A 72,089-nucleotide genomic window follows, 5' to 3' on the forward strand; every position below is an offset into this window, starting at 1 on the left:
TTCAATTTTCATGTCTTTGGGAATAAAGGAATATATTTTTCAATTGGTAGCCACAGTACACTCTGCACTCTGATTGTGATGGTTGCTTCACATTATTATCCTTCTCTGTTAGGTGAGTAGGAATTTTATTTCTGATGTATTCTGAATTTTCCCATACCTATTTGCAAAAATTGTGGAAATTCTCATTGAGGACAATTGTTTAAGCTAAAATAAGTTTTAAAAATACAAATATATGAACTGTGTCAATATACTTTTGGGATTAGAAAGAAAAACTTAGCGCTGAACTCTTTATTGAAAATTACAAATTTTAGCAAAAGACCATCTTTGGTGTCGTTACTCCTGATGAGAGGTAATAGAGAATAATAACTGATGAACTGCCAGCTGTGCTGGGGCAGAGAAGATCTCTGTGCTCAGACATCACATAAAGGATCTCAAATTATTAGGAAGACTGAGGTATTAAAAGAAAACTCATAAAATTTTTACAAGATAGAAATAATAAGAACACACTAAAAAGTGATATTAACTTGATGTGTACAAGACAAGATAATATTCTGGCCATATGTTATATTGTATCGTTGTGTATATCTTGAAATGGATAAATATAATTAAATAAAATGGATTTTAAAATGAGTAGCCTGATTGGTGATATAACAGTTGAACGTATTAAAAGCATCATCTATAAACATAGAAAACAAATACAAAGCATGTTCTAAAATATTATTCATAATTTTCTTCCTGTGAATAAAATTAGTATTTTCTTAATGTTTAAGTTCAAAGACTTTTTGTTATTTGGAAATATGTAAAATATTCTTATTGATAAAATATTTTCTCTACTAGAAATACTCATAATCTTCATTAGGTAAGCTGATTGTTAGTCAATATACACAACTATATAATGTGTTTTGAATACTCTCATACTGTCAGGTTGTATCTAATAAGGGCTTTTGAAAATATTACTTAATGATTCAATATATAAAATTTTATGCTCCTTCATTATGCTTAATTCCTAAAGAGTATTTTGTATGTTTTGTAATAATTTAGTAGTGAACATTAGACATAGTATCCTCACCTATGGATATTATTAAATATGCATTAATGATATTTTTAGGGTATAAAAGGATAGAAATAAAAAAGTTGAACAAAACTTAGATATATTAGTTGATTCTCAAAGTATTCAATAATATTAAGAAGTTTAATGTTTAAATTGCATTTAAATAAAAATTATAAAGAGAATCTGTTAGGAATTTCATATGCAGTGGAAGTCATGCTGTTTTATATATCTGTGGAATTACAACTCCAAGGTTATTGTATGGCAGTCTTAAACAATAGGACTGTAATTTAGTTCAAGGATGGCATTCAGAGACAAAACAATGTTTATTTATTTTCACGAATACAAAATGTATCATATCATAGTGCCCAATGTGTATGAATTCTTAGATTTTATTCGGCTCTAAAGATCCCTAATTTTATGAGGCTTATTTCAAGACATTTAGACAGAAATTTAGCATATCTCATATTACAAACTTTACTGCAGTTGAAATTTTATATTTCACACATCTCCCTTACTTTAATAACAAGTAAGTAATGTAATAATAGCAAGCCCTTCTTGGCATCTGCAGTAGTGTCTGGGTGACTATATATGGGATGGCTCCCCAGGTGGGTCAGTCTCTGGATGGCCTTTCCATCACTCTCTGCTCCACACTTTAGCTCCATATTTGCTCCTGTGAATATTTTGTCCCCCTTTCCAAGAAGGAAATTCTGGAGGGCACTGGAATCCATGCTAAATTTCTTTTTGATACACTTCGATGGGAGGTGCCAAAGACGTGGAGGGTTTGGACAAGGGAAAAAGAGAAAAGATGCAGGTTTTAGAAGTATGAAAGTTGGTGTTGGAAGGACAAGTGTGGATGGGTTTGAGTCTTTGGGCAGGAGACCAGCCAGGAAACTACTGGAGGAGATGGTCATTTTTGACTCCATCTCAGCTTTCTATGAACACTCTCTGGGTAAGTGTGTGTTCAGTCCCTAATTTCCATGCGTGGCTGGGGGCACAGAGATGTTGCCACCGGCACGAGGAAGTTGCCTGACTTGTCCAAAGTTAGCAGGCTACTCAATGATCAAGTTGAGCTTTCAACCACCATTTACTGCCATTCTCCGGAACTTAGACGTACAGTTATGTTGGCTTTCTTCTCTCAGTGAATGATAGGGCTGTCAGTTCCTCCGTGGAGTTGAAGGCAGTAGGGTACAGAAAGAGAGAATTGGACCCTTAGTGGGCAGTGGAGAACTGAAGCATTTGTTTAACCATGTCGAGTCCCACCTGTGCTTGACATCATGTGCATAAAAGCCTTCCACACACACACATACACACACATTCTCTGAGGAACTCTTCTGCAGGTCTCATCATCTTAACTCAGAGTCAGTTCCTGTTCAAATTGGGGGCGACGGTGAGAGAACAGTGAGTTGCTTCCTCTAAGCCATACAATCCCATCTGCTGAGTATCCAGCATGTGCTATTGCTCAACCTCCCAGAAGATGCTAGGTACCACTTTGATATTGAGGTACTTGCTCTGAAGGCCAGTGTCCATAAGCTCCGTGGTAACTATGTGGATGAGAAAGGGAGACAAACTCCTGTGCAAGAAATCACAAATCTCTTGCCTTAAAGCCACACCCATTCATCTTCTCCTAGTGCTGGAGTCCAGAAGTCTGAGCTGGCTTTGATGAACTCTCAGGGTCTCTAAAAGGCAATTCAACGTGTCCCTAGAGAGGCTGCTCATAACAAATACTGTACTGGCTGCTTTTGTGTGTCAACTTGACACAGGCTGGAGTTATCACAGAGAAAGGGGCTTCAGTTGGGGAAATGCCTCCATGAGATCCAGTTGCAAGGCATTTTCTCAATTAGTGATCAGGTGGGGAGTGCCCATTGTGGGTGGTGCCATCCCTGGGCTGGTAGTCTTGGGTTCTACAAGAAAGCAATCTGAGTAAAACAGTAAGTAACTTCCCTCTGTCTGTGGCCTCTGCATCAGCTCCTGCTTCCTGACCTGCTTGATTTCCTGTCCTGACTTCCTTTGGCGATTGTCTTTGTCAATGTTTCTATTCCTGCATAAACATCATGACCAAAAAGCAAGTTGGGGAGGAAAAGGTTTATTCGGCTTACACTTCCATAACTGCTGTTCATCACCAAATTAAGTCAGGAACTGGAACTCAAGCAGGTCAGAAAGCAGGAGCTGGTGCAGAGGCCATGGAGGGCTGTTCTCTACTGGCTTGCTTCCCCTGGCTTGCTCAGCCTGCTCTCTTATAGAACCAAGACTACCATCCAGAGATGGTCCCACCCACAATGGGCTTCCCCCCCTTGATCACTAATTGAGAAAATGCCTTACAGCTGGATCTCATGGAGGCATTTCCTCAACTGAAGCTCCTTTCTCTGTGATAACTCTAGCTGTGTCAAGTTGACACAAAACCAGCCAGTACAATTGACCCCTTGTCAACTTGACACACAAACACATCACTAGTAATCCTCAACGCTTACATTCTTACTCATCCCCAAGATCTAAATAACTTAAAAGTCCCACAGTCTTTACATATTCTTAAAATTTCAATCTCTTTAAAATATCCATCTTTTTTAAAATTCAAAGTCTTTTTACAATTAAAAGTCTCTTAACTGTGGGCTCCACTAAAACAGTTTCTTCCTTCAAGAGGGAAAATATCAGGGCACAGTCACAATCAAAAGCAAAAATCAATCTCCAACCGTCCAACGTCTGGGATCCAACTCACGATCTTCTGGGCTCCTCCAAGGGCTTGGGTCACTTCTCCAGCCCTGTCCATTGTAGCACACGTGTCGTCCTCTAGGCTCCAGATGCCTGTACTTCACTGCTGCTGCTGCTCTTGGTGGTCATCTCATGGTACTGGCATCTCCAAAACACTGCGAGACCCCTTCAGTCCTGGGCCTACAATTGCAACTCAGGCTGCACCTTCACCAATGGCCTTCCATGCCCTCTCACAGTGCCGAGCCTAGCTGCTCTGCATGACCCCTTCATGCCTTCAAAACCAGTACCACCTGGGTGACCCTTACACATTACCAAGTCCCACTGCAGAAGGAGTACAACCTTGCCTATCTCTGGAACACAGCCTCTTTGTGCTTTCAGAAAACACTTCCCAGAAGATGTCACCTCAATGATGCTGGTCTCTTTTTAATCACGGCTAATTTCTTAGCTCCAGCTAACCAGCATCAATAGTCTCAGTAATGCAAAGTTTTTGCTAATGTAGTTCTGATATCTTACTGATTCTTCAGCCCCAGCTAACCAGAACTACAGAATCTTCACAATCAAAACTGCAATGGCCCTGAAAAGAGTCTTTAATTTTCCTTCTGAAATTTCACAAGTCAGGCTTCCATCTTCTGTACTGTTCTCAACATTATCTTCCAAGCTCCTACAAAACATCTGACAGAGCTCTTAATAATGAATGGATATTCTAGCCCAACGTTCCAAAGTCCTTCCACAGTCCTCCCAAAACCATGGTCAGGTTGTCACAGGAATACCCCACTCTGCTGGTACCAATTTGTCTTAGTCAGGGTTTCTATTCCTGCACAAACATCATGACAAAGAAGCAAGTTGGGGAGGAAAGGGTTTATTCGGCTTACACTTCCATAACTGCTGTTCATCACCAAGGAAGTCAAGACTGGATCTCAAGCAGGTCAGAAAGCAGGAGCTGGTGCAGAGGCCATGGAGGGATGTTCTTTACTGGCTTGCCTCCCCTGGCTTGCTCAGTCTGCTCTCTTCTAGAACCAAGATTACCACCCAGAGATGGTCCCACCCACAATAGGCTTCCCCCCACTTGATCACTAATTGAGAAAATGCCTTACAGCTGGATCTCATGGAGGCATTTCCTCAACTGAAGCTCCTTTCTCTGTGATAACTCCAGCTGTGTCAAGTTGACACAAAACTAGCCAGTACAGTGATGAACAGCAATGTGGAAGTGTAAGCTGAATAAACCCTTTCCTCTACAACTTGCTTCTTGGTTGTGACATGTTGTCCAGGAATAGAAAGCCTGACTAAGACAAGTACTGTCTCCTATCATAACTGTAGATTATATATAGCAATACATGTTTTAAGAATAATCTATACCCCTTGTCTTGATACCAACATCTGACACTTTAGCTATGGTGATTTGAGAAGAACATTTTGCTGTTGCGTGTATCTGATGCAACTAAATCTCACTATTTAATCCAAAAGCGATCATTTTTTTCTCCTACTAGCTGACTATCTTGACCCTGACACTTGCACATGATGCTCTTGAACATGTTTGGTTTGCCTAAGCCACGGTTTTGAAAGTAGGAATACCCAAATTGAGTGTCGAGCTCTTCCATCTACGAAATGATCTTTTTTTTATGCCTCCATTTGTTCCTCAAAATATTGTCTAGGGGCCATGCTCAACTCCTTAACTGTATTTATTTATAAAATGCTTGCTCAGCAGAAGCCTGGTAAATGACATATAGCTTCTTTAAAGATTTTTACAGCTTTTAAATTAGTATATACTAAGTATATATATATATATATATATATATATATATATATATATATACACACACACACATCTATCTATCTAATAATAGACTATACCATTTTCACATTAGTCATTGCTTGTCCCTCCCATTTTAACTACAATTAGGAGGGGGTACATAGCTTTGTTGTTGTTGTTGTTATTATTGTGTGTGTGTGTGTGTGTGTGCGTGCGCGTGTGTGCATATGCACATGTGCCACAGTGTGCATGTGAGGTCAAGGGACAATTTTTGAGAATTGATTGTCACTTTGACCTTATTGAATCAAGGTCTCTCTTGTTTCTCCTATTATCTAGTTAGTATGTTTTAGGCATACTAAATAAATAATAATCAAGGTTCCAGTTAATTTTTTCTCTACTAACCATGCCATGGTAGGAGTGCTGGGATTACTGGTGAACATCACTGTACTGGCTTTTATACATGGATTCTGAGAATTGAATTTAGGCCCTCAAGCTTGTATAGTGAGTGTTTTCACCACCAGCGCAGCCATTTCCCTGGATACCATTCTTGATCTCCTTTTCCTAAATCATCGTTCTTCTGAGACATTCACATGGGGACTGAAACCTCATTGTGAGATGTCTGTGGGAGCCCTGCTCTTCCTTCCCATCAGTTCATTGGGTACCTGGTCCAGTATAGAAATCTGTATTATAATCTATAATATATAAGCTTATAATCTATAAGCTATAATCTTTAAAGAGGAACAAGAACCGTCCATTAAGTCTCAGGTTTTCATTCACATTTCTATGAGGTAAATATTGTCCTTTCTATTTTACAAGTTGGGTACGTAAAATTCCGGAAGCAAATCAACTTGTTCAAGGTCTCACTGGAATTTTAACCTTCTCCACTAAACTAAGTGCTATTTCTATGATACTGCAGCTGAGAGATACGAGGAGAGTAAGCCCTAAAGAATGAGCAGCTAATGTCTCAGACAGAAGGAATGACTTAATTTTTTTTTTGTAGAAAAAAATAAAACTTTATTAAAATAGTGAAAACCACGATGAAGCATTACAAGTCAGGATGTGACCAAGTCGGAAATGAAGTGGATAAAAATCAGGTCATAGATTTAGAGTACTAAATGGATTGGCTGTGTCAGACAGTAAGTCTACTGAACGGTGAGCTGTGTTCGGAGCGTTCCTAGTCCAGCTTGCTAACCTGAAGTAAAGTCTGAGTTCTAGGCAGTGCTTGAGTGCTCTGCAGAAAGAAAGAATGCAGTTCAAACTGAAGGAACGGAGCACAGGCTTTCCCGTGCCCAGAAAGGGTTGTGCGGCTAGGGAGCTGCACTGCTAGCATGCACAAGGGCAGAAGTTTGACCCCGGGAACTCCAAGTCAATGTGTTGTGGTGACCTGTGCCCTACATGGGCAGTTTAACCCTCAGTTGGCATAAGGGACCCTGTCCAAAAGGGGAGGAGGGTGTCTATATGATATCCAAGTTCCTCTGGCTGATTGAATTCTAAGAGTCGGTCGTTTCTCAAATGGTACACTTCTCCTAAAGGGCAAGGTAGAAGGGTCCAAATCTATGAAAGGTTTCAACAGTCCAAGTTCCCGAGTGAGGCTTCCCAGGTTTTCTTCACAGTCACTTCCTGTGTCGTTGACTGGAGAGACGCTGGGCTCTGAAGTTGATTTCCTCTGGAGTCTGGAGATGGTTTGGTGCTCACTGGACTCAAAGCCTGCCTTCTGGTCTCTCTGGCCTGCTGTGCTCAGCCCATGATGCTTCTTGCATCCACGGAAGTGTTGGGAAATGCCAAGTCGCCTGGTCTCTGAGCCAGCTGGCTGGCCTGGATCTTGGAGGTGGGCACGGGTCTAGGGTCAGCAGTGAAGGAATAGCCTTGGGGCCAGGTGTATCTAGGCAGGCTGGCCTGCGCAGTCAAGATGGAATTAACTGTGTGAAGCGCCCAGGGTAGTGTGGCTCCTGCATGGGACAGTTGCCAAGTGAGCCAGGCCCGCTGCGAGACACTGGGCTCCATGCTGCTTGAGGGCACACGCAGGAAGGCACCTCCGGGGGCTTGCAGATCATCCAGGGTCACCTGCAAGGCATCCACATTGGTGAAGACTCTGGACATGAGCAGCGAGAATGTTGGTAATGAGCTGGCTTCTTCTGGAGGAGAAGTCTGTCTGCGCCTCTTGGCAGAGTTGTACGGGGCACCTTGCCTGTCTCCAGAGCGACTGCGCTTCAGAGTCCTCACAGAAGATCTTGGCTGGGACCTTCGGTCCTTTACATGCAGTTTTGTGTGCGAGGAATCTCTTTTGTGGGTGGACCCCGGCTTGTCCCTTCCTCTCTTTATGGAGCGAGACGGTCTGTTCTTCCTCTTCTCCTCCAGCTTGCTGCTTCTCTTGTGGGGTCCGCAGGAGGAGACAGCCCAGCTTTGCCCAGATCGCTTCTGGCTGGGGACCTTAGCCTCTCGACTTGGCCAGATGTTCTCTTTGCCCATGGGAGAGGACTTGGAACTCCTGCCATTGTTACACCGACTCTCAGAGGGCTGTTTGTCTCCTGCCTTCTTGTCTAGGGGCTGCTTTCTCTTGGAAGGAGCTGAAAGACCCACAACGTGAGGACTCCCTCACGTTCTGACTCAGGAGAGATGACACCCCAAAATCACCCACAAGAAATGATCTTGCTGCAACTGCAAGAGGATTTTTATTCGAGAGCGTTCTCGGGCCCATGGTCATACACCACGCAGGGGTAGAGGACCATGGCGCCCCGAGTAGCTGAGTAAGGGGGTATTTAAAGGAAGAAACCACAATTCATGGAGGTGGGGAGGGTGTTGTTGGAAAATACCAAAAATACCAGTTAAGTGTCACAAGGAAGTATAAAGTCACAAGTGTCAGGTTATCTCTCAAGACAGTTTCTAAGAGCCCCTAACAATCTAAGAGCCCCTAAAGATAGCACATTTGCATTGCAGGTTCCAGTAATGGTCAGGGTGCCATTCTTTGAATTGAACCCAGGAAGCTGGTAGGTGGAGGAATGTCGCTATCTGTTTTATGACCAGCACTTGGAGCACTAAGCCACAAAGGCTACACTCCCAAGCCTGGGCCCAAAAGCCTTGAATTTTGTTTTTACTTTGCTATACTTTTTTAATACTTCTTCATTCCCCACTTCTTCTTGTTAAAAGTTCTAATCTTAGAACTAGACACTATCTTTTCCCTGACATAGTTGATCCTTTAGGGCATGGTACTGTTTTCTCAAAACTAAAAGCCACACTGCATTAATTCTTGTTTTAATAAAGGTGACTTGCCTATTTAACACACATGGACCTATAATGAAAAGCAGAAGCAAAATCAAAAGGGGTCCCATAAAGGTAGAAAGTAGGGTGGTCAAGAGTACAAGATAAGGGCCTTTCCACCCGAGTCTCAAGGTTTTCTGCGTGGAGACGTCTAGCAGGTCTTCTGGAGCAGGCCTTCTGGAGCTGCTTTTTCACTCGCTGTCTCACTCACTGGAGCACCTTGAGCCTAGAGAACAAAGGCTGGGAAAGCAGCATGTCAGCACTATGTACAGAGGCTATTTTTACCAGTGGAGGGGGCCCCCTATAGAGTAATTTATACGGGGGTCAGTCTAAACTGTCCAGGGGTGTTTCTATCCCTGAAGAGCAAAGGGTAGGAGAGGAGAGCTATCCAATCATTAGCGCCAGTCTCCGCTGTCAATTTGGTAAGTGTCTCTTAATGGTTTTATTTATTCTCTCTACCTGTCCTGAGCTTTGGGCCTGCATGCACAATGTAACTTCTAACCGATCTCTAATATCTTGGCCAGTTCCTGATTTACCTGGGCAACAAAGGCAGGTCCATTACCTTGGGAAGATTTCTTTTAGAAATTCTACCTCATCATAGCACAGGCCTTGCAGCTTTTGGCTATTTCTTCTGCCAAGTCAAAGAGTCCTATAACATAGTAGTGAAAGGACCTAACCACACCTTTGAATTTCTTGGCCCCCAGGCCAAGTCAAATACTGTCCAAACTTGATAGTGCTCAGGGGTGTACCTAAAGCTGGTCTCTCTGATGTCATAATAATCTTTAGGCTCCTTGACTGCCAGGATTATTGCTCCTTGGGCCACCTGTTTGGCAGTTAGATCTGCTATCTGATTTTCTTTAGCCACAGCATCTTAGGTCTTTCTCTGCAGATGTCAACAGCCCTCTCTGTCTGTATATTGCTCCGTACCGTGGCAAAAGCATACCTGTTGTCAGTGTAGACTTTTCTTTTGCCATTTATGGACCTTGTCTCAAAGTCACAAGTTCAGCTTTCTGGGCCGACGTCCCTTCAGGGAGGCTGCTGGCCTAGATCACTTGCTTTCTGTCCACCACCATACTGCTGTCCCCGCCTTCTGCTTACCTTTAACCTCGAGGCTACTGTCATCAGTGTACCAGCTCGAACCCTCAGGCCAAGGCTGATCTGATCCTTCAGATCATTTCAAGTTCCAGTTTCTCAGCACAGTGATGAGTAGGTGCAGTCTCACGCAGTGGGACAGCAGGTGGAACGAAGCGAAGGTCACTCGTTCAGTCAACAAAAAGTTCTGATGTGTCACAGGAGCATTGGTAGTCATCCATCAGTCAGGGGGCTTTTGGATAATGCTTTCAAGAGCGTGGGATACCATTACAGCTAGTTACTGTCCCAGAGTGAGCTTATCAGCATCCTTGACAAGCAGATTATGGCAGCAATAGCTTTCAGGCAAGAAAATCACCCGCTGGCAACAGGGTGTAACTTCTTGGATAGGTAAGCCACTGGCCTTTTTCAAAGTCCCAAAGTCTGAGAAAGGACTCCTCTGGTGACCCCTGATCTCTCTTCCACATAAAGAGTGAAAGGCTTGGTTAGGTCAGACAAAGGCTGGCCATCAGTAGGGCCTGTTTTATTTCTCTAAAGGCTTTCAGGTGATCTGGGATCCACACAAACACTTCCCCTTCCTTGGTTAGGAGGTACAATGGGAAGCTAAGGTCGCCAACCCAGGTGTCTAGAGTCTGTAGAAGCCAGCAAGTACCCAAGAATTTTCTTACTTGCCTTGGCGTAGTTAGCCACTACTTCCCGTCTCGAAGGGTGTATCTCAAGTAAGTAACTTCAGTCTGACACAGCTGAGTCTTTTTAGCTGAGTCTCGGTCTTCAGTTGCCCAGGTTTCCTGTCTAGATCCTGTCTTTTTCTTTCTCTCCTATCAAATTTCTCTCTTGTCTAAGATCCCTCCTGTTTTCTCTTTCTTCTGCCTCCCGCCTCTCTCTCTCTCACACACACTTTCTCTGCCTCTTTCACTAATCACATAACTGTCTCCCTCTCATAATACACCTTCTAATCTCTGAAGTTTCTTTCTGATATCGGGAGCCAACTGCCTTATGAAGGCCGGCCAGGCCACTGAGGCCTTCTGGGCTTCCTAGGTAAGATCAAAGGGAGTGAACTGCCTGAAGGCTTCCATAAGCCTTTCAAGGAACATTGAGGGAGGTTCCATCAGCCCCTGCATTACCTCTTACCTTAGCCAAATTAGTGGGCCTGTCTCGAGGCACCTTGGAGACCAGAGCCTGGCGTTAGATTTTCAAGCTCTCCTTACCTTCAGCCATGTTGCAGTCGCAACTGGGGCGAGTCAAAAGGAATCCCATGTCGATCTCATTTTGTAGCTGTGTAGACCGCCCATTGGCTCCCGGGCTATTTTTCTAGCCTCTAACAGAATTCTCTCTAGCTCTTCAGTTGTTAAGAGCATCTGCAACAGCTGTTGACAATCATCTCAAGTAGGCTGATGAGAAAACATAAGGAACTCTACCAACCCTGTGAGGCATTGGGGATCCTGAGAAAGGGGGTGATTAGTTTTCCAGTTATAAATACCAGCAGAGGAAAATGACCAGTACTGAAGGGTTAAAGTTTGGGCGGGTCCACCAGAGTCCGCCCGGACTCTGTGCTCTGCAGCTCCATGTACCCGCAGCGGTCCGTCTCTCGACACCCCGAGGGGTTTGGGGTTCCCTCCGTGGCTGGGGTTGAGGCTGTGGATAAGGGGAAGGTTGTGGACTAGGCCACTCAGGAGGCTTCATACAACCACAATTTTGAGAAGCAAAACCAAATTTTAAACAATCTATTTTTTTTTATGAACTCTAAAAACATTACTTGCTACAAAGTTTGGCTGTCCGTTCCTGCACACAAACACAAGAAGGTGTAGCCGCCAATATATCTGTTACAAATCGGGTTTCTAGGATAAGAATTAAAACATATTTATACTTTTGAAACTATTTAGAAACAAAAATGAAATGGCCGTATACATTTGCTCATTTAAACCAAACAAAATTCTTAATTTTTCTAGCTGTAATTTTAAGAGAGGAGCACCTTGTCACCTGATGAATCCAATAATCACAAGCACAGAGATTTTTGTAGGAAAAACAGCCATTTGTTCTCTTACCATAGAATTTAAGAACTTGAGAAGCTGGTGGTCCCTATAAGAGCAGCATTTATAATCAGCTCCTAGCAGGGCTTCTCTAGCCACACTAGATTCCTAACTACAGGTGCAGGGCCCCAAAGACCAATTAATACTGTTTATTTTATTTTATTTTATACCAAATTATCCCCAGATAGTCAGAGAGTACTGCTTTTCTCAAAACCCATTCTCTCACATCTCAGGTGTAAACTATCTCTAGTCAGGGTATAAAGCACCTATGAGAATTACCTTTGCTTTTCTAGATTTTCACATAGCTCTAAACACATACACAAAAACACATAAAACAGAAACCAACAGATCCAGAAACCAACAGATCCAGACACATTCGACCCTTTCTTGTCCTCTAAAAGCAGGCAAAAGAATTAGACGATTTTGGAGGGGGAAGCTTCCGCTTCAACAGAACTCGGTCCCTCTGACCGATCTGGAGACGGCCAGGCGTCCCTGGCTCTCCTTACCTCCCAGGGCGTCCCCCGGGGCCACAGCCTGTGGTCCTCCTAGCATGTCTGCCAACCACAGTCCTCCAGTCCTTACGGCCCAAAAGGACAGCTGCAAATACCGACCGCGCACGCATTTCAGACCCCAACACCCCATCGTCTACAAACACCAGCATCCATTTCTACCTAGACGACCAAAACCAGAGAAGCACACTTGTTCCTCACTCTGCCAGGTGTAAAACCAAGGCACGAGGTGGGACTCAAACCCACGATCTCGAAACCCGAAAACCAAGACACAAATTCAATAAACTCAGATGGATCCGAACTCAGATTTCGCCATGCTTCAGAAACATAGGACAAGACACAAACAACCCAACACAACAAGCACATGTTCCAATGTTCGTTTCAGAAAACAGACACTCAAAACAGAGACACTGGCCGGCACACACACAAGAGGGGATCCCCATACCTCCAAGTCGGTTCTTGGGTGTGAGGGGTGGTCGCGTTTCCCGGCCAATGCACCAAATGAAAGACCCACAACGTGAGGACTCCCTCACGTTCTGACTCAGGAGAGACGACACCCCAAAATCACCCACAAGAAACGATCTTGCTGCAACTGCAAGAGGATTTTTATTCGAGAGCGTTCTCGGGCCCATGGTCATACACCACGCAGGGGTAGAGGACCATGGCGCCCCGAGTAGCTGAGTAAGGGGGTATTTAAAGGAAGAAACCACAATTCATGGAGGTGGGGAGGGTGTTGTTGGAAAATACCAAAAATACCAGTTAAGAGTCACAAGGAAGTATAAAGTCACAAGTGTCAGGTTATTTCTCAAGACAGTTTCTAAGAGCCCCTAACAATCTAAGAGCCCCTAAAGATAGCACATTTGCATTGCAGGTTCCAGTAATGGTCAGGGTGCCATTCTTTGAATTGAACCCAGGAAGCTGGTAGGTAGAGAAATGTCGCTATCTGTTTTATGACCAGCACCTGGAGCACTAAGCCACAAAGGCTACACTCCCAAGCCTGGGCCCAAAAGCCTTGAATTTTGTTTTTACTTTGCTATACTTTTTTAATACTTCTTCAGAGCCAGGATGGACACCTCTAAATTCATATGTTCAGGCTTCTCGACTAGCGTTTCACTCAGGTCTGCTCCCAGGGCCCTGTCTCTGACTCTGTCCTTGGGTGGAGCTCACTGAGAAATGGTACTGATAAGAGAGATGACTGGCTTTAAAAAAAGCCCTGGAAGCCCCTCCCCCTTCCTGCAGAGCTCTCCCAGAATCTTTTGCCACGCCCTCAACAGGCCATACCCTCGAGAAAGGGAGGGGCAGGGCGTGGCGGCTAATTCAATTTAACTCGAGGAAGTATTGTACTTCTCTTTTTAATCCTTTTTTAATTGGATATTTCATTTATTTACATTTCAAATGTTATCCCCTTTCAGATTCCCCCCATCAGAAGCCCTTTATCCCATCCTCCCTCCCGCTGCTTCTATGAGGGTGTTCCTCCACTCACCCACCCACTACCACCACCCAGCTCTCCTATTCCCCTACAAGGGGACATTGAGCCTTCACAGGACCAAAGGCCTCTTCTCCCATTGATGCTCAACAAGGCCATCCTCTGTTATATATAAGGCTGGAGCCATGGGTTTCTCCACATGTACTCCTTGGTTGGTGATTTAGACACTAAGAACTCTGGTTGGTTGATATTGTTGTTCTTCCTATGGAATTGTAAACGCCTTCAGCTCCTTCAGTCCTTCATCTAACACCTCCATTGGGCGCCCTGGTCGGCTGTGAGCATCTGCCTCTGTATTTGTCAGGCTCTGGCAGAGCCTCTCAGGAGACAGCTATATCAGGCTCCTTCCTGTCAGCAAGCCCTTCTTGGCATCTGCAGTAGTGTCTGGGTGACTATACATGGGATGGCTCCCCAGGTGGGTCAGTCTCTGGATGGCCTTTCCATCACTCTCTGCTCCACACTTTGCCTCCATATTTGCTCCTGTGAATATTTTGTCCCCCTTTCCAAGAAGGAAATTCTGGAAGGCACCGGAATCCATGCTAAATTTCTTTTTGATACACTTCGATGGTAGGTGCCAAAGACATGGAGGGTTTGGACAAGGGAAAAAGAGAAAAGATGCAGGTTTTAGAAGTATGAAAGTTGGGGTTGGAAGGACAAGTGTGGATGGGTTTGAGTCTTTGGGCAGGAGACCAGCCAGGAAACTACTGGAGGAGATGGTCATTTTTGACTCCATCTCAGCTTTCTATGAACACTCTCTGGGTAAGTGTGTGTTCAGTCACTAATTTCCATGCGTGGCTGGGGGCACAGAGATGTTGCCACCGGCACGAGGAAGTTGCCTGACTTGTCCAAAGTTAGCAGGCTACTCAATGATCAAGTTGAGCTTTCAACCACCATTTACTGCCATTCTCCGGAACTTAGACGTACAGTTAAGTTGGCTTTCTTCTCTCAGTGAATGATAGGGCTGTCAGTTCCTCCCTGGAGTTGAAGGCAGTAGGGTACAGAAAGAGAGAATTGGACTCTTAGTGGGCAGTGGAGAACTGAAGCATTTGTTTAACAATGTCGAGTCCCACCTGTACTTGACATCATGTGCATAAAAGCCTTCCACACACACACATACACACACATTCTCTGAGGAACTCTTCTGCAGGTCTCATCATTTTAACTCAGAGTCAGTTCCTGTTCAAATTGGGGGCGACGGTGAGAGAACAGTGAGTTGCTTCCTCTAAGCCATACAATCCCATCTGCTGAGTATCCAGCACGTGCTATTGCTCAACCTCCCAGAAGATGCTAGGTACCACTTTGATGTTGAGGTACTTGCTCTGAAGGCCAGTGTCCATAAGCTCTGTGGTAACTATGTGGATGAGAAAGGGAGACAAACTCCTGTGCAAGAAATCACAAATCTCTTGCCTTAAAGCCACACCCATTCATCTTCTCCTAGTGCTGGAGTCCAGAAGTCTGAGCTGGCTTTGATGAACTCTCAGGGTCTCTAAAAGGCAATTCAACATGTCCTGAGAGAGGCTGCTCATAACAAATACTGTACTGGCTGGTTTTGTGTGTCAACTTGACACAGGCTGGAGTTATCACAGAGAAAGGGGCTTCAGTTGGGGAAAGGCCTCCATGAGATCCAGTTGCAAGGCATTTTCTCAATTAGTGATCAGGTGGGGAGGGCCCATTGTGGGTGGTGCCATCCCTGGGCTGGTAGTCTTGGGTTCTACAAGAAAGCAATCTGAGTAATACAGTAAGTAACTTCCCTCTGTCTGTGGCCTCTGCATCAGCTCCTGCTTCCTGACCTGCTTGATTTCCTGTCCTGACTTCCTTTGGCGATGGTCTTTGTCAAGGTTTCTATTCCTGCATAAACATCATGACCAAAAAGCAAGTTGGGGAGGAAAGGGTTTATTCAGCTTACACTTCCATAACTGCTGTTCATCACCAAATTAAGTCAGGAACTGAAACTCAAGCAGGTCAGAAAGCAGGAGCTGGTGCAGAGGCCATGGAGGGCTGTTCTTTACTGGCTTGCTTCCCCTGGCTTGCTCAGCCTGCTCTCTTATAGAACCAAGACTACCATCCAGAGATGGTCCCACCCACAATGGGCTTCCCCCCCCTTGATCACTAATTGAGAAAATGCCTTACAGCTGGATCTCATGGAGGCATTTCCTCAACTGAAGCTCCTTTCTCTGTGATAACTCTAGCTGTGTCATGTTGACACAAAACCAGCCAGTACAATTGACCCCTTGTCAACTTGACACACAAACACATCACTAGTAATCCTCAATGCTTACATTCTTACTCATCCCCAAGATCTAAATAACTTGAAAGTCCCACAGTCTTTACATATTCTTAAAATTTCAATCTCTTTAAAATATCCATCTTTTTTAAAATTCAAAGTCTTTTTACAATTAAAAGTCTCTTAACTGTGGGCTCCACTAAAACAGTTTCTTCCTTCAAGAGGGAAAATATCAGGGCACAGTCACAATCAAAAGCAAAAATCAATCTTCAACCGTCCAATGTATGGGATCCAACTCATGATCTTTTGGGCTCCTCCAAGGGCTTGGATCACTTCTCCAGCCCTGTCCATTGTAGCACACGTGTCGTTCTGTAGGCTCCAGATGCCTGTACTCTACTGCTGCTGCTGCTCTTGGTGGTCATCTCATGGTACTGTCATCTCCAAAACCCAGCGTGACCCCCTTCAGTCCTGGGCCTACAATTGCAACTCAGGCTGCACCTTCACCAATGACCTTCCATGCCCTCTCACAGTGCCGAGCCTCAGCTGCTCTGCATGACCCCTTCATGCCTTCAAAACCAGTACCACCTGGGTGACCCTTACACATTACCAAGTCCCACTGCAGAAGGAGTACAACCTTGCCTATCTCTGGAACACAGCCTCTTTGTGATTTCAGAAAACACTTCCCAGAAGATGTCACCTTAATGATGCTGGTCTCTTCTTAATCACGGCTAATTTCTTAGCTCCAGCTAACCAGCATCAATAGTCCCAGTAATGCAAAGTTTTTGCTTTAGTAGTTCTGGTATCTTATTAATCACAGCTGATTCTTCAGCCCCAGCTAACCAGAACTACAGAATCTTCACAATCAAAACAGCAATGGCCCTGAAAAGAGTCTTTAATTTTCCTTCTGAAATTTCACAAGCCAGGCCTCCATCTTCTGCACTGTTCTCAACATTATCTTCCAAGCTCCTACACAACATCTGACAGAGCTCTTAACAATGAATGGATATTCTAGCCCAACGTTCCAAAGTTCTTCCACAGTCCTCCCCAAAAAAATGGTCGTGTTGTCACAGGAATACCCCAATTTGTCTTACTCTGGGTTTCTATTCCTGGACAAACATCATGACCAATAAGCAAGCTGGGGAGGAAAGGGTTTATTCGGCTTACACTTCCATACTGCTGTTCATCACCAAAGGAAGTCAGGACTGGAACTCAGACAGGTCAGGGAGCAGGAGCTGATGCAGAGGCCATGGAGGGATGGTCTTTACTGGCTTGCCTCCCCTGGCTTGCTCAGCCTGCTCTCTTATAGAACCAAGACTACCAGCCCAGGGATGGTCCCACCCACAAGGGGCCTTTCGCCCTTGATCACTAATTAAGAAAATGCCTTACAGCTGGATCTCATGGAGGCATTTCCTCAACTGAAGCTCCTTTCTCTGTGATAACTCAGCTGTGTCAAGTTGACACACAAAACCAGCCAGTACAGAAGTCAATATTAGCATATATATGGACAATGAAGATTGGAAGGGAAATTGGACCATTTACTGTAAGCTAAGTTCTATGGATTAGGGTTTTTAGAGGACACCTTGGAAGAATCACCATCAGCAGGACGTTAAGTATTAGTGAAATAATATGTCATGCCAATTATGATGCATTGGGTTAAAAATCCTGAGTGTAAACAAGCTATGACATGTCAAATTTAGTCTCATTAGAATACATTGAATTTTCTAAAAAATAATTACTTTTAATAGACCGAGATGTTATTTGTAATGAAGAAACTGAAATTATATTTGCTGGTGTATAGATGTATAGTGGGCATCACATTGCATTGCAAATATCTGTGGTTAATGAATAACATCTTTGCTATTACATATATAATTCATGAAAGAGGAAGACTTTCCATCCATATAGATTGATGAGTGCAGATACTCAAAAGTGCTTCAATTCTTTGTATAAATCATACTTCTGTGCCATATCAAACCTTGTACCAAGTGATTCAAAAAATACAAATCAATATCTAATTAATGGGGAAAAACAGGATAAGAATGGTTTACAAATAAATGACAACAAAATTTAATGAAAATACAACAGCAACCCTCGTAAGATTATTCTCTGACATGAAAATAGGATAGAGGTCATCACATGTTCCACAGAGCATGACATGGAAACAGATATCTGATTTCAACAAGAAATAAAGGGACAAGAAACTGGAATGAAGCTATGTAATATCATCTGTGAAACATAGATGAAAACTTTGTTTTATAAACCCATAAAGTTCTGTAGTGGATAGCTTAAGATTGCCACCCAACAGAACAACATAAAGGAAAATATAAACCAAAGAGTCCCTTGATAGTCAGGAAGGACACGATGATGTGTGCTCTGCCTTCTTTCCTCCAAATTAAGTACATAACATGAGCTTTAGGCAAAAAGAAAAGAGATTTTAAGAAATACTATTTGTGTTCCAAGCAACATGGAGGATGTCTCTGCAGAAAAGCACAGGGAGCCTCACCTCTAAATCTGGGCAAATACAAGTTCAAGATTATTAAAGACCTAAATATTTGACCTGTAGCCTTGTTTTATGAGTATGGTATGGATCCCAGTCCATTGCTCATGTGCATCAAATGACTTCCAAAAGACTGCCACAGCCCAGGATGGCATTTCAATAGCAGTCACGGTGGTGTGAAGAGTCAGCCTCCATGCACATTCCCAGTTAATTTGACATGGTATTAGCACCAGGTATATAACAATTATAGAATATGACAATAGGACTCTTAATTTACCCAGTATACAGGTCTACAGTCTACCTTATATTAATAGTAATTTTTTCAATTTAGTTTCAAATTTTAGGTAAGTCATTAACTTTATTTCCTTTGTCAGTGTCATTAGTTTGACATATTTAGCTGTATACACAAACAGTGGGTTCTTTCTCTTCCTCACCATGTAACTTTAAGAACCCCTGAAAATGAATTATTATATCAATCACTATTTTAATACTTTGAAATGTGTCGCAATTTAGTATAGTTTTAATGCAATTATACTACATTTCATAATGCTGGACAATGTGAAAGTCTGGATTCTCTCTTTTGAGTGTTTGTTGATAATATATGTTGGAAGATATCTTTTCATCTGCCTTGAATTCACAATCCCCACTTTTGTCAAGAACTCAATATGAAGAGACTGCATCACTGCCTATTTCCAATTATCTGCCAACACCTCATTATGATCATGAATCTAAATGCCTCCATAAAGGTGATACCTAATTCTGGTTTCCAACAGATGAGCATGCATTGTTCCATGGAAATATGTGTGTATGAGTTGGTCTACTGTACCTGGTTATATGTATAACATTACTTATATACTTGTGAATATACATATACTTTGCTTTATGAAATGGTATTTAAATGAGTCTCATCCTGCAATTCTGAATTTGATACTGAATGTGGAAAAAGAATGCTAGTCTCATATTCTGTTACCAGAATAATCTTTTTATACAATTACACAAATGCTCAGGCACAGGTTAGGATTATTATCACTATCAGATACAAGGTCAATATTTCTATTAACTACTCAATAAATTTAACATTATTTAGTAGTTAATATTTATTCACAATTCCTTTCCATTCATCCTATGTCATGTTCCATGGATTCATAGGTAAAATTCTGGCCTTAATTTCTACATCTGAGGTCTGAAAAGATAAGTCTATGAGAATCATTGTACTTCTTGTGGAAAAGAACCTGTTCTCCATGTGGCTATTAGGTCTGAGATCCAAAGTGTGAGATGTTATCATTTGTGGCTGCAGAAAATGTGGGAAAAAAAGTGTTAAAATCATTTACCTTTTAGCGAATCAATGCGGTTGCAACTTTTTTCTTTCATAAACCAAGGTTTCTTGTGCTTTTATGTTTTTGCCTCTCATCCCATCCCCTATTCAATTTTCATGTCTTTGGGAATAAAGGAATATATTTTTCAATTGGTAGCCACAGTACACTCTGCACTCTGATTGTGATGGTTGCTTCACATTATTATCCTTCTCTGTTAGGTGAGTAGGAATTTTATTTCTGATGTATTCTGAATTTTCCCATACCTATTTGCAAAAATTGTGGAAATTCTCATTGAGGACAATTGTTTAAGCTAAAATAAGTTTTAAAAATACAAATATATGAACTGTGTCAATATACTTTTGGGATTAGAAAGAAAAACTTAGCGCTGAACTCTTTATTGAAAATTACAAATTTTAGCAAAAGACCATCTTTGGTGTCGTTACTCCTGATGAGAGGTAATAGAGAATAATAATTGATGAACTGCCAGCTGAGCTGGGGCAGAGAAGATCTCTGTGCTCAGACATCACATAAAGGATCTCAAATTATTAGGAAGACTGAGGTATTAAAAGAAAACTCATAAAATTTTTACAAGATAGAAATATTAAGAACACACTAAAAAGTGATATTAACTTGATGTGTACAAGACAAGATAATATTCTGGCCATATGTTATATTGTATCGTTGTGTATATCTTGAAATGGATAAATATAATTAAATAAAATGGATTTTAAAATGAGTAGCCTGATTGGTGATATAACAGTTGAACGTATTAAAAGCATCATCTATAAACATAGAAAACAAATACAAAGCATGTTCTAAAATATTATTCATAATTTTCTTCCTGTGAATAAAATTAGTATTTTCTTAATGTTTAAGTTCAAAGACTTTTTTTTATTTGGAAATATGTAAAATATTCTTATTGATAAAATACTTTCTCTACTAGAAATACACATAATCTTCCTTAGGTAAGCTGATTGTTAGTCAATATACACAACTATATAATGTGTTTTGAATACTCTTATACTGTCAGGTTGTATCTAATAAAGGCTTTTGAAAATATTTCTTAATGATTCAATATATAAAATTTTATGCTCCTTCATTATGCTTAATTCCTAAAGAGTATTTTGTATGTTTTGTAATAATTTAGTAGTGAACATTAGACATAGTATCCTCACCTATGGATATTATTAAATATGCATTAATGATATTTTTAGGGTATAAAAGGATAGGAATAAAAAAGTTGAACAAAACTTAGATATATTAGTTGAATCTCAAAGTATTCAATAATATTAAGAAGTTTAATGTTTAAATTGCATTTAAATACAAATTATAAAGAGAATCTGTTAGGTATTTCATATGTAGTGGAAGTCATGCTCTTTTATATATCTGTGGAATTACAACTCCAAGATTATTGTATGGCAGTCTTAAACAATAGGACTGTAATTTAGTTCAAGGATGGCATTCAGAGGTAAAACAATGTATATTTATTTTCATGAATACAAAATGTATCATATCATAGTGCCCAATGTGTATGAATTCTTAGATTTGATTCGGCTCTAAAGATCCCTAATATATGAGGCTTATTTCAAGACATTTAGACAGAAATTTAGCATATCTCATATTACAAACTTTACTGCAGTTGAAATTTTATATTTCAAACATCTCCCTTACTTTAATAACAAGTAAGTAAAGTAATAATAGCAAGCCCTTCTTGGCATCTGCAGTAGTGTCTGGGTGACTATATATGGGATGGCTCCCCAGGTGGGTCAGTCTCTGGATGGCCTTTCCATCACTCTCTGCTCCACACTTTGCCTCCATATTTGCTCCTGTGAATATTTTGTCCCCCTTTCCAAGAAGGAAATTCTGGAGGGCACTGGAATCCATGCTAAATTTCTTTTTGATACACTTCTATGGGTGGTGCCAAAGACGTGGAGGGTTTGGACAAGGGAAAAAGAGAAAAGATGCAGGTTTTAGAAGTATGAAAGTTGGTGTTGGAAGGACAAGTGTGGATGGGTTTGAGTCTTTGGGCAGACCAGCCAGGAAACTACTGGAGGAGATGGTCATTTTTGACTCCATCTCAGCTTTCTATGAACACTCTCTGGGTAAGTGTGTGTTCAGTCACTAATTTCCATGCGTGGCTGGGGGCACAGAGATGTTGCCACCGGCACGAGGAAGTTGCCTGACTTGTCCAAAGTTAGCAGGCTACTCAATGATCAAGTTGAGCTTTCAACCACAATTTACCGCTGAAAGACCCCCGGAGGGAAGACCCTCACTCAAGCCTCGGGACAGCTGCGTACCCAAGAAGACACTGAGACCGAACTTAAGATGTAGAGAGTAAGATTTAATAAAGCAACAACAAGAAAGCACATAAAAAGCACATAAACCAGAGCTCTGGGGTCGAAACTCATACACCAGGCATGGTGTAGAGGAGATTCGACCCCGGCCCAAGTTTTTCTCAGGCTTTTATAGAAAACAGCCAAGGGGGGAAGCAGGGCAGGGAAAGTACAAATTTATGTCACCAAGGGGTCGTGTCCTATATTTTGGCAATGTACCCGATCTATTAGAACATTCTGGGGTAGTACCAGGAGGCCCTTATCTTAAAAATGTTCTTGGAACAGTCCTCAGTTAGGAGGGGTAGGACTAGGTTTGTTCCAGGAGACCCTTATCTAAAAAATGTTCTTGGAACAGTTTTCAATTGGGAGGGGGTCGGACTCTGGGGTGAAGAGTTCAGGAATTTACTCTGGGGTAAAAAGTTTAGGAGTGTTCCGGGAACAATCTCTAGATGGGAGGGGTAGGATTCTGAGTTGAAGAGTTCAGGTGTCCAGTAATTTTCCTCTTTCATTGCCATTCTCTGGAACTTAGATGTACAGTTAAGTTGGCTTTCATTTCTCAGTGAATGATAGGGCTGTCAGTTCCTCCCTGGAGTTGAAGGCAGTAGGGTACAGAAAGAGAGAATTGGACTCTTAGTGGGCAGTGGAGAACTGAAGCATTTGTTTAAACATGTCGAGTCCCACCTGTGCTTGACATCATGTGCATAAAAGCCTTCCACATACACACATACACACACATTCTCTGAGGAACTCTTCTGCAGGTCTCATTGTCTTAACTCAGAGTCAGTTCCTGTTCAAATTGGGGGCGACGGTGAGAGAACAGTGAGTTGCTTCCTCTAAGCCATACAATCCCATCTGCTGAGAATCCAGCACGTGCTATTGCTCAACCTCCCAGAAGATGCTAGGTACCACTTTGATATTGAGGTACTTGCTCTGAAGGCCAGTGTCCATAAGCTCCGTGGTATCTATGTGGATGAGAAAGGGAGACAAACTCCTGTGCAAGAAATCACAAATCTCTTGCCTTAAAGCCACACCCATTCATCTTCTCCTAGTGCTGGAGTCCAGAAGTCTGAGCTGGCTTTGATGAACTCTCAGGGTCTCTAAAAGGCAATTCAACGTGTCCCGAGAGAGGCTGCTCATAACAAATACTGTACTGGCTGGTTTTGTGTGTCAACTTGACACAGGCTGGAGTTATCACAGAGAAAGGGGCTTCAGTTGGGGAAGGGCCTCCATGAGATCCAGTTGCAAGGCCTTTTATCAATTAGTGATCAGGTGGGGAGGGCCCATTGTGGGTGGTGCCATCCCTGGGCTGGTAGTCTTGGGTTCTACAAGTAAGCAATCTGAGTAAAACAGTAAGTAACTTCCCTCTGTCTGTGGCCTCTGCATCAGCTCCTGCTTCCTGACCTGCTTGATTTCCTGTCCTGACTTCCTTTGGCGATTGTCTTTGTCAAAGTTTCTATTCCTGCATAAACATCATGACCAAAATGCAAGTTGGGGAGGAAAGGGTTTATTCGGCTTACACTTCCATAACTGCTGTTCATCACCAAAGGAAGTCAGGACTGGAACTCAAGCAGGTCAGAAAGCAGGAGCTTATGCAGAGGCCATGGAGGGATGTTCTTTACTGGCTTGCCTCCCCTGGCTTGCTCAGCCTGCTCTCTTATAGAACCAAGACTACCAGCCCAGAGATGGTCCCACCCACAAGGGGCCTTTCCCCCTTGATCACTAATTGAGAAAATGCCTTACAGCTGGATCTCATGGAGGCATTTCCTCAACTGAAGCTCCTTTCTCTGTGATAACTCTAGCTGTGTCAAGTTGACACAAAACCAGCCAGTACAATTGACCCCTTGTCAACTTGACACACAAACACATCACTAGTAATCCTCAACGCTTACATTCTTACTCATCCCCAAGATCTAAATAACTTAAAAGTCCCACAGTCTTTACATATTCTTAAAATTTCAATCTCTTTAAAATATCCATCTTTTTTAAAATTCAAAGTCTTTTTACAATTAAAAGTCTCTTAACTGTGGGCTCCACTAAAACAGTTTCTTCCTTCAAGAGGGAAAATATCAGGGCACAGTCACAATCAAAAGCAAAAATCAATCTCCAACCGTCCAATGTATGGGATCCAACTCACGATCTTCTGGGCTCCTCCAAGGGCTTGGGTCACTTCTCCAGCCAGGCCCTTTGTAGCACACGTGTCGTCCTCTAGGCTCCAGATGCCTGTACTCCACTGCTGCTGCTGCTCTTGGTGGTCATCTCATGGTACTGTCATCTCCAAAACCCAGCGTGACCCCCTTCAGTCCTGGGCCTACAATTGCAACTCAGGCTGCACCTTCACCAATGTCCTTCCATGCCATTTCAATGTGCTGAGCCTCAGCTGCTCGGCATAACCGCTTCATGCCTTCAAAACCAGTACCACCTGGGTGACCCTTACACATTACCAAGTCCCACTGCAGAAGGAGTACAACCTTGGCTATCTCTGGAACACAGCCTCTTTGTGCTTTCAGAAAACACTTCCCAGAAGATGTCACCTCAATGATGCTGGTCTCTTTTTAATCACGGCTAATTTCTTAGCTCCGGCTAACCAGCATCAATAGTCCCAGTAATGCAAAGTTTTTGCTTTAGTAGTTCTGGTATCTTATTAATCACAGCTGATTCTTCAGCCCCAGCTAACCAGAACTACAGAATCTTCACAATCAAAACAGCAATGGCCCTGAAAAGAGTCTTTAATTTTCCCTCTGAAATTTCAAAATCCAGGCCTCCATCTTCTGCACTGTTCTCAACATTATCTTCCAAGCTCCTACACAACATCTGACAGAGCTCTTAACAATGAATAGATATTCTAGCCCAACGTTCCAAAGTCCTTCCACAGTCCTCCCCCAAAAATGGTCATGTTGTCACAGGAATACCCCAATTTGTCTTAGTCTGGGTTTCTATTTCTGCACAAACATCATGACGAAGAAGCAAGCTGGGGAGGAAAGGGTTTATTGGGCTTACACTTCCATACTGCTGTTCATCACCAAGGAAGTCAGAACTGGAACTCAAGCAGGTCAGGAAGCAGGAGCTGATGCAGAGGCCATGGAGGGATATTCTTTACTGGCTTGCTTCCCCTGGCTTGCTCAGCCTGCTCTCTTATAGAACCCAAGACTACCAGGCCAGGGATGGCACCACACAAGGGGCTTCCCCACTTGATCACTAATTGAGAAAATGCCTTACAGTTGTATCTCATGGAGACATTTCCTCAACTGAAGCTCCTTTCTCTGTGATAACTCCAGCTGTTTCAAGTTGACCCAAAACTAGCCAGTACACATGGGAATACAAACTTCTACATTTATTTCAGAATGGCATATTGTGGTTCCTCAGACAATTGTCATTAGCTCTATCTTAAGAACCAGTTTTGCCACACCTGAGTATTTAACCAAAATTTTCTCTGCCACCCCACAAGGACACTTGTTCAACGATATTCCTAGCAGTTTTGTTCTTAATAACTGGGGACTTGGCACAACACTCATGTCCTTCGCCTGAAGAATGGGTGAATTAGATGCTTCTCTTTTATACAATGAAATACTATTAAGCTACTAAATACAAGACATGATTAATTTTGCAAACAAATTGAAAAAACTGATGAATAGTATACTGTGTGATGTAACCCGGAATGAAAAAGTGAAGCATTGTATGTCTTCACTTATTAGTGCATCTTTTCCACAACATACAGGATAAATATAAAATAGTCCACAAACCAAAGAAGACAAATAAAAAGGAGGGCCCAAGGGAAGGTGTTTGAATCTCACTCAGAAGGCAAAATAAAATTGTTTTGAAGGTATATGTTGGCAGTGCATGGTATGAGACTGGCTGTGGTTGGGACATCATATGGAGGGAGAGCAGTGTGAAGAGAAAGGAAATAATTGACGTGTTTTATGGTGGCATCTTTAAGATGTGCCTGGGGCCATGCTGGAAGTTGTCTCCTTTGAATCTATAAGACTCTTAGTATTGGGAGATATGGAGGCCAATGTGGTCACCTCATATAACCTGGCAGGACTCCCAGTGGATGAATGAAGGCACCAAAACATGCACAGAACCCAAAAGGTGTCCGGTCTACAAGACATTCAGTGAAGAAATGAAACAGAAACTGAGAGAATGGCCAAACAACGACTGGCACAACTGATGATCCATATCATGAACAAAAACCAATCCCTGGCACTATTAATGACACCATGTTGTACTTGCAGACAGAAGCCTAGCATATCTGGGCTTGAGAGGCTCCATCCAACAATGGAAACAAGTGCAGAGACACACAGTTTAACATTGGGCCGGATGCAGAACGTCTCTTCTGGGGGAAGGATCCCTGGACCCAAAGAAGATAGAGACTCAAGAATACCAATAGAAACAACCAACCTGGTCCTTTGAGGATTCAGTGTGATTCAACAACAAACCACCAAAATGCTAACATGGGCTTGATATAGGCCTCCAAACACGTTTAAACTATGTACAGCATTGTCTTTGTGTGTCACACAACAACTGGTTTGGGCATTGTCCCTGTCTCTGATGCCTGTCTCTGGATCCTGCTCACCCTGACTGGACTGTGTTGTCCAGACTCACTTGTAGATAGTGAAGAGAATGATTCTAGTACTGCAGTTACTTAATGTCCAGGGTATGTTCATACCCAAAACAGGAATCCCTCTTCTCAGAGGAGAAGAAGTGGGTAAATGAGGAGTGGGGCTGTTTGAAGGGAGACTAGATGAATAGAAGGAACCACCACTACACAAGAGATATAAAGTGAATATGTAAATGAATAAATGAAGGAAGAAGCAAATAAATCAATGAAAAAGGCTATGTTTTCTTTTGGTTGAGGACTGGAGTTCTATATCTAGTTATCATATCAGGCAATTTATACACATTTTTAAATTTTTTATATAATCTTTCTTATACTACAGTCGTTATCACCCTGCTGGTCTACCCTATCACTGTTCATATCCCATATGTCCTCCCCATATCTCTGAGGGTTTCTCCCCACACTGGACCCCTCTAGTCCTCCTCGTTCTCTGGGCCTCAAGTCTCTGGAGGGTTTTGGTACATGTTCTCTAACTGAACACAAACCCCACACTCCTCTGCTGTATATGTGTTGGTAGTCTCATATCAGCTGATGTATACTGCATGGTTTGTGGTCCAATGTCTAAAAGATCTCAGGGTCCAGGTTAATTGAGACTACTTGCTGGTACTCATACAGGGTTGCCCTCCTGCTCAGCTTCCTCCAGTTTTTCCATAATGCAACCAAGGGGGTCAGTAGCTTCTTTCCATTGGTTGGGTGTAAATATCTGCATCTAACTCTTTCAGCTGCATGTTGGGTCTTTAGGAGGGCAGTGATGGGAGAACACCATGGCTTCTGTAATAGTGTCAGGCCTTTGGGTCTCCCCTTGAGTTGGACACCACTTTGAGCCTGTGGTGGGACCTCCTTTTCCTCAGTCTCCTCTCCATTTTTTTTCACTGCAGTTCTTTTTGACAGGAACAATTATGGGTTAGAGTTTGGACTGTAGAATGGAAACCCCATCAAACACTTGATGCCCTATCTTTCTCCTGGAAGTGGACTCTCCTAGGTTCCTCTACCTACTGCACAGCATTTCCTTGTCACTCCCTTTGAGTCATGAGAGTCTCTCATCTCCCTGCTCTCGGGTACCATTTGCAGGTTCTCCCACCCTCCTACCTCTCAAGGTTGCCTGTTTCCGTTTTTTCTGCTGGCCCTCAGGGTTTCAGTCCACTCCCTCCACCCAATATCTTATCATGTTCTCCTCTCTCTCTCCCTGTCCCATTTCCCAACCAGTTCCTTCCATCCCTGTCTCCCTTCCATGTGATTTATTTCTTCTTTTTCACAATTTGGATGGAGGCATTCTAACTTGGGATCTCCATCTTGTTAAACTTTTTGAGTTTTATGGACTGTATCATGGGTGCTGTGTACTTTTTTTTCTAACACCAACTTATTACTGTATACATGCCATGCATGTCCTTTTGGGTCTGAGTTACCTCACTCTGGATAATATTTTCTAGTTCCATCCATTTTATTGCAAAACTCAGGATGTCTTCTCTCTCTCTCTCTCTCTCTCTCTCTCTCTCTCTCTCTCTCTCTCTCTCTCTCTCTCTCTCTCTCTCTCTCTCTCTCTCCGTCTCTCTCTTTCGCACTGTCTGTCTGTCTCCCCTCTGCCTGCACCTCCCCCTCTTCCTTTCCTTCTCCCACTCCCTGTCTCTCCTTTCTTCCTTTGTTTATTTATTTATAATTGGGTATATTATTTATTTCTTTACATTTCTTTTAAAATTTAATTTTATTTTTCATTTATATTTTACACTACATATTCCATTCACCACAGCCCCATCCACCCTCTGACTGCTCCATATTCCATGCCTTCACCCCGTCTCCATGTGGATACCTCCACACCCACTTCAACTGTCCTCTATATGCCCTGGGCCCTCCAGTCCCTTGAGGATTAGGTGCATTATCTCTGAATGAACACAGACCTGGAAGTCTTCTAGTGTATGTGTGTTAGGGGTCTCATATCAGCGGGTGTAAACTGCCTGTTAAGAGGTGCAGTGTTTGAGAGACTCAGGGTTGCAGATTACCTGAGACTGTTGGTCCTCATATAGGATGGCCCTTCTCAGCAGCTTCATTCAGCTTCCCTCATTCAACAACAGGTGTCAGCTGTTTCTGTCCATTGGTTGGGTGCAAATATGTGCACCTGACTTTTCCAGCTGTTGCTGGGTCTTTTGGAGGGCAGTCATGATAGGCCCCTTTTTGTGAGTGTTCTATAACCTCAGTAATAGTGTCAGGGCTTGGGCCCTCCCACCGACCTGGACCACACTTTGGCCTGCCACTGGACCTTCCTTTCCTCAGGCTCATCTCCATTTCTATCCCTATACTTCTTTAAGACAGAAACAATATGGATCACAATTGTGTCTGTGGGGTGGCAACCCCATCATGTACTTTATCTTCCTGCTGTAGGTGGGTTCAAAAGTCCCTCTCCTTACTGTCAGGTATTTCATATAAGGTCCCTTCCTTTGAGTCCTGGGATTCTCTCACCTCCCAGGTCTCTGGTGCATCCTGGGTTTCCCCAAATCTCCTCTCTCCTGAGGTTACCTGTTTACATTCTTTCTGCTGGCCCTCAGGGTTTCAGTCCTTTTCCCTCAGCCAATACCAGACCCTAATCCCCTCTTCCCCCAATTTCCCACACCCTGTCCACTTTCCTTCCCAGGTCTCTCCATTGCTCCTCATTGTGTCTTTTCACATAAATGTAAAGAGCCTTATATTGTAGGCACAATTTGATATGCATAGTCCCTTTAATAAAATATTTCTTTTTTTAATGTTATCTGACATTCTTAACATCTGCCCAGTACATTTTAAAGCTATTCCAAAGTACAGTTCTTCTGTGCTGTCACTGTACTTCATACTGCTAATATTCACGCTTGTTTCTCTTTTCAAATGAGTGCCTTCTATTGCATCAGGAATCGATGATATTCTAAATCTCAACAGAAACAATTTACCATTTTGTTGATATTTTATATTCCGTTGCTGAAAAAAAAAAAACACATAGCAATCAAAAGAAGCTTGTGAGGAAAGTGTTTATTTACTTATATACCTTGGTCACAGTATATTGAATGAAGCCAAGGCCTGAAATTGGATGCTGGAACTCCATGAAAGCATGAGGGAAAATGTCGATTACTGGCGTTACAACCATGTTGTCTTCAGACCTTTATCTTATAACTCCAAAAACATCTTGCCTAGAGATGGTAGTGTTCACAGTCAGTATGGTCACCTAATATTAATCGTTAATTAAGTTCATGGTTTACATACAAAACTGCAGGTCAGGATGATGGTAGCGTTTCCACAATTGAGATTCCTGGTTCTCAATATCTTCAAAATTGTGTCCTTATGAATGAGACCATGTTTGTAAGTTCAAATTTGTATATTATTTAAATTTTTATAAGATTAAGTACTACTTTTGTTAAGACAAAGAAAAAATATGTTGAGTATCATCTAACATTTTCATATTATGAATATTTTAATAACGAAATTTATCTTTGTACTTCTGTATAAAATTTGAATCTGGTCTAACTAAAATAACATAACACTTTGGGACAAAGATACACATTAGCAACCCTGCACTAGAAGACAAGATGGAGAAAACCTCCACAATCACCATGAGCCTCCCCCTGGTGCTATGATAGACAGGGAGGAATGTGATCCAGACACTGCAGAACACCAGCATGCTGAAAGTTAGGAACTTGGCTTCATTGAATGTGTCAGGAAGGTTCCTAGACAAGAAAGCCAAATTGAAGCTCACCAGAGCCAAGGAGCCCAAGTATCCCAGGACAACGTGGAAGGCAATGACTGAGCTTTTATCGCAAAGAATGACAATCTTCCCATGTTCAGATTGTATATCTCTGTCAATAAAGGGAGGAGATGTTACCAACCAGATTCCACAGAGAACAAGTTGTATTAGGGTACAAATGGGAATGACCAACTTAGGAGCCCCTGTTACCAACATCCCTCTCATCCTGCTTCCTGGAGTAGTGAGTTTGAAAGCCATGACCACAGTTATTGTTTTGGCCAACACTGTAGAAACAGCAACAGTGAACAATATTCCAAATGTGGTCTGCTGCAAGATGCAGGTGACCTGGTCAGGATGTCCAATGAAGAGCAGCGAGCAGAGAAAGCAGAAGACTAGAGAGATGAGCAGGATATAGCTGAGAATGCGGTTATTGGACTTCACAATGGGAGTATCATTGTACTTCACAAATGTGACGAGTACTAGAATTGTGATGGCCGAGAAGGACAGTGCCATGCAGCCGAGGGTCGTCCCCAGTGGATCTTCATAAGCCAGAAATGATACAGCTCTTGAGAGGCAGTAGGTTTGCTCTATGTTGGCATACTTATCATGTGGACATTTCACACACTGTTCCATATCTCCTGGTAAATGAAAATAAACCCTTATATGATATCATAGTTCTATAGGTAATAATTTTATATTTGTGTTATTCATAGGAATTATCAATAAATAATTTGGTGTTGAGCATCTATTCCCTTCATTTTTGCTGTACAACCAGTAACTTAAAATTGCTCGGTATTGAACTACGCATTGTGTTTGAAAAAAAAAAAACCATCATGGAAAGTTGAACAGAAAAAAATTCTTTTTGAACAACAAAAAATGATGAATAATTATATGCATAATCTCAGATTATTTAAATCCTATAAAATAAGTTCACTATTCACAGACAAGTGTAGTGTGCAGACATCGGTACTGGTGTCAGTTGATGAAATGCATCATGTACTTTGTTTGATCTGTGGTTTGTGCCTCTGTCACCATCATAATTTGAGAGAAAGGCCTTGTTTCAAGAAGATATTGGAAGTTTTTTGCTGGTTCCAAAAGAGGTTGGCACTATTTAACTGATTATGTTTTCATTCATGGAGATGTTAGGTCTTTAGTTTGCATCTTGGCCATTTCATATTTCTAGTTTGGATAGAGAAGGTATCTGTCTGTATCTCCACATAGGAACCAGAATATACAATTTCTCATTCACATACTGTTTACATAAAGGAATTTTTTCATTCTTGAAACTGTAGGCCTCATAGACCTATGCATGTCCCTTTCATTGTTTTCCAATCTCTATCTTGCCAAATACACATTCCATGCTTTATGGCAGGAAGCTTATGGATGTTCACATTTATCCCTCTTTCCTTAGCTAAGCTCTAAGCCATCTCTTGCTGCATTTTGAAATCTTCACTCTTGTTCTATTTCTTTAAGAAGAAATACTTAATCCTCTGACCATCTAACCTCTTAAAATATATTTCATTAAACAACAACTGTTACCCTGAGCATCTGGTCTTTTTCACAGTGTAAGCTGGGTGATAGAGGGAAAGATTTTGGACTGATCAGGTGGTCAACTTTCTATGTGCAACAAATCAAAGAAAAATAAACATATGCATAGATTATTACATCTAAAATGTTTCTTTAAAACATTGTTATACAGGTATGTCCTCCTAAATACTTTCTATATAATATGAAAACAGTAACCATCATAATTTGAGAGAAAGGCCTTGTTTTAAGAAGATATTGGAAGTTTTTTACTGGTTCCAAAAGAGGTTGGCACTATTTAACTGATTATGTTTTCAGTCATGGAGATGTTAGGTCTTTAGTTCGCATCTAGGCCATTTCATATTTCTAGTTTGGATAGAGAAGGTATTCAAATTTATCAAATTTTCTTCTGCATACAAGCATGTACCTGTTTCATTGGAAACCTCATTTTCTGGGCACTGAACACAATCAAAGCAGCAGTCTGATGTTTCTTTCTGAAAAATTTTCCTGAATCCAGCAGTACATATCACACTACACACGGAGGACGGTACCTGAGGCAGTGCATAAATGTTATATAATATGCATGTGAGTGTATTTCATGTATTTATCATATGAATAATGACCCATAGATTGATATATGGAGCACTAACAGAAATGGCTATACATATTCCTCTGATAACTTGTATCACTTTACAATATCAGGCACATTTTAATCATGTTACCTCCAACACACTGATTGTCACACAAAATTTACTACATCATTTAATATTATTTATGTATCATTCAGGTTGTAGCAATTCAAAAGTGTACCTTCCTAAACTGATCAATCCAAAAAGAATGTTTAGGTGGCACAAGTTTTTCTCTCATGATTTATAAATTACAAAAAAGAATACTGTGATATATGGAGGGAGAATGTAGGGTAAATCAAGAGAGAGTAGTTTGATGACTATGAACAAAATATGTTATATAAGACTCCCATAAAATTAATGAAGTACTCCTAAGTGTAAAAGAAAACTTTGAACACACTATCCCAGGTATATCCCTTTCCCCTGCATCTATGAGGGAGCTCCACACCCACCCATTCCTGCCTCATCACTCTAGTATTCCCCTGTGCTGGGGCATCAACCCTTCAGAGGAGCAAGGGATTCCCCTCCCACTGATGCCAGATAAGGCAATCCTCCACGGAGGAGGGGAAATCACGAAGGAAGATAACATTTTAAATCTAAATAAATAAAAAACAATATAAAATATATAAATTAAAAAGAGAAAACCTTCAATATGGAGAAACATTTACGTTAAAGAGTCCATGATATACTTAATTAGGTTATAAATATGTTTCTACAGAATTACAAAAAACATGTTAATATATAGTTAATTTTTTTCATTAATCATATGTACATATACATTATACTATAAACCCATTATATATATATATATATATATATATATATATATATATATATATATATATTCCTGTATTGTAGGTAATAGACAATTTGGGTACTATTGAACATGGAATTCAGAGGCCATTGATCCATCGATTACCAGATATACTTGAAGTTGAGCATTATCAAAGTTTGATTATTGTAACTTTGGATGGTCTTTTGCAAAAGTAGCAATTGGTCTTAAACACACAATCTCATATTTAAAAATCTATATATCCTGAAAAATAAAAATTATGGTATACCCACTGATGTTCCTCCCATGGCCCATTCCAAATCATCAGATATATGAAGTTGTTGACTCTTTGGAAAACAAGGTATATAGCTTCCTATTTTCACTTTTAATCCAAGGCCTTGTGGAAAATTCCAAATGATGAAAATATCATACTCTGTACACTGATTTTCCCTATGCTTCATGTTCACCAGTTCTCCAACAGGGTTCGTAAATACCCTGGTTTTCATCAAGAAAGACATCTAGAAGAGATTCATGCTTCCAATATCAATAAAGCATAACAATAAAGGTAACGCAAAATTGAGAATTCCCTAATTTCTTAATGACTTTCAGAAAAAACAGCTGTATTGAAATAAACGTGTGTAGAAAAAAACAGTATAACTCATTGATAAATGAAAATTTATATACTTCATATAAATGATAGATGATAAATTGTGCTAGAAAAAATGATTACTAGTAAATAAGTAACACAGTGCATGAGTGTGAGTGTGTATGTGTCTGTCTGTCTATGTGAGTGTCTGTGTGAAGATTCTTGTCAAAAATACTTTTTTAAAAAATGAAACAGTATATGAGAGACTGAAGGGGAAGTCTGAATACCTGGCAATTGTGAAAATAAACAAATCATTTTCATGTACATATAGTATATTCATATATTAAACGTAAACTTAATAAAACGTACAGTCTTAGTCATTTATGTTATTGTAAATTGTTAATGTAAATGACTAAATAATAAGCACAGCACATGAATCAATTTCTAAGAAACTATTCTTTAGCCAAACATTCCAGTCTAGCCATCACTTAGGATTTTATGATAAAACTCTTGGCTCCTATTCTAAATTTTGAACTCATTTAGTGAAATGTGAGACACCTTGTCACAAAAGTCACTGATATTCATAAAAATATATTGCCTCCTATTAAATATTATATTTTTGCATGATATTCATCCATGTAAAAGGTTTATTAGAGAGTTTAAAGAATAATCACAAACAAATGTACAGTTGTTCCTCTGGGTCCATTTAAAAGATCACATTGATATATCTAAGCATAATGAAATGTAAGAAACTTTACCTGCTGACAAGCAGTGAAATGTCTTTTGTGTTCTGCCTTTTTCTGAGACTCTACTTGTTGAAGAATGTGTTCATGGTAGGTGTGGGCCGCAGCATAAACAGCATTGTACAGATTGTAACCTTCATCACTCATGGCCATATCATAGCTGTGCAGTGCTGTCCATTCCAATGTGTTGTTGAATGTCATATGATCCATTTTAATGCTGTTCTTAGAGATTGAACAATTAAAATAATTCCATTCCAGTATAGTATAAGAAATATTTTTTAGGTACTTGGCAGTTTTCTTTGTTTGCATAAAATTCCTAAATTTAGGAATCTCAGCTCTGTGGTGTGCAAAATTAATAGAACCATGGAAGAGATTAAGGGTGAATTCTTTTTTATGTGTGATGACATCCCATTGTGAGGTTGTGATCCAGATTCTCTGAGCACCTAAATCTTCCTATCTTCTAAAGCTGACTTCTAGAGTAGAGTTCATTTCACCATAAATGATAACAACATTTGCTGAAGATGTCATAATTTGCTTATCATATATTGTAGACCTTGTCATATATATCTGCATGTATTCTGGAATCATATTAACAAAAGCTAAACAGATCCCATGCCTTTGGCTCTCTTCTCTTAAATCTGAGAGAAACTGAATACCCTGATCATCATCTGAGATGACCAGTCCAATCCAAGTCCATCTAAAATGAAACATCAAGGAGACCATGCCATGTGATAAATGTGTGTCCTTGGTGGCTACCTGATGGACGTGGGGCAGCCGGTCATGGTCGCGTAAGTTAGGATTAAATGGTCCAAAGAAAACTTAAAGGATGTAGAAGACAGGATGAAACTTCCAGTGAGGAATATGATTATTAGGATATTTGGACTCATATACATGTAATGCTACTCACCTTCCAGAACTCTAGATAAGAACAGTAAGATTGTACTATACACATCATGTATTATTCCTATTAGATTCTAGACTATTCCTGACAAGTCTAAAATTCCTAGAACACAATTTTACCTGTATGCACAGTACATCTATGAACTGATTATTTAATTTGTATATACACATACACACACACACACACACACACACACACACACATATATATATATATATATATATATATATATATTTATATATAATGTGTATGTATGTGTGTGTATTTGTGTAGCAGCACACCCACAAATGCATTCTTTCCAAGTTTTCTTGTAGGCACCTGTAAATGTAATTTAATGTTCTTAACAATTTCAGTGTCACAATTTCTTACCAGTGGCATTGAAGAATGCATTGCCAGTTTTAAGGATGTTTTCCATGATGATCCTGTCAGACCTATCATACATGAATCATCTAGATAACAGAAATAATTAACAAAATTCATATATCCATCTATTTGTTTATATTCATGATCCAGATTATTCAATAAATCATGACAGTTTCCACCAATGATGGAGAAGATCAAAGTCATGTTGGGTAAAAGGTAAGGATTCTTGTTGATCTCATTGGTAGCAAAAGACATTACCAGAAGAAGCTCATATTTACTTGCTGCAATTCTAAAACAAGGCATAGTGATGATAAGGGAGGTGTTTGAAATATGAAATTTCAAATACTGTAAGATTTGTAATATGAGATATGTTAAATCTGCCTCCCAGGTGCAGGGATTAAAGGAGTGAGCCACCAATGCCCGGCCAGACTAATTATTTTAGGATATATTTTATTTAATTTTATTTATCCATTTCAAGATATATATACAAAATGACACGTTATATCATATGACCAGAATATTATCCTTTAGGGTGTTGTACACATCTACTTAATGTTACCTTTTAGTGTGTTCTTACTATTTCTATTTTTAAAAAAAATTTCAACACTCATTCCTTCATAATCTGCAGCCACAAATAATAACATCTCACTCTTTGGACCTCAGACCTAAAACCCACATTGAGAACAGGTTCTTTTCCACAAGAATTACTATGATTCTCCTAGATTTATCTTTTCAGACCTCAGATGTAGAGATTAAATCCAGAATTTTACCTAGGTATCCAGGGCACATGACATAGGATGAGTGGAAAGGAATTGTGAATATATATTAACTACTAAATAATAATAAAATTACTGAGTAATTAATAGAAATATTGACCTTGTATCTGATAGTGATAATAAACCTAATCTGAGCTTGTGCATTTGTGTAATTGGATAAAAAGATTATTCTGATACCAGAATATAAGACTAGCATTGTTTTTCCACATTCAGTATCAAATTCAGGATTGCAGGAAGAGGCTCATTTAAAGAGTATTTTATAAAGCAAAGTTTAAGTATATTCACAAATATATAAGTAATGTTATATATTTAACCAGGTATAGTAGACCAACCCATACACAAATATTTCAATGAAACAATGCATGTTCATCTGTTGGAAACCCGAATTAGGTAACACTTTTATGAAAGCATTTAGATGCATGATCATATTGAGGCGTGGGCAGACAATTGAATATAGGCAGTGATGCCGTCTCTTCATATTGAGTTCTAGACAAAGGAGGGAATTGTGAATTCAAGGCAGATGAAAACATATCTTTCAACATATATTATCAAAAAAGCCTCACAGAGAGAATCTAGAACTTCACATTGTCCAGCACTGTGAACTTGAGTATAATTGCACTAAAACTATACTAAACTGTGACACATTTCAAAGTATAAAATAGTTATTGATATAAAAATTCATTTTCAGGGGTTCTTCAAGTTACATGGTGAGGACGAGAACAGAACCCACAGTTTGTATATACAGCTAAATATTTCAAACGATTGACATTGATACATTAAATAAAGTTAATGGCTTACCTAAAATTTGAAAATAAATTAAAAATAATTACCATTAGTATAAGATTTTTCAGTTGCCCAAAGGTAAAAATGACACTCCCTTTGCAAATCTCCATCATTATCTTCACTATTCTTTATCCTCCAAAAGCAACTGGGTTCAGTCAAACAGCACAGGATGAGAGAAAACTTCAGAAACAAAAATGAAATAGTGAAAGCACAGACCTTCTTCATGTCTGCTAGGATCTAAGATGGAGCTGTTGTGAAATCCGTTTCTGATGTAGAAAGACATCACACACACAGTTACACCTATGTGTCTGTATTAAGGCTACTTCTGTCTGGAGATCCACTTATTATATTCGCAGTTCCTTTCCATTCCTCCTATGTCAGGCTCCCTACAGACATAGGGAAAATTCTGGCCTCAGGCTCTACATCTGAGGACTGAAAACTTTTCATCAACATATTTTTGAAAACATGTTTTGAGATCATGTTTTCTACCCTCAGGGCCCATGACTGCATTCATGTGCATAGCATAAATCCCAAGGACAATCTTCTCCTGCATGGCTCAGATGAGACTGTGTGTCAACAGCCATTATGTACGAACACAATGGATTTCATCAGAAGTTCCATACTGTAACAGAAGTTGAGAAGGTCATTAAAAGTTCCATATCACTCAGATGCTGCGTTTAATCATGGAACATTATGTAACACATTGTCAAGTTTAGGGAAGGGTAGTCTCACATGCACCATTGAGCCTGGAGTTGACCATGCTCTCTGTTGTTCATATACTATTGTATGCCACTCATGTTTACAAAATCTCCTCAAAATTCCTGTGATTCCTGCCATCTTTAGAACATGTCAATATGCTAATTCCAAAAATGCCTGGGTTTTTAAAGATTTAACACCCATCCTGTCCAATATCAATACCTGTGCAGACATTCACTGATATGCTGATCTCTTTCCTGATAATCAGTGCCTGGCAGTCAATGACATTTAATGAAATATTTCTTTGAATGATGTTTGCTCACACCTCATTAAGAAGTTAGAGACTAATTTCATATATTTTGCTCAAAGTAAAGAAGTTAGGTGACATTTAAGAGATAAAATTTTATTGCTAGTGTTAGCATATACCTCATACTTTTCATTTATTTCTACTTGGCATTTGGTTTGAAATATTTCTATCTTGGATTAAATTTAACAACACAGATGTATGTCTGTTAAGCTAATTTATGTAATTTGGATAGATTCCAATGAGTGACAAAGGTGAAGCATTTATTTGATTTGTAATTTTTAAACTACCTTATACTTTTGTTCATATCCACAATGAATTAAGTGAGTCTTAAACTCCATTTTTTGGAATGGTTGGCATATCACTGAATTATAATGAAATCCTGCTATGGAATTTATTTTACTATCTTTGTTAATATGAATAAACATTTGTTTTATACTTCGGTTGAATTACAACAATTTCAGTGTACATTTGTTTCAGTACATTTGCAAAATTGTAGATTGGTAAATTAAGTGTTCTGATGTAATATCCTATAGTTGCTATATACCTGGTGCTAATACCATATCAAATTAACTGGGAATGTGCATGGAGGCTGACTCTTTACTTCTCTGTGACTGATATTGAAATGCCATCCTGGGCTGTGGCCGTCTTTTAGAAGTCATATGGTCCACATGAGCAATGGACCACGATCCATACCATACTCATTACAACAAGACTACAGGTCAAACATTTAGGTCTTTAATAATCTTGAATTTGGATTTGCCCAGATTTAGAGGTGAGGCTCCATGTGCTTTTCTGCAGAGACATCCTCCATGTTGCTTGGAACACAAATAGTATTTCTTAAAATCTCTTTTCGTTTTGCCTAAAGCTCATGTTATAGACTTGATTTGGAGGAAAGAGGGCAGAGCACACATCATCGTGTCCTTCCTGATTATCAAGGGACTCTTTGGTTTCTATTTTCCTTTATGTTGTTCTGTTGGTTGGCAATCTTAACCTATCCACTACAGTATTTTATGTGTTTATAAAACAAAGTTTTCTTCTATGTCTTACAGATGATATTCCATAACTTCATTCCAGTTTCTTGTCCCTTTATTTCTTGTCCAAATCAGATATCTGATTCCATGTCATGCTATGTGGAACATGTGATGGCCTCTTATCCTATTTTCATGTCAGAGAATAATCTTAGAAGGGTTGCTGTTGTATTTTCTTTATTTTGATGTCATTTATTATTAAACCATTCTTATCCTGTTTTTCCCCATTAATCAGATACTGATTTGTGATTCTTCAATCTCTTGAAACAAGGTTTAATATGGCACATAAGTATGATTAATATAAATTATTGAAGTACTTTTGAGTATCTGCACTCATCAATCTACATGGATGGAAAGACATCCTCTTTCATGAATTACATATGCAATAGCAAAGATGTCATTCATGAACCGCAGATATTTGCAAGGCAATGTGATGCCCACTATACATCTATGCACCAACAAATATAATTTCAGTTTCTTCATTATAAATAACATCTCAGTCTATTATAATTTAATGATTTTTATAGAAAATTCAACTTATTCTAATGAAACTACATCTGACATGTTATAGCTTTTTTAGACACAGGATTTTTAACCCAATGCATCATAATTGGCATCACATATTACTTCACTAACACTCAACGTACATGCAGGAATGCTGATGGTGATTCTTCCAAGGTGTCCCCTAAAATCCCTTAATCCATAGAACTTAGCTTACAATAAAGGGTCCAATTTCCCTTCCAATCTTCATTGTCCCATATACATAACTATACTAATATTGAATACCCAAAAAAAGAATTTCAATATTACATAACAATTACACCTGAAGAACATCTGTCATCTGAACTTATGAAAGCAGGGTTTACTTTCCACCCCTACCAACCTACCTGGCTGACAGGAGATCTTCCATAATTAAGAACATAGGTGAGCCCTTCGGCTGAATACTCATTTCATTTGGGACCTCCACAAACCTAAGCACATGAGGTATCTATCGAGCTCTTCTTGAATACTATTGTCTTTCCAGTTTGCATCTCCAACTGTAACTATTGAAGATCAATATGCCTTCCCCAGACCCGAAAGCCAACGTGGCTCCTATTAGATCTTTCTAAATCAGAGACAGTGGGATATGATGGTTGCACAAAGTAAAGATGTTTAAGGCATGCTTTAACCAGATTAAGCACTTCCTGACTCCCAGGAGGACTCCTGGAATCCAGGTCACACTACACTATTTGTATCCAAAGAGTACTGACCGAGTCCCAGATACCCAGGCAAGTTAACAACAGAAATGACCAGATGGTGAAAGAAAAATAAAAGGACATAACCAACAGAGGTCAATGTAATTTGGCATTATCAGAACCGAGTTTTCCTAACCTGGATATTTAAACACTCATGAAGAGCATGATTTTGAGCTAAAATTGCATCACATGAAGATGACAAATACCTTTAATAAGGATAAATTAACACCTTTAAAGAAATACAGAAAACCACAGGCTAACAGGTAGAAGCCCTTAGAAAGGAGACAAATAATTCACTTGAAGACAGGCAATAAAATATAATTTAAAAGATGTTGGAATGGTACAAAACAGGCTAACACCGAAAAATGGGAAAAGAAACAACAAAAACATTTAAACCTCTTCTGCACCTTCATCAGACTCCAGACACATACAGGAAAGCTTCCCTTACACCACCCATCTTCCCTGATCTCTGACACCCCTGCACAAGGCCAAGTTTCACTCAGCAGCATGAGAGCCCAGAACTACATCCTTTCCCCTATGAACTCTCCACCCACCTTCATGTGATCTAAGGCTCCTGAAACAAAAATTACTGGAAGTCTGAAAACAATTTTTTTTTTGCTGTTGTTGATGATGTTGTTATTTTTCTTTTTTATTAGGTATTTTATTTATCTTTCAAATGCTATCCTGACAGTCCCCTGTACCCTCCCCCTGCCGGGCTCCGCAACCCACCCATTCCTGCTTCCTGGCCCGGGCATTCTCCCTGGACTGAGGCATATAATCTTCCCAAAACCAAGGGCGTCTCCTCCCATTGATGGCCTACTAGGCCATCCACTGCTACATATGCAACTAGAGACAAAAGCTCTGGTGGGGGAGAGAGGGGCAATGGCTAGATCATATTGTTGTTCCTCCTATAGGGTTGCAGGTTCCTTTAGCTCCTTGGGTGCTTTCTCTAGTTCCTTCATTAAGAGCTCTGTGTACCATTCAATAGATGACTGTGAGCATCCACATCTGTATTTGCCAGACACTGGCAGAGCCTCCCAAGAGACAGCTGTATCAGGGTCCTGTCAGCAAAATCTTGCTGGCATAAGCAATAGTGTCTGGGTTTAGTTGTTGTTTATTGGATGGATCGCTGAGTGGGGCAGTCTATGGATGGTCGGTCCTTCCTTCTGTCTCTGCTCTGACCTTTGTCTCTGTAACTCCTTCCATGGGTATTTTATTCCCCCTTAGAAGGGGAAGGAACAAAGTATCCACACTTTGGTCTTCCTACTTCTTGAGTCTCATGCGTTTTACAAATTGTATCTTGGGTATTTTAAGTTTCTGGGTTAATATCCACTTATCAGTGAGTACATATCATGTGTGCTCTTTTGTGATTGGGTTACCTCACTCAGGATGATGGATCTCATCTATTTGCCTAATACTTTCATAAATTCATTGTTTTTATTTGCTGAGTAGTACTCCAATGGGTAAATGTACCAAATTTTCCATTCCTCTGTTGAGGGACATCTGGGTTCTTTACCGATTCTGGCTATTATAAATGATGATCTTATTAACATAATGGAGCATGTGTCCCTATTGAACGTTAGAACACCTACTGGGTTTATGCCCAGGAGAGTTATTGCTGGATCTACCAGTAGTACTATGTCCCATTTTCTGAAGAACAGCCAGACTGATTTCCAGAGTAGTTTACGAGCTTGCAATCACATCAGAAATGGAGGAGTTTTCCGCTTTCTCCTCATACTCACCAGGAACTGCTATAACTTGAATTTTTCATCTTAGGCATTCTGACTGATGTGAGGTGGAATTTCAGGGATGTTTTGAATTGCATTTCCCTGATGATGAAGAATATTGAACATTTTGTCAGGTATTTCTCAGCCATTCAGTATTCCTCAGTTGGGAATTCTTTGTTTAACTCTATACCCCATCCTTTAGTATGGTTATTTGATTTTCTGGAGTACAGCTTCTTGAGTTCTTTGTATATACTGGATATTAGTCTCTATGAGAGTTATGATTGATAAAGATTTTTTTCCCAATCTATTGGTGGCCTTTTTGTCCCTTTTTTTTTTTTTTTTTTTGGTTTTTTTGAGACAAGGTCTCTCTGCATAGCCCTGGCTATCCTGGAACTCATTTTGTAGACCAGGCTGACCTTGAACTCAGAAATCCGGCTGCCTCTGCCTCCCAAGTGCTAGGATTAAAGGAGTGCACCACCAAGTCTGGCCCTTTTTGTCTTATTAACAGTGCTTTGCAGAAGCTTTGTAATTTTATGAGTTTCCATTTGTCGATTCTCAATCTTACAACAGAAGCCATTGCTGTTCTCTTCAGGAATTTTTCCCCTGTGCCCATATCTTCGAGGCTTTTCCCTCTTTCTCAGCTATAAGTTTCAGTGGCTCTATTTTTATGTGGAGTTTCTTGAGCCACTTGAACTTGAGCTTATTACAAATGAATAAGAATGGATCAATTCACATTCTTTTACGACATAACTGAGAGTTGAGCGAGCAACATTTGTTGAAAATGTGGCCTTTTTTCCACTGGATGATTTTGGCTCCTTTGCAAATGATCAACTGACCATAGGTGCTTGGGTTCACTTATGGGTCTTCAATTCTATTCTATTGATCTACATGTCTGTCACTGTACAATTACCATGCAATTTTTATCACAATTGCTCTGTAGTACAGCTTGAGGTCAGGCATGGTGATTCCACCTGAGGGTTTTTGTTTGTTTGTTTGTTTGTTTGTTTGTTTGTTTGTTGAGAATAGTTTTGCTATCCTAGGTGTTTTGCTATTCCAGATGAATTTGCAGATTGCGCTTTCTAACTCAGTGAAGCATTAAGTTGGGATTTGATTCGGATTGCATTAAATCTGAAGATTGCTTTTGGCAAGAGAGAGATTTTTACTAGGTTAATCCTGCCAATTCATGAGCATGGGAGACATTTCTATCTTCTGAGATCTTCTTAGATTTCTTTCATCAGAGACTTGACTTTCTTACCATACAGAACTTTCACTTCCTTAGAGTCAAACCAAGGTATTTTATATTATTTGTTACTATCGTAAAGGGTGTTGTTTCCCTATTTCTTTCTCATTATGTTTATCTTTTGTGTAGAGAAAGGCCATTGATTTGTTTGAGTTAATTTTATATTCAGCTACTTCTTTGAAGCCATTTATCAGGTTTTAGGGTCACATATATACAATCATATCATCTGCAAATACTGATTTTTTTTTTTACTTCTTCCTCTTCAATTTGTATCCCCTTGATCTCCATTTGTTGTCTAATTGCTCTAGCTGGATCCCAGAGAGGGCTCTGAACCCAGGACCAGGTGAGATCGCCATCTTCTATCCTGGGTCCCTCAGAGAGCAATCTTTTCAGGAGTGCAGGCCAGCTGCAGAAGCAACATAGCTTCTTGGACAGTGTCCCTTTGGGCCTTCAAATTCAGCCAAGAGGCAGAGCTGAGACACAGACCTCTGTGTACTTTCCTCACCAGAGGAGAGCTGGCCTCCAGAGAGAGCCCTTACTCTAGGACCAGGTGAGGACACCATCTTGCATCCCAGGTCTTTCAGACACTTGTCTGCTCAGGAGTGTGGGTAGGCTGCAGAAGCAAGGTGACAGTCTTTAAAATAAAATGATTAAATTTGAAATTGTAATTAGATTTTTATTCACCAAGGGCAAAAAGTTGTCTTTTCCATGATATGAAATTTATGAGTATATGGCCCCATAGGTCTTAGTGAATATTTTCTTCCAAAGCAAGGAAGGGCCCTAGATATCAGTGTCTATGCTCAGGCTTGGTGGTCATTATCTCTCTCCAGAAAATCCTTGTCACCTGGAAAATAAGGCTTCAGATCTGCATATACTAATTCAGTTTTGTTAGATTCTAGACATTTAGACCATATTTGGAGGCAGTCAATTGTGGTATACTGTGGTTAATTAGGTCATAAAATAGTTTGGAAGTGGCTAAGGGACAGACAAGACCTGTTTTGGACAATGTAGAATTTCCATATCTGTTGACCAATTTGGATATACATCTGGTGGGGAGTGTCTGGTGAGATGATTATCTCACAGCCTGACTGACAGAACATAGAAAACAAAGAATATACTATATCCTTCATTTTGTCTCTGGGTCAGAGTGTCAGATCTGAGGTACCTGGCTTTCCATATCTCTGTCTGCAGGCATCATTTCCAGGCAAGGTCATCCTGAGAAGATCCCTCCCATCCTGAATCAGTACATGCTGAAGGTGTCCCTGGAACTACTTTATAACAAGATTTTGTTTGTTTTGCTTTTTTGTTTGGTTGGTTTTTGTTTGTTTTGTTTCCTTGTTTTTTTGTTTTTGTTTTTGTTTTTTGGCTAAGGAATAGGATGAAAGTAGACAGCTCACGTCTTCTGCTACCAACTTGATGGGCTAGCACTTCCCTTGATCCTGTCACTGCTCTTTCTAGTTAACCCATTTGGAAATAAAGCACACCATTTTCCCACTGTACTTACACGGAAAAAACTCATTGTCTGAGATCTCTGGCATTTGAAAAGGCGGTGATCAGTATTTATGTCCCAGGAGAGTCTCCAAGATAGGCAACTCAGCTTCTGTTCAGTAGAGGGAGAACTTTAACAGAAAGGCAAAGCCTGTTTCCCATGACATAAACAATTCCTTGTCTGAACATTCTATTGTATCCTGGAGAGCTCTTGGTATCCCCTGTGATGTCTCCAGTGTTGTAATAACACCAACTGCACTTAGGGCTTTCAAAAAGTCCATATTTATGTTTGCAAGATGGTGGAGGCGCCTCCTTGAGAGTGAGAATGGAGAGCTTAGAGAAATAAGAGAGAGACCTAAGGAAGATGTCTTTCCATCTCACTGTAAAACAGCAAGGAAGATGTGGTCCTGGGACAGACACAGTGAGTCATGGAACAGTTTTGTGAAAATTCCTGGAGTAGGCATACTTGAGTCTGACTTCCCAGTAATGAATAACAGAAAATGCTGCCACTGTGAATTTAATGAACTTTCCTGCTAATCATAATTCCTGAATGGTGAGTATTCATGTACATTAATTTGTCCATCCATGAAGACAGGACCAGGCAAGTCCAAAACCAGAATAGTGTAAATTTTTATATTTTCTTTTATTGGATTGTGGGTTGGCAAAAGGAGACGATAAAGAGGTAGGGAGAGGCCCTTCCGGTTCGAGCTAGCATTAGGGCACCTTGGCTGTGGAGTCTACGGACATCCCCAAAGTCCCCCACAGGACCCTCCACGAGATCTTAAGACCTCTCATGAGTGGAACACAACTTCTGCTCCAATTCAATTGTGTGGGACCTGAGACTGTATTAATTAGGGAAGCAGAAAACCCAGCCTGACCAGGGTCACAAATCCCTTCTGATCCATGCAAGCATCAGGCCAACTTGAGTGTGGAGTCTTCAGACACCCCCAAGGTCCCCAGAGGACTCTCCACGGGACCTTAGGACCTCTGGTGAGTGGATCACAACTTCTGCCAGGAGGCAGGTTCCAACACCAGATATCTGGGCACCTTCTCTGCAAGAGGAGAGCTTGCCTGCAGAGAGTGCATTGACCACTGAAAAACAGGAGACAGCTAGTCTCCCAGGTCTGCTGATAGAGGCTAATATAATCACCTGACGAACAAGCTGTAACAAGAGACAACTATAACAACTAACTCCAGAGATTAGCAGATGGCGAAAGGACAATGTAAGAATCTTACTAACAGAAACCAAGACCACTCACCATCATCAGAACCCAGCACTCTCACCCCACCCAGTCCTGGGCACTGCAACACACCCGAAAATATAGTCCTGGATTTAAAAACATATCTCATGATGATGGTAGAGGACATTAAGAAGGACTTCAATAACTCACTTAAAGAAATACAGGATAACACTGCTAAACAGGTAGAAGACCTTAAAGTGGAAGCACAAAAATCCCTTAAAGAATTGCAGGAAAACATAACCAAACAGGATGGAATTGAATAAAACCATCCAAGACCTAAAAAGGGAAGTAGACACAATAAAGAAAACCCAAAGTGAGGCAACGCTGGAGATAGAGACCCTAGGAAAGAAATCTGGAACCATACATGAGAGCATCAGCAACAGAATAAAAGAGATGGAATGGAGAATATCAGTTGCAGAAGATTCCATAGAGAACATCGACAAAACAATCAAAGAAAATACAAAATGCAAAAAGATCTTAACTCAAAACATGCAGGAAATCCAGGACACAATATGAAGACCAAACTTATGGATAATAGGAGTGGAGGAGAATGAAGATTTTCAACTTAAAGGGCCAGCAAATATCTTCAAAAATTATAGAATAAAACATCCCAAACTTAAACAAAGAGATGCCCATGAACATACAAGAAGGCTAAAGAAATCCAAATAGACTGGACCAGAAAAGAAATTCCTCCTGACACATAATAATCAGAACAACAAATACACTAAATAAAGATAGAATACTAAAAGCAGTAAGGGAAATTGGTCAAGTAACATATAAAGGTAAGCCTATTAGAACTACATCAGATTTTTCACCAGAGACTATGAAAGCCAGACGAGCCTGGACAGATGTTATACAGACACTAAGAGAACACAAATTCCAGCCCAGGCTACTATACCCAGCCAAACTCTCAATTACCATAGATGGAGAGACCAAAGTATTCCACAACAAAACCAAATTCACACATTATCCTTCCAGGAATCCAACCTTTCAAATGATCATAACACACACACACACACACACACACACACAAAAAGACAAGGAGTGACATTTCATACTCATCAAAGGTAACATCCTCCAAGAGGAACACTCAATTTTGAATATCTATGCTCCAAATGCAAGGGCAGACACATTCATTAAAGAAACTTTAGGAAAGCTCAAAGCACACATTGCACCTCACACAATAATAGTGGGAGACTTCAACACACCAGTTTCACCAATGGACAGATCATGGAAACAGAAACTAAACAGGGACACAGTGATACTAACAGAAGTTATCAAACAAATGGATTTAAGAAATATCTACATAGCATTTTATCATAAAACAAAAGGATATACCTTCGTCTCAGCTCCTCATGGTACATTCTCCAAAACTGACCATATAATTGGTCACAAAACAGGCCTCAACAGATACAAAAATATTGCAATTGTCCCATGCATCCTATCAGATCACCATGGACTAAGGCTGATCTTCAATAACAGCATAAATAATGGAAAGCCAACATTTACCTGGAAAATGAACAACACCCTTCTCAATGATACCTTGGTCAAGGAAGGAATAAAGAAAGAAATTAAGGACTTTTTGGATATTAATGAAAATGAAGTCACAACATACCCAAACTTATGGGACACAATGAAAGCATTTCTAAGAGGGAAACTCATAGCTCTGAGTGCCTCCAAAAAGAAACTAGAGAGAACACACACTCGCAGCTTGACAACACACCTAAAAGCTCTAGAAAAAAAGGAAGCAAATTCACCCAAGAGGAGTAGAAGGAAGGAGATAATCAAACACAGGACCGAAATCAACCATGTGGAAAAAAGAAGAACTATTCAAAGAATCAACCAAACGAGGAGCTGGTTCTTTGAGAAAATCAACAAAATAGATAAACCCTTAGCCAGACTAACTGGAGGGCACAGGGAAAGCATTCTAATTAACAAAATCAGAAATGAAAAAGGAGACATAACAACAGATCCTGAGGACATCCAAAACACCATTCGATCCTTCTACAAAAGGCTATACTCAACAAAACTGGAGAACCTGGATGAAATGGACAAATTTCTAGACAGATGCCAGGTACCAAAGTTTACTCAGGATCAAGTTAACGATCTAAACAATCCCATAACCCTAAAGAAATAGAAGCAGTCATTAATAGTCTCCCAATCAAAAAAGGCCAGGACCAGATGGGTTTAGTGCAGAGTTCTATCAGACCTACAAAGAAGATCTAATTCCAGTTCTGCACAAACTATTCCACAAAATAGAAGTAGAAGGTACTCTACCCAAATCATTTTATGAAGCCACAATTTCTCTGATACCTAAACCACAGAAAGATCCAACAAAAATAGACAACTTCAGACCAATTTCCCTTATGAATATCGAAGCAAAATTACTCAATAAAATTCTTGCTAATGGAATCCAAGAACACACCAAAACTATCATCCATCCAAACCAATTAGGCTTCATTCCAGGGATGTAGGGGTTGTTTAATATATGGAAATCCATCAACGTAATTCACTATATAAACAAACTCAAAGACAAACACCACATGATCATCTCATTAAATGCTGAGAAAGCATTTTACAAAATCCAACACCCATTCATGATAAAATTCTTGGAAAGATAAGGAATTCAAGGCCCAACCTAAACATTATAAAAGCAATCTACAGCTAATCAGTAGCCAACATCAAAGTAAATGGTGAGGAGCTGGAAGCAATCCCACTAAAAACAGGGATGAGAAAAAGCTGCCCACTTTCTCCATACCTATTGAACATAGTATTTGAATTCCTAGCCAGACCAAATTGAAAAGAAAAGATCAAGAAGATACAAATGGAAAGGAAGAACTCAAAATATCACTCTTTGCATATGATATGATAGTATATATAAGTAACCCTAAAAATTCCACCAGAGAGAACCTAAACCTGATAAACAGCTTCAGTTAAGTAGCTGGATATAAAATTAACTCAAACAAGTCAATGGCCTTTCTCTACACAAAGAATAAACAGGCTGAGAAAGAACTTAGGGAAACAACACCCTTCTCAATAGTCACAAATAATATAAAATGCCTTGGTGTGACTTTAACTAAAGAAGTGAAAGATCTGTATGATAAGAACTTAAAGTCTCTGAAGAAAGAAATTAAAGCATGTCTCAGAAGATAAAAAGATCTCCCATGCTCATGGATTTTCTGAATCCATATAGTAAAAATGGCTATCTTGCTGAAAGCAATCTACAGATTCAATGCAATCCCCATCGAAATTCCAACTCAATTCTTCAACGAATTAAAAAGGGTAATCTGCAAATTCATCTGGAACAATAAAAAACCTAGGGTGGCACAAAATCTTCTCAAGGATAAAAAGAACCTCTGGGGGAATCACCATGACTGATCTAAAGCTGTACTACAGAGCAATTGTGATAAATCTGCATGGTACTGGTATAGCGACAGACAAGTAGACCAATGGGATAGAACTGAAGACCCAGAAATGAACCCACACGCTTATGGTCACTTGATCTTTGACAAGGGAGCTAAAAACATCCAGTGGAAAAAAGACAGCATTTTCATCAAATGGTGCTGGCACAACTGGCAGTTATCATGTAGAAGAATGGAAATTGTTCTATTCCTATCTCCTTGTACTAAGGTCAAATATAAATGGATCAAAGAACTCCACATAAAATAATAGACAGTGAAACTTATAGAGGAAACTTATATATATCTGTGTCTCTGTTTCTGTCCTTCTCTTCTTCAGAAGAAAACAAAAAAACAAAACAAAAAACAAAAAACAAAAAACTTGCTGCTCTTGTAGAAAACCTGGGTCACAGGTGTCTGTAGACCCAAGAACCATCTCCTGGCCTTCGTGAGCACTAGGTATACACACAACACACTTAAAAACATGTGGAGAGCCAGACAGTGGTGGCACACGCCTTTAATCCCAGCACTCAGGAGGCAGAGGCAGGCAGATTTCTGAATTCGAGGCCACCCTGGACTACAAAGTGAGTTCCGGGACACCAAGGCTACACAGAAAAGTGTAGTGGGTGGATGTTTGGTGGAGAACAGGCATGGAGGCAGATGAGAGGGTGGAATGGGAGTGTTCAAAGGGGAAATCTAGAAGGCAGATAACATTTCAAATGAAAATAAACCAGAAAAAAAATCAAAGAATGATTAGAACAGAACTTTTTACATTCAGCGATAGGGTTATTGTTACTTACTAAAAATTCTCAAGATTTCAGTGTCCCTAAAGTCAGGTGAGGATGCAAATGGGTGCATGTTATATCTAATTTTGCAGTTTTCAAAGATAAATATTAAAATATTACAACATTGATCTCTCACACTTATATTCCCTCTGCACATATATAAAACAAATAACTACCTATATTACAAGCACTTTTGTTATATTTATATACACACACAGAAACACAAACACACACAAACACACACACACACCTCTTGGGTGTAACTACACATTGGAAGTATGCCTTTCTGACTCTGATTCAGAATGATAGTTTACATGAGCTCAGATACCTTATTTTGGAATCTGAATGAATGTGTGACTTTGGAATTAGTTGACTGCTAAGAGAAAACACAAACTGTGTGAGAGAGTGAATTAATGTTGTAGATGACATCGCAATATCATCCCCTTTGCAGGAGAGAAGATAAGAGACTCTTTTTTCATATTTATTTCATTATATATAATAGCCAGTTGCTGAAAAGAACTTAGATGTCACTCAACAGAGGAATGGATACAGAAATTCTGGTACATTTGCACAATAGGGTACTACTCAGCAATTATAAACAATGAATTTATGACATTTTTAGGCAAAATGGATGTATCTGGAGGATATCATTCTGAGTGTGGTAACCCAATAACAAAAGAACACATATGTATGCACTAACTGATAAGTTAATATTAGCCCAGAAACAGACTAACCAAGATACAATTTGCAAAACACATGAAACTTGAGATGAAGGAAGATCAAAGTGTCGATAGTTCATTGCTTCTTAGAATGGAAAACAATATACCCAAGGAAGGAGTTACAAAGACAAATATTGGAGCTGAGAAAGACAAAAAGGACCATCCAGAGATTGCCCCACCTGGGGATCCTTCCCATATGCAACCACCAAACCCAGACACTATTGCATATGCTAGCAAGATTTTTCTTACAGGACCCTGATATAGCTCTCTTTTCTGAGGCTTAGCCAGTGAAATATATAGAAGTGGATGCTCACAGTCATCTATAGGATGGAATACAGGTCACCTAAATAAAAAGCTAGAGAAAATACCAAAGAGCCAACGGGGTTACCAACCCTATAGGAGGAACAACAATATGAACTAACCAGTACACCCCAGAACTGTGCCTGTAATTGCATATGTAGCAGAGGATGGCCTAAGCAGATCTCCTGAAAGAGTCATACCCGCCACAACTTACTGTAAGATTATCCATGGCATATTTTAAAATAAAAATATAGAAAGGTATAAAATAATATATACATGACATCCCAAATAAAGTTATGACTATTTTCCCGCTTCCATCATATTCAGCTGATAAGTCCAACTGAGATTTCTGCTGTTTATACAAATCACTTGCTAAATTTTGTAATAGCATAAAACCTAGCCATCTACTGTGTTTTTGTATCTTCAGGAAAAATATACTCAGTTGTATTAAGACAAATTCTCCCTCTCGGTCATAAAACCAACAAATGCTCTAACATGTTATAAGGACATATTCCAGAATGTGTATCACAGCCTTATTTATAATAGCCAGGACCTAGAAAGAATACAGATGTCCCTCAACAGAGGAATGGATACAGAAAATGTGATATATTTTCACAATGGAGTACTACTCAACTATTACAAGCAATGAATTCATTGAATGGAAGAAACTAGAAATTCTCATCCTGAGTGAGGTAACACAGTCACAAAAGAACACACATGGTATGCACTCACTGATAAATGGATATTAAACCAGAAGCTTGGAATAATCAAGTTACAATTCATGAACCACATGAAAATCAAGAAGACAAAAGTCCAAAGTGTGGCTACTGCAGTCCTTTTAGAAGGGGAAACAAAATATCCATGGGGGAGATACAAAGTATAGAGCAGAGACTGAAGGAATGACCATCTAGAGACTGCCCGTTCTGAGGATCCATCTCATAATAAATCACCAAACCCAGGCACTATTGTGGATTCCAACAAGTGATTACAGAGAGGAGCCTGATATAGCTGCCTAGTGAGAGACTCTGCCAGTGTCTGACAAATACAGAGGTGGATGCTCACAGCCAACCAATGGATGGAGCCCAAGGTCTGCAATGGAGGAGCTAGAGGAAGCACCCAAAGAGGTGAATCAGCTCACAGCATCATTGGAGGAGCGAAAATATGAACCAACCAGTACCTCAGAGCTTCCAGGGTCTAAACCACCAACCAAAGAGTTCACATGGAGGGTCCCATGGCTCAAGCTGCATATGAAGTGGAGGAGGGCCTTGTTGGACATCAATGGGAGAAGAGGCCCTTGATCCTGAGAAGGCTCTATGCTAAAAGTATGTTTTCAGAGGGGAAACCAGGAAAGATGATAACATTTGAAATGCAAATTTTAAAAAATCTAATAACAAAAGGAAAAAATTAATGGATTTCTCATTGGTAATAAAGAGGTGTTCTAATGTCTCCTCATCCAAGTTTCATTATAAAATGCTTCGTAGTCATAGTTGGCTGATTCCCATACCAGTATTTTCATAACAAGATTCGTATTCATTGGATCATAACATGACTTAATATTTCATACTCTACACATGAGCTGGACCAATCTTAGCAGTACATTTCATGAACAGCTCTTCTGGATGAATGATTATTAACAAATTTACTTTGATCTCAAATCCTATGATAACCTCCCTGGGTCAGAGTATCTCTCTAAATTCATACTCCAAAAATCAAAAGAAACTCTTGGTTTTATAAAAGTTACTTTTAAAAATATGGATTTGTTAAACAATATTTTAAGCAGATATATATTACATGAATAGATTTAGAAAGAAGTCATTTAGAGAATAGATTGAGCAGATTTTCTCACAATTGAAACACATGAAAGGATGAGAGTTCAGGTCCTTTTCTCTTCATCCAATCATTGAAAAGTACGTAGGAGACAGTATGACTTGCATAAAATACACCATGATGATTAAACTGTGATATTTACCATAAAATTCAGGTTTGTTCCTAAAATCATGTTATCTAAGTATGTTTGAATGATTCAATCTCATTGACATAAAAGGGATTTTCCTATCTGGTATTGCATATTCATGAAGAATAAACATATGCACATGCATACGGTACTTAAAGTACTAATAGACCTCACAAGCAGTAGACACAGGACTTTGATCTGTAATGCACCCACCTAATTAAAAGAAAAAAATCTAGGTTCATGACTGTGGAATAAGTAGTTACTTATGGCAAACCATCATCTTAAGACTGAACAATTCATCCAACTGAAAGACCTAAACAATCTTGAACTGGAAAAAGTACCTGTCTCTGATTCTGACATTTGTTTGCCTATATTAGAGACACGTCAGACACACAAACTGCTGATTCAGGATGCTTAGGGTGTCACTCTCAGGTGTTAGTTTTCAGAGGAGTTCAGAGAATGTAATTTCTCATAAAAATAATTTCCTCTGAGTTACTATAATCGGATAGCCACTGTAACTAGAAGAACAATCTGGGAATATAGTAAAATATTGAACTGATATTAACTGGGAAATATCACTTCGTCCCGGACTCTTTATGGTCTCCTTTTGGCAACCCACAATCCAATAAAAGAAAATATAAAAATGTACACTATACTAGTTTTTGACTTGCCTGCTCCTGTCTTCCTGGATGGACAATCGAATGTACTAGAATCCTCACCATTCAGGAATTAAGATAAACAGGAAAGTTCATTAAATTCACAGTGGCACCATTATCTGTTACCCATTACTGGGAAGCCAGGCTCAAGTATGCCTACTCCAGGAATTTTCACAACACTGCTCCATGATTCACTGTGCCAGTCCCAGGACCACATCTTCCTTGCTGATTTACAGTGAGATGGAAAGCCAGCTTCCTTTGGTCTCTCTCTTATTTCTGTAAGCTCTCCATTCTCACTCTCAAGTAAACTCCACCATCTTGCAAACATAAATGTGGGTGAACTCTCTAGGGACTGTTTGAAAGCCCTAAGAGCAGTTGTTGCTGTTACAACATTGGTGACATCACAAAGGATATCAAGAGCTCTCCAGGATACAATAGAATGTTCAGACAAGGAATTGTTTATGTCACGGGAAACAGGCCTTGCCTTTCTGTTAAAGTTCTCCCTCTACTGAACAGAAGCTGAGTTGCTTATCCTGGAAACTCTCCTGGGACATAAATACTGATCACCTCCTTTTCAAAAGCCAGAGATCTCAGAAAATGAGTTTTTTCAGTATAAGTACAATGGGAAAATGGTGTGATTTATTCCCAAATGGGTTAACTTGGAAGAAGAGTGACAGGATCAATAGGACAGCAGGACCATCGAATTGGTAGCAGAAGACTTGAGATGTCTACTTTCTTCCTAAACTCTAGCCACAAAAAAATAAAATAAATTAAAAAAACAAGCAAGCAAACAAACAAACAAACTTGTTATAAAGAAGTTCCAAAACCACTTCCAGCAAGTGGTAATTCAGGATGGGAGGGACCTTCTCAGGAAGACCTTGCCTGGATATGATGCATACAGACAGAGATCAGGAAAACAAGATACCTCAGATCTGACACTCTGACCCAGAGACAAGAAGAGTAGATGCACTATATTCTTTGTGTTCCATGCTCGGTCAGCCAGGTTGTAAAATACTCATCTCAGCAGACACTGGCCACCAGATGTTAATCCCAATTTGTCAATAAATGTTCAAAATCTATTATGTCCAAAACACCTCTTGTCTGACCCTTAGCCACTTCCTATTTTTTGACTGAATTAACCACAGTATACCACAACTGAGTGCCTCCATATGTGGTCTATATGTCTAGAATCTAAAAACACTCCTTTATTTTATGCAGATTGCAGGCCCTATTATCCAGTGAAGTGTTTTCTGGAGAGAGATAATGACCACCAAGCCTGAAAATGGACACTGACCTCTAGAGTTCTTCATTTCTTGGGAAGGATAGACCTGCTAAGACCTATGGGGCCATATACTCATAAATTTCATATTAACATGGAAAACACAACTTTTCGCCCTTGGCGAATAAAATCCTAATTAAAATCTCAAAATTAAGCATTTTATTATAAAGACTGTCACCTTGCTTCTGCAGCCCACACACTCTCTTGAGCAGATTAGTCTCTGAGGGACCTGGGATGCAAGATGGTGTCCTCACCAGGTCCCAGAGTAAGGGCTCGACCTGGAGGCCAACACTTCTCTGGTGAGGAAAGTACAGGGAGGTCTGGGTCTCAGCTCTTCCTCTTAGCTGAAGTGGAAGTCACAAAGGGACACTGTTCAAGAAGCTATGTTGTTTCTGCAGCTGGCCTGCACTTATGCACAGATTGCTCTCTGAGGGACCCAGGATAGAAGATGGCAATCTCACCTGGTCCTGGGGTCAGAGCCCTCTCTGGAAACTAGCTAGAGCAATTAGACAACAAAAGCAGATCAAGTGGATAACAATTGAAAAGGAAGAAGTAAAAAAAAATCGATATTTTTTTTTAAATCGATATTTGCAGATGATATGGTAGTATATATAAGTTTCACTAAAACCTGATAAACAGCTTCAGAGAAGTAGCTGGATATAAAATTAACTCAAAGAAATCTAAGGTCTTTCTCTACACAAAGGATAAACAGACTGAGAAATAAATAGGAAAACAACACCCTTCACAATAGTCACAAATAATATAAAATATCTTGGTGTGACTCTAAGTGAAAGTTCTGTATGATAAGAACCTCAAGTCTCTGATGAAAGAAAAATATGAAGATCTCAGAAGATTCAAAGGTCTCCCATGCTCATGACTTGGCAGGATTAATATAGTAAAAATGGCTCTCTTGCCAAAAGTAATCTAGATTCAATGCAATCCCTAACACATTCCAACTGAAGGCTTCACTGAGTTAGAAAGGCCAATTTGCAAATTCATCTGGAATAACAAAAAACCTAGCATAGCAAATATTCTTCTCAACAATAAAAAAAAATCTCTGGTGGAATCACCATGCCTGACCTCAAGCTGTGCTACAGAGCAATTGTGATAAAAATTGCATGGTATTGGTACAGTGAAAGACAGGTAGATCAATGGAATAGAATTGAAGACCCAGAAATGAACACACACACCTATGATCACTTCATCATTGACAAAAGAGCCAAAACCATCCAGTGGAAAAAAGACAGCATTTTCAAAAAATGGTGCTGGCTAAACTGGCATTTATGTTGTAGTAGAATGTACATTGAACCATTCTTATCCACTTGTACAAACCTCAAGTCTAAGTGGCTCAAGAAACTCCACCTAAAACCACTGACACTGAAACTTATAGAGGAGAAAGTGGGGAAAAGCCTGGAAGACATGGGCACAGGGGAAAAATTCCTGAACAAGAATGCAATGGCTTCTGCTGTAAGATTGAGAATCCACAAATGGGACCTCATAAAATTGCAAAGCTTCTGTAAAGCAAAAGACACTGTCAATAAGACAATAAGGGCCGTGCAGTGGTGGCACACGCCTTTAATCCCAGAATTTGGGAGGCAGATCTGGCGGGGTTCTGAGTTTGAGGCCAGCCTGCTCTACAGAGTGAGTTCCAGGACAGCCAGGGCTACACAGAGAAACCCAGTCTCGAAAACTCAAAACCAAACTCAACCAAACCAAACCAAACCAACCAACTAAACAAACAAAAAAAGACAAAAAGGCCACCAACAGATTGGGAAATAATCTTTATCCATCGTAAATCTTATAGGGGACTAGTATCCACTATATACAATGAACTCAAGAAGGTAGACTACATAGAATCCAACAACCCCATTAAAAGATGTGTTATAGACTTAAACAAAGAATTCCCAATTGAGGAATACTGATTGGCTTAGAAATACCTGAAAAAAATCTTCAACATCCTTAATCATCAGGGAAATGCAAATCAAAACAGCCCTGAGATTCCACCTCACACCATTCAGAATGGCTAAGAACAAAAAATCAGGTGGCATTAGATGCTTGGGCCGATATGGAGACAGAGTAACACTCCTCCATTTCTGGTGGGATTGCAAGCTTGTATAACGACTTTGGAAATCAGTCTGGCGGTTCCTCTGAATATTGGACATAGTACTACCAGATGTCCAGCAATACCTCTTCTGGGTTTATACCCAGAAGATGTTCTAACTTTTAATAAGGACACATGTTCCACGATGTTCATAGCAGCCTTATTTATAATAGCCAGAATCTGGAAATTACCCAGATGTCCCTCAACAGAGGAATGTATATGGAAATGTGGTATATTTATACAATGTAGTATTACTCAGCAATTAAAAACAATAAATTTAAGAAATTCTTAGGAATAAAGATGAGATCCATCATCCTGAGTGAGGTAACCCAATCAAAAAAGAGCACACATAATAGGTACTCACTGATAAGTGGATATTAACCCAGAAACTTAAATTACCCAAGATACAATTTGTAAAACACATGAGTCTTAACAAGAAGGAAGACCAAAGTCTGGATACTTCATTCCTTCCAAGAAGGGGGAACAAAATATCCATGGAAGGAGTTACAGAGACAAAGGTCAGAGCTGAGACAGAAGGAAGGACCATCCAGAGATTGTCCAACATGGGGAACCATCCCATCAACAACCACCAAACCTAGAGATTGTTTCAGATGGTAGCAAGGTTTTGCTGACAGGAACCTGATACAACTGAGGGTGTGCCAGTGCCTCAAATAAAGAAGCTAATGCTCAGAGTCATCTATTGGATGGAACACAGGGCCCTTAATAAAGGAACTAACCAAAGACTGCAACATAAAACCTGTCACAAAAGGAACTGGATTACTGCTCAAACACTTTGGCACAGGAAACACCTTTGTAAATAGAACACCAATAATTCAGGCATTGAGATTAACAGTTACTAATCATGGCCCTCATTGAATTGAAAAACCTTCTGTAAGGCAAAGTTAAGCTTCAAAACCACAAGATTGAAACCAATAAATGAGAAAAATATCATCACCGATTCTTCACCTGACAGTGTTATAATCAAAAATATATAAAGAACAGACAAAATTAGATGACAACAAAAGAAATAATCCAATTTAATAGTAGGTAAGTCGGGCTCAGTGCTAAGCAGAGCATTGTCAAAACAGGAAGATCAAATGGCCAAGAAACCCTTGAAGAAACATTCAAAATTCTTAGTCATCAAGGAATTTGAAATAAAAAATGTGTCTGAATTCAATTAACCTCTTTGTCACCTGTAATAATAGCTGAGATTAAAAACCACAAATCATAGCAAATGGTGCCATGGATTTGGAGTGAAGAGAACACATATCAGTTTCTCATGGTGTCTTAGTCTGGGTTTCTATTCCTGCACAAACATCATGACCAAGAAGCAAGTTGGGGAGGAAAGGGTTTATTCGGCTTACACTTCCATACTGCTGTTCATCACCAAAGGAAGTCAGGACTGGAACTCAAAAAGGTCAGGAAGCAGGAGCTGATGCAGAAGCCATGGAGGGATGTTCTTTACTGGCTTGCCTCCCATGGCTTGCTCAGCCTACTCTCTTATAGAACCCAAGACTACCAGCCCAGGGATGGTCCCACCCACAAGGGGCCTCCCCCCTTGATCACTAATTGAGAAAATGCCTTACAGCTAGATCTCATGGAGGCATTTCCTCAACTGAAGCTCCTTTCTCTGTGATAACTCCAAGCTGTGTCAAGTTGACACAAAATAGCCAGTACAATTGAACCCTTGTCAACTTGACACACAAACACATCACTAGTAAGCCTCAACCCTTCCAAAACTCAAATGTGCCTTACACTCCCCCCAGAGCTTTTGTCTCTAGTTGCATATGTAGCATTGGATGGCCTAGTAGGTCATCAATTGGAGGAGATGCCCTTGGTCTTGCGAAGATTATATGCCCCAGTACAAGGAGAATGCCAGGGCCTGAAGCACGAGTGGGTGGGTTGGGGAGTAGGGCAGGGGGAGGGTACAGGGGACTGTCAGGACAGCATTTGAAATGTAAATAAAGAAAATAACTAATAAAAAAGAAAAATAATATCAACAGCAACAGAATTCTGTTTTCAGACCTCCAGTTTTTTATGTTTCAGGAGCCTTAGCTCAAATGAACCTGGGTGGAGAGTTCATGGAGGAATGGATGTAGTCCTGGGCTCTCATGGTGCTGAGTGAAGCTTGGCTTTGTGCAGGGGTCTCAGAGATCAGGAAAGATGGGTGGTGTAAGGGAAGCTTTCCTGTATGTGTCTGGGGACTGATGAATGTGCAGAAGAGGTTTTGAACTTCTTTATTCTTTCATTTTCCATTTTTGGGGGTGCCCTGTTTTGTTCCATTCCAAAAGCCTTTGAATTGTATTTTCTTGCCTGTCTTCAAGTGAATTATTTGTTTCCTCTCTAAGGGCTTCTACCTGTTAGCCTGTGGTTTTCTGCATTTTTTAAAGGTGTTATTTTATCCTCATTAAGGGTTTTTGTCATCTTCATGAGATGCAATTTTAGCTTATATTCTTGCTCTTCATGAGTGTTTAAATATCCAGGGTAGGAAAACTGGGTTTTGATAATGCCAAATTACATTGGCCTCTGTCGATTATGTCCTTTTTATTTTTCTTTCACCATCTGGTCATTTCTGCTCTTAACTTGTCTGGGTATCTGGGATTGGATCAGTACTCTTTGGATACAAATAGTGCAGTGTGACCTGGATTCCAGAAGGCCTCTTGGGAGTCAGGAAGTGCAGTATCTCATTAGGACATGCCTTCAGTGTCCTTGCTTGGTGCAACCATCATATATCCCACTGTCTATGGTTTAGGCAGATCTAATAGGAGCCAAGTTGGCTTTGGGGTCTGGGGAAGGCATATTGATCTTCAATAATTTCAGTTGGAGATGCAAACTGGAAAGACAATAGTACTCAGGAAGAGCTCGATAGTTACCTCATGTGCTTATCTCAGTGGAGTTCCCAAATGATGTGGTTATTCAGCCAAACGGCTCACCTATGTTCCTAATTATGGAAGAGCTTCTGTCAGACAGGTAGGTTGGAAGGGTTGGGAGATGCATCCTGCTCTCATAAATTCAGACTACAGAGGTCCTTCAGGTGAAAAATTTTTATATAATATTGAAATTCTGTTTTGGTATTCAATATTAATATATATATATATTATATATATATGGACAATGAAGATTGGAAGGAAAATTGGACCATTTACTGTAAGCTAAGTTCTATGGATTAGGGTTTTTAGAGGACACCTTGGAAGAATCACCATCAGCAGGACGTTAAATATTAGTGAAATAATATGTCATGCCAATTATGATGCATTGGGTTAAAAATCCTGAGTGTAAACAAGCTATGACATGTCAAATTTAGTCTCATTAGAATACATTGAATTTTCTTAAAAAAATTACTTATATTATAATAGACCGAGATGTTATTTGTAATGAAGAAACTGAAATTATATTTGTTGGTGTATAGATGTATAGTGGGGATCACATTGCATTGCAAATATCTGTGGTTAATGAATAACATCTTTGCTATTACATATATAATTCATGAAAGAGGAAGACTTTCCATCCATATAGATTGATGAGTGCAGATACTCAAAAGTGCTTCAATTCTTTGTATAAATCATACTTCTGTGCCATATCAAACCTTGTACCAAGTGATTCAAAAAATACAAATCAATATCTAATTAATGGGGAAAAACAGGATAAGAATGGTTTACGAATAAATGACAACAAAATTTAATGAAAATACAACAGCAACCCTCGTAAGATTATTCTCTGACATGAAAATAGGATAGAGGCCATCACATGTTCCACAGAGCATGACATGGAAACAGATATCTGATTTCAACAAGAAATAAAGGGACAAGAAACTGGAATGAAGCTATGTAATATCATCTGTGAAACATAGATGAAAACTTTGTTTTATGAACCCATAAAGTTCTGTAGTGGATAGCTTAAGATTGCCACCCAACAGAATAACTTAAAGGAAAATATAAACCAAAGGGTCCCTTGATAGTCAGGAAGGACACGATGATGTGTGCTCTGCCTTCTTTCCTCCAAATTAAGTACATAACATGAGCTTTAGGCAAAAAGAAAAGAGATTTTAAGAAATACTATTTTTGTTCCAAGCAACATGGAGGATGTCTCTGCAGAAAAGCACATGGAGCCTCACCTCTAAATCTGAGCAAATACAAGTTCAAGATTATTAAAGACCTAAATATTTGACCTGTAGCCTTGTTTTAATGAGTATGGTATGGATCCCAGTCCATTGCTCATGTGCATCAAATGACTTCCAAAAGACTGCCACAGCCCAGGATGGCACAACAATAGCAGTCACGGTGGAGTGAAGAGTCAGCCTCCATGCACATTCCCAGTTAATTTGACATGGTATTAGCACCAGGTATATAACAATTATTGAATATGACAATAGGACTCTTAATTTACCCAGTATACAGGTCTACAGTCTACCTTATATTAATAGTAATTTTTTCAATTTAGTTTCAAATTTTAGGTAAGACATTAACTTTATTTCCTTTGTCAATGTCATTAGTTTGACATATTTAGCTGTATACACAAACAGTGGGTTCTTTCTCTTCCTCACCATGTAACTTTAAGAACCCCTGAAAACGAATTATTATATCAATCACTATTTTAATACTTTGAAATATGTCGCAGTTTAGTATAGTTTTAATGCAATTATACTACATTTCATAATGCTGGACAATGTGAAAGTCTGGATTCTCTCTTTTGAGTGTTTATTGATAATATATGTTGGAAGATATCTTTTCATCTGCCTTGAATTCACAATCCCCACTTTTGTCAAGAACTCAATATGAAGAGACTGCATCACTGCCTATATTCAATTATCTGCCAACGCCTCATTATGATCATGAATCTAAATGCCTCCATAAAGGTGATACCTAATTCTGGTTTCCAATAGATGAGCATGCATTGTTTCATGGAAATATGTGTGTATGTGTTGGTCTACTATACCTGGTTATATGTATAACATTACTTATATACTTGTGAATATACATATACTTTGCTTTATGAAATGGTATTTAAATGAGTCTCATCCTGCAATTCTGAATTTGATACTGAATGTGGAAAAAGAATGCTAGTCTCATATTCTGTTACCAGAATAATCTTTTTATCCAATTACACAAATGCTCAGGCACAGGTTAGGATTATTATCACTATCAGATACAAGGTCAATATTTCTATTAACTACTCAATAAATTTAACATTATTTAGTAGTTAATATTTATTCACAATTCCTTTCCGTTCATCCTATGTCATGTTCCATGGATTCATAGGTAAAATTTGGGCCTTAATCTCTACATCTGAGGTCTGAAAAGATAAGTCTATGAGAATCATTGTACTTCTTGTGGAAAAGAACCTGTTCTCCATGTGGGTATTAGGTCTGAGATCCAAAGTGTGAGATGTTATCATTTGTGGCTGCAGAAAATGTGGGAAAAAAGTGTTAAAATCATTTACCTTGTAGCGAATCAATGCGGTTGCAACTTTTTTCTTTCATAAACCAAGGTTTCTTGTGCTTTTATGTTTTTGCCTCTCATCCCATCCCCTATTCAATTTTCATGTCTTTGGGAATAAAGGAATATATTTTTCAATTGGTAGCCACAGTACACTCTGCACTCTGATTGTGATGGTTGCTTCACATTATTATCCTTCTCTGTTAGGTGAGTAGGAATTTTATTTCTGATGTATTCTGAATTTTCCCATACCTATTTGCAAAAATTGTGGAAATTCTCATTGAGGACAATTGTTTAAGCTAAAATAAGTTTTAAAAATACAAATATATGAACTGTATCAATATACTTTTGGGATTAGAAAGAAAAACTTAGCGCTGAACTCTTTGTTGAAAATTACAAATTTTAGCAAAAGACCATCTTTGGTGTCGTTACTCCTGATGAGAGGTAATAGAGAATAATAACTGATGAACTGCCAGCTGTGCTGGGGCAGAGAAGATCTCTGTGCTCAGACATCACATAAAGGATCTCAAATTATTAGGAAGACTGAGGTATTAAAAGAAAACTCATAAAATTTTTACAAGATAGAAATAGTAAGAACACACTAAAAAGTGATATTAACTTGATGTGTACAAGACAAGATAATATTCTGGCCATATGGTATATTGTATTGTTGTGTATATCTTGAAATGGATAAATATAATGAAATAAAATGGATCTTAAAATGAGTAGCCTGATTGGTGATATAACAGTTGAACGTATTAAAAGCATCATCTATAAACATAGAAAACAAATACAAAGCATGTTCTAAAATATTATTCATAATTTTCTTCCTGTGAATAAAATTAGTATTTTCTTAATGTTTAAGTTCAAAGACTTTTTGTTATTTGGAAATATGTAAAATATTCTTATTGATAAAATATTTTCTCTACTAGAAATACTCATAATCTCCTTTAGGTAAGCTGATTGTTAGTCAATATACACAACTATATAATGTGTTTTGAATACTCTCATACTGTCAGGTTGTATCTAATAAGGGCTTTTGAAAATATTTCTTAATGATTCAATATATAAAATTTTATGCTCCTTCATTATGCTTAATTCCTAAAGACTATTTTGTATGTTTTGTAATAATTTAGTAGTGAACATTAGACATAGTATCCTCACCTATGGATATTATTAAATATGCATTAATGATATTTTTATGGTATAAAAGGATAGGAATAAAAAAGTTGAACAAAACTTAGATATATTAGTTGATTCTCAAAGTATTCAATAATATTAAGAAGTTTAATGTTTAAATTGCATTTAAATAAAAATTATAAAGAGAATCTGTTAGGTATTTCATATGTAGTGGAAGTCATGCTGTTTTAAATATCTGTGGAATTACAACTCCAAGGTTATTGTATGGCAGTCTTAAACAATAGGACTGTAATTTAGTTCAAGGATGGCATTCAGAGATAAAACAATGTTTATTTATTTTCATGAATACAAAATGTATCATATCATAGTGCCCAATGTGTATGAATTCTTAGATTTGATTCGGCTCTAAAGATCCCTAATATATGAGGCTTATTTCAAGACATTTAGACAGAAATTTAGCATATCTCATATTACAAACTTTACTGCAGTTGAAATTTTATATTTCAAACATCTCCCTTACCTTAATAACAAGTAAGTAAAGTAATAATAGCAAGCCCTTCTTGGCATCTGCAGTAGTGTCTGGGTGACTATATATGGGATGGCTCCCCAGGTGGGTCAGTCTCTGTATGGCCTTTCCATCACTCTCTGCTCCACACTTTGCCTCCATATTTGCTCCTGTGAATATTTTGTCCCCCTTTCCAAGAAGGAAATTCTGGAGGGCACTGGAATCCATGCTAAATTTCTTTTTGATACACTTCTATGGGTGGTGCCAAAGACGTGGAGGGTTTGGACAAGGGAAAAAGAGAAAAGATGCAGGTTTTAGAAGTATGAAAGTTGGGGTTGGAAGGACAAGTGTGGATGGGTTTGAGTCTTTGGGCAGGAGACCAGCCAGGAAACTACTGGAGGAGATGGTCATTTTTGACTCCATCTCAGCTTTTTATGAACACTCTCTGGGTAAGTGTGTGTTCAGTCACTAATTTCCATGCGTGGCTGGGGGCACAGAGATGTTGCCACCGGCACAAGGAAGTTGCCTGACTTGTCCAAAGTTAGCAGGCTACTCAATGATCAAGTTGAGCTTTCAACCACCATTTACTGCCATTCTCCAGAACTTAGACGTACAGTTAAGTTGGCTTTCTTCTCTCAGTGAATGATAGGGCTGTCAGTTCCTCCCTGGAGTTGAAGGCAGTAGGGTACAGAAAGAGAGAATTGGACCCTTAGTGGGCAGTGGAGAACTGAAGCATTTGTTTAACCATGTCGAGTCCCACCTGTGCTTGACATCATGTGCATAAAAGCATTCCACACACACACATAAACACACATTCTCTGAGGAACTCTTCTGCAGGTCTCACCGTTTTAACTCAGAGTCAGTTCCTGTTCAAATTGGGGGCGACGGTGAGAGAACAGTGAGTTGCTTCCTCTAAGCCATACAATCCCATCTGCTGAGTATCCAGCACGTGCTATTGCTCAACCTCCCAGAAGATGCTAGGTACCATTTGATGTTGAGGTACTTGCTCTGAAGGCCAGTGTCCATAAGCTCCGGGGTAACTATGTGGATGAGAAAGGGAGACAATCTCCTGTGCAAGAAATCACAAATCTCTTGCCTTAAAACCACACCCATTCATCTTCTCCTAGTGCTGGAGTCCAGAAGTCTGAGCTGGCTTTGATGAACTCTCAGGGTCTCTAAAAGGCAATTCAACGTGTCCCGAGAGAGGCTGCTCATAACAAATACTGTACTGGCTGGTTTTGTGTGTCAACTTGACACAGGCTGGAGTTATCACAGAGAAAGTGGCTTCAGTTGGGGAAGGGCCTCCATGAGATCCAGTTGCAAGGCATTTTCTCAATTAGTGATCAGGTGGGGAGGGCCCATTGTGGGTGGTGCCATCCCTGGGCTGGTAGTCTTGGGTTCTACAAGAAAGCAATCTGAGTAAAACAGTAAGTAACTTCCCTCTGTCTGTGGCCTCTGCATCAGCTCCTGCTTCCTGACCTGCTTGATTTCCTGTCCTGACTTCCTTTGGTGATTGTCTTTGTCAAGGTTTCTATTCCTGCATAAACATCATGACCAAAAAGCAAGTTGGGGAGGAAAGGGTTTATTCGGCTTACACTTCCATAACTGCTGTTCATCACCAAAGGAAGTCAGGACTGGAACTCAAGCAGGTCAGAAAGCAGGAGCTGGTGCAGAGGCCATGGAGGGATGTTCTTTACTGGCTTGCCTCCCCTGGCTTGCTCAGCCTGCTTTCTTATAGAACCAAGACTACCATCCAGAGATGGTCCCACCCACAATGGGCTTCCCCCCCTTGATCACTAATTGAGAAAATGCCTTACAGCTGGATCTCATGGAGGCATTTACTCAACTGAAGCTCCTTTCTCTGTGATAACTCTAGCTGTGTCAAGTTGACACAAAACCAGCCAGTACAATTGACCCCTTGTCAACTTGACACACAAACACATCACTAGTAATCCTCAATGCTTACATTCTTACTCATCCCCAAGATCTAAATAACTTAAAAGTCCCACAGTCTTTACATATTCTTAAAATTTCAATCTCTTTAAAATATCCATCTTTTTTAAAATTCAAAGTCTTTTTACAATTAAAAGTCTCTTAACTGTGGGCTCCACTAAAACAGTTTCTTCCTTCAAGAGGGAAAATATCAGGGCAAAGTCACAATCCAAAGCAAAAATCAATCTCCAACCGTCCAATGTATGGGATCCAACTCACGATCTTCTGGGCTCCTAAAAGGGCTTGGGTCACTTCTCCAGCCCTGTCCATTGTAGCACACCTGTCGTCCTCTAGGCTCCAGATGCCTGTACTCCACTGCTGCTGCTGCTCTTGGTGGTCATCTCATGGTACTGGCATCTCCAAAACCCAGCGTGACCCCCTTCAGTCCTGGGCCTACAATTGCAACTCAGGCTGCACCTTCACCAATGACCTTCCATGCCCTCTCACAGTGCCGAGCCTCAGCTGCTCTGCATGACCCCTTCATGCCTTCAAAACCAGTATCACCTGGGTGACCCTTACATATTACCAAGTCCCGCTGCAGCAGGATTACAACCTTGGCTATCTCTGGAACACAGCCTCTTTGTGCTTTCAGAAAACACTTCCCAGAAGATGTCACCTCAATGATGCTGGTCTCTTTTTAATCACGGCTAATTTCTTAGCTCCAGCTAACCAGCATCAATAGTCCCAGTAATGCAAAGTTTTTGCTTATGTAGTTCTGGTATCTTATTAATCACAGCTGATTCTTCAGCCCCAGCTAACCAGAATTACAGAATCTTCACAATCAAAACAGCAATGGCCCTGAAGAGAGTCTTTAATTTTCCCTCTGAAATTTCACAAGCCAGGCCTCCATCTTCTGCACTGTTCTCAACATTATCTTCCAAGCTCCTACACAACATCTGACAGAGCTCTTAACAATGAATGGATATTCAAGCCCAACGTTCCAAAGTCCTTCCACAGTCCTCCCCCAAAAAATGGTCATGTTGTCACAGGAATACCCCAATTTGTCTTAGTCTGGGTTTCTATTCCTGGACAAACATCATGACCAATAAGCAAGCTGGGGAGGAAAGGGTTTATTCGACTTACACTTCCATACTGCTGTTTATCACCAAAGGAAGTCAGGACTGGAACTCACCCAGGTCAGAAAGCAGGAGCTGATGCAGAGGCCATGGTGGGATGTTCTTTACTGGCTTGCCTCCTCTGGCTTGCTCAACCTGCTCTCTTATAGAACCCAAGACTACCAGCCCAGGGATGGTCCTACCCACAGGGGGTCTTTCCCCCTTGATCACTAATTGAGAAAATGCCTTACAGTTGTATCTCATGGAGACATTTCCTCAACTGAAGCTCCTTTCTCTGTGATAACTCCAGCTGTGTCTAGTTGACCCAAAACTAGCCAGTACACATGGGAATACAAACTTCTACATTTATTTCAGAATGGCATATTGTGGTTCCTCAGACAATTGTCATTAGCTCTATCTTAAGAACCAGTTTTGCCACACCTGAGTATTTAACCAAAATTTGCTCTGCCACCCCACAAGGACACTTGTTCAACGATATTCCTAGCAGCTTTGTTCTTAATAACTGGGGACTTGGCACAACACTCATGTCCTTCGCCTGAAGAATGGGTGAATTAGATGCTTCTCTTTTATACAATGAAATACTATTAAGTTACAAAATACAAGACATGATTAATTTTGCAAACAAATTGAGAAAACTGATGAAGAGTATAGTGTGTGATGTAACCCGGAATGAAAAAGTGAAGCATTGTATGTCTTCACTTATTAGTCCATCTTTTTCACAACATACAGGATAAATATAAAATAGTCCACAAACCAAAGAAGACAAATAAAAAGGAGGGCCCAAGGGAAGGTGTTTGAATCTCACTCAGAAGGCAAAATAAAATTGTTTTGAAGGTATATGTTGGCAGTGCATGGTATGAGACTGGCTGTGGTTGGGACATCATATGGAGGGAGAGCAGTGTGAAGAGAAAGGAAATAATTGGAGTGTGGTATGGTGGCATCTTTAAGATGTGCCTGGGGCCATGCTGGAAGTTGTCTCCTTTGAATCTATAAGACTCTTAGTATTGGGAGATATGGAGGCCAATGTGGTCACCTCATATAACCTGGCAGGACTCCCAGTGGATGAATGAAGGCACCAAAACATGCACAGAACCTAAAAGGTGTCCTGTCTACAAGACATTCAGTGAAGAAATGAAACAGAAACTGATAGAATGGCCAAACAATGACTGGCACAACTGATGATCCATCTCATGAACAAAATCCAATCCCTGGCACTATTAATGACACCATGTTGTACTTGCAGACAGAAGCCTAGCATATCTGGGCTTGAGAGGCTCCATCCAACAATGGAAACAAGTGCAGAGACACACAGTTTAACATTGGGCTGGATGCAGAACGTCTTTTCTGGGGGAAGGATACCTGGACCCAAAGAAGATAGAGACTCAAGAAGACCAATAGAAACAACCAACCTGGTCCTTTGAGGACTCACTGTGATTCAACAACAAACCACCAAAATGCTAACATGGGCTTGATATAGGCCTCCAAACACATTTAAACCATGTACAGCATTGTCTTTGTGTGTCACACAACAACTGGTTTGGGCATTGTCCCTGTCTCTGATGCCTGTCTCTGGATCCTGCTCACCCTGACAGGACTGTGTTGTCCAGACTCACTTGAAGATGGTGAAGAGAATGATTCTAGTACTGCAGTTACTTAATGGGCCAGGGTAAGTTCATACTCAAAACAGGAATCCCTCTTCTCAGAGGAGAAGAAGTGGGTAAATGAGGAGTGGGGCTGTTTGAAGGGAGACTAGGTGGATAGAAGGAACTACCACTACACAAGAGATATAAAGTGAATATGTAAATGAATAAATGAAGGAAGAAGCAAATAAATCAATGAAAAAGGCTATGTTTTCTTTTGGTTGAGGACTGGAGTTCTATATCTAGTTATCATATCAGGCAATTTATACACATTTTTAAATTTTTTATATAATCTTTCTTATACTACAGTCTTTATCACCCTGCTGGTCTACCCTATCACTGTTCATATCCCATATGTCCTCCCCCTATCTCTGAGGTTTTCTCCCCACACTGGACCCCTCTAGTCCTCCTCGTTCTCTGGGCCTCAAGTCTCTGGAGGGTTTTGGTACATGTTCTCTAACTGAACACAAACCTCACACTCCTCTGCTGTATATGTGTTGGTAGTCTCATATCAGCTGATGTATGCTGCATGGTTTGTGGTCCAATGTCTAAAAGATCTCAGGGTCCAGGGTAATTGAGACTACTTGCTGGTACTCATACAGGGTTGCCCTCCTGCTCAGCTTCCTCCAGTTTTTTCATAATGCAACCAAGGGGGTCAGTAGCTTCTTTCCATTGGTTGGGTGTAAATATCTGCATCTAACTCTTTCAGCTGCATGTTGGTTCTTTAGGAGGGCAGTGATGGGAGAACACCATGGCCTCTGTAATAGTGTCAGGCTTTGGGTCTCCCCTTGAGGTGGACACCACTTTGAGCCTGTGGTGGGACCTCCTTTTCTTCAGTCTCCTCTCGAATTTTTTTCACTGTAGTTCTTTTTGACAGGAACAATTATGGGTTGGAGTTTTGACTGTAGAATGATAACCCCATCGAACACTTGATGCCCTATCTTTGTGCTGGAAGTGGGCTCTATTAGGTTCCTCTATGTACTGCACAGCATTTCCTTGTCACTCCCTTGAGTCATGAGATTCTCTAATCTCCCTGTTCTCGGGAACCATTTGCAGGGTCTCCCACCCTCCTACCTCTCAAAGTTGCCTGTTTCCATTCTTTCTGCTGACCCTCAGGGCTTCAATCCTTTCCCTCCACCCAATACCTTATCATGTTCTCCTCTCTATCTCCCTGTCTCATTTCCCAACCAGTTCCTTCCATCCCTGCCTCCCTCCCATGTGATTTCTTTCTTCCTCTTGCCAAGATGGATGGAGGCATTCTAACTTGGGAACTCCATCTTGTTAAACTTTTTGAGTTTTATGGACTGTATCATGGGTGCTGTGTACTTTTTTTTCTAACATCAACTTATTACTGTATACATGCCATGCATGTCCTTTTGGGTCTGAGTTACCTCACTCTGGATAATATTTTCTAGTTCCATCCATTTTATTGCAAAACTCAGGATGTCCTTTCTCTCTCTCTCTCTCTTTCTCTCTCTCTCTCTCTCTCTCTCTCTCTCTCTCTCTCTCTCTCTCTCTCTCTCTCTCTCTCTCTCTCTCCCCCCGTTTCTCTCTTTCTCACTGTCTGTCTGTCTCCCCTCTGCCTGCATCTCCCCCTCTTCCTATCCTTCTCCCACTCCCTGTCTCTCCTTTCTTCCTTTGTTTATTTATTTATCATTGGGTATATTATTTATTTCTTTATATTTCTTTTTAAATTTAATTTTATTTTTCATTTATATTTTACACTACATATTCCATTCATCACATTCCCATCCACCCTCTAACTGCTCCATATTCCATGCCTTCACCCCATCTCCATGTGGATACCTGCACACCCACTTCACCTGTCCTCTATATGCCCTGGGCCCTCCAGTCCCTTGAGGATTAGGTGCAATATCTCTGAATGAACACAGACCTGGAAGTCTTCTACTGGATGTGTGTTGGGGGCCTCATATCAGTGGGTGTGAACTGCCTGGGGTGGCCCAGTGTTAGAGAGATCTTGGGGTCCAGATTACCTGAGACTGTTGGTCCTCATACAGGATGGCCCTTCTCAGCAGCTTCATTCAGCTTCCCTCATTCAACAACAGGTGTCAGCTGTTTCTGTCCATTGGTTGGGTGCAAATATCTGCACCTGACCTTTTCAGCTGTTGCTGGGTCTTTTGGAGGGCAGTCATGATAGGCCCCTTTTTGTGAGTGTTCTATAACCTCAGTAATAGTGTCAGGCCTTGGGCCCTCACACTGAGCTGGACCCCACTTTGGCCTGCCACTGGACCTTCCTTTCCTCAGGCTCATCTCCATTTCTATCCCTATAATTCTTTAAGACAGAAACAATATGGGTCAGAATTGTGTCTGTGGGGTGGCAAACCCATCACATACTTGATAATCCTGCTGATGGTGGGTTCAAAAGTCCCTCTCCTTACTGTCAGGTATTTCATATAAGGTCCCTTCCTTTAAGTCCTGGGATTCTCTCACCTTCCATGTCTCTGGTGCACCCTGGGTTTCCCAAAACCTCCTCTCTCCTGAGGTTGCTTGT

The 72,089-nt window shown here is 40.0% G+C and overlaps 1 protein-coding gene and 1 pseudogene across 1 annotated transcript; both read right to left on the reverse strand.

The window, feature by feature from the left end:
* Positions 1 to 7,244: 7,244 nt before the first annotated feature.
* On the reverse strand, positions 7,245 to 29,967 carry LOC147000025 (uncharacterized; annotated as a pseudogene).
* LOC147000026 (vomeronasal type-2 receptor 116-like) lies at positions 29,626 to 36,379 on the reverse strand. Its single transcript, XM_085834367.1, is given in 5 exon segments — positions 29,626 to 31,199; positions 32,513 to 32,636; positions 33,777 to 34,001; positions 34,828 to 35,630; positions 36,073 to 36,379. Coding segments are annotated over 5 exon segments (2,367 nt in total). The 3' UTR covers positions 29,626 to 30,291.
* Positions 36,380 to 72,089: the final 35,710 nt, after the last annotated feature.

The sequence above is a fragment of the Mus caroli genome, unplaced genomic scaffold, assembly GCF_978045245.1.
Source record: "Mus caroli unplaced genomic scaffold, Mus_caroli_1 scaffold_22, whole genome shotgun sequence".
Lineage (NCBI taxonomy): Eukaryota > Metazoa > Chordata > Mammalia > Rodentia > Muridae > Mus > Mus caroli.